Source organism: Heteronotia binoei, chromosome 5 (genome assembly GCF_032191835.1).
Source record: "Heteronotia binoei isolate CCM8104 ecotype False Entrance Well chromosome 5, APGP_CSIRO_Hbin_v1, whole genome shotgun sequence".
Classification (NCBI taxonomy): Eukaryota; Metazoa; Chordata; class Lepidosauria; order Squamata; family Gekkonidae; genus Heteronotia; species Heteronotia binoei.
The window spans coordinates 22,825,052-22,885,999 of record NC_083227.1 but is presented as its reverse complement, the minus strand read 5'-3'; the positions used below and the strand labels follow the sequence as shown (position 1 = coordinate 22,885,999).

At 48.7% G+C, this 60,948-nt stretch overlaps 1 protein-coding gene across 1 annotated transcript; it reads left to right on the top strand.

Moving 5' to 3' along the window:
• Positions 1-4,840: 4,840 nt before the first annotated feature.
• On the top strand, positions 4,841-35,235 carry LOC132571841 (zinc finger protein 316-like). Its single transcript, XM_060238634.1, has 6 exons — positions 4,841-5,659; positions 8,435-8,561; positions 10,007-10,945; positions 28,274-28,821; positions 32,309-32,438; positions 33,733-35,235. The coding sequence occupies exons 1-6, from the start codon at positions 4,841-4,843 to the stop codon at positions 34,791-34,793; spliced, it is 3,624 nt and encodes a 1,207-aa protein (XP_060094617.1). The 3' UTR covers positions 34,794-35,235.
• The last annotated feature ends 25,713 nt before the right edge of the window (positions 35,236-60,948 follow it).

Here is a 60,948-nt window from a genome sequence, read left to right as displayed (position 1 = left end):
CCAATAAATGGAAGAGAGGCTTGGCTCAGTAGTTCTGCTGTGCGATTGAGAGAGCCTGGCAAAGCAAGCTATTCCTCTCCAAGGGAGGAGCCTCAGCCAATGGAGAAAACAGAGGCTTTGCTCTGTAGCTCCTGTGTCATTGAGCAATTCTTGCAGAGCAAGCTGTGATGCAGAAGGAAGCAAGAGAGAGGGAGAAGGAAACAGATGACAGCCAGTTGCTCGGGGGCCTGATAGGAGCCCTCCAGGGGCCTCTTTTGGCCCCCGGGCCACATGTTTGACACCCCTGAATGAACAGTTCCCAGCATCTCCAGTTGAAAGGATGAAGCAGAGCCAAGGGCCTACCTCAGTAAAAGGCAGGTTCATCAGGGGACCGTGGCTAAGCGGTAGAGCATCTGTCAACTGCAGATGGTTCCAGGTTAAATCCCCAACATCTAAAAGGGATCAGGCAATTGGTGATATGAAAGCCCTCTACCCTGAGACCCTGGAGAGCCACTGCCAATCAGAGTAAACAGTACTGGCCTTGATGGACCAATGGCCTGATTTGGTATAAGACAACTTCCTATGTTCATATGCTAGGGTTGCCAACTCTGGGTTGGGAAATACCTGGAGATTTTGGGGGTGGAGCTTGGAGAGGGTGAGTTTGGGGAAAGGAGGGGTAGAATGCCATAGAGTCTACCCTCCAAAGCAGCAGTTTTCTTTAGGGAACCTGATCTTGATCATCTGGAGAGCAATTGTAAATAGCAAGAGATCTCTAGATGGTTCTCCCTGAAGCACTAGTTTTCTGCATGCAGGGGAATTATTATTATTATTATTTTACTGTGGTGCATTGAATTCAGTAAGCCATCATTTGCATTCTGAACTGAGCAGATCCCAAAATCAGTTTCACCACTTCGGTGGAGGTTTTACTATTTGGTCACTTCTGATTTTGTAAACCCGTTCCAGTAATCCTTAATGGCCTAACAAGGGGAAAAACGGTAAAGGAAAGGTCCCCTGTGCAAACACCAGTCGTTTTCGACTCTGGGGTAATGTTGCTTTCACAACGTTTTCACGGCAGACTTTTTGCGGGGTGGTTTGCCGTTGTCTTCCCCAATCATCTACACTTTCCCCCCAGCAAGCTGGGGACTCATTTTACCGACCTCGGAAGGATGGAACAAGGAGAACCATGCAATTAATTTTGTAAACCGCCATGGATGTTTATTTGACAGAAACAGAAGTGATTGAAATGAATTAAGGGGAGCTGTATTACTGAAGGACCGTTTCCCCCCTGGGTGGAGTGAATCATAGGATCATAGAGTTGGAAGGGACCTCCAGGGTCATCTAGTCCAACCCCTTGGACAATGCAGGAAACTCATAAATATCTCTGCCCACAACCCCAGCGACACCCGCTCCATGTCCAGAAGATGCCCCCCCCCCAAAAAAAAACCCTCTAGGATCCCTGGCCAAACTGATCTGGAGAAAAACTGCTGCCTGACTCCATAGTGGTGAACAGCGTTCCCTGAACATGAAAGAAAGGGCCACAAGATCTAAGCACTGATATAAGCCTTCCTGCCCTCCTTCTCATGATCTACCTAAGTTCACAGAATCAGCATTGCTGTCAGGTGGCCATCTGTTGTTCAGTTGCACAGTCGAGTCCGACTCTTTGAGACCCCATGGACAAAGTCACCCCAGGCCCTCCTGTGTTCCACCATCCTCCGAAGTCTGCTCAATTTAGTGTTTGTTACATCAGGCCATCTAGCCTCTGCTAAAAAAAAACTCCAAAGAAGGAGAGCCCACCATCTCCCAAGGAAGCCTGTTCCACTGAGGAACCATTCTATCAGGGCGTTCTTCCAAATGTTTAGTTAAATCTCTTTTGGTTTAATTTCAACCCATGGGGTCTTGTCTGACCTTCTGGGACCATAGCAAACAACTCTGCACCATCTTCTCTATGACAGCCCTTCAAGTACTTGCAGATGGTGATCATATCACCTCTTAGTCGTCTCCTCTCCAGGCTCCTTCAGGCTTTCCTCATAGGACTTGGTCTCCAGACCTCTCACCGTCTTTGCTGTCCTCCTCTGGACATGTTTCCAGTTTGTCAATATCCTTCTTAAGTTGAGGTGGCCACAACTGAATACCAGGTGAGGTCTAACCAGAACAGAGTAAAATGATACCATCACTTTGCATGATCTGAACAATATACTTCTGTTGATACAGCTCAAAATCACATTTGCCCTTTTAGCTACTGCATCCCACTGCTGACTTACGTTCAATGTATGCTGCACTAAGACCCCTAGATCCTATTTGCACATACTACTGCCAAGACAAGTCTCCCCCATCCTATAATTATGCATTTGGTTTTTCCTACTTAAAGTCAGAACTTTACATTTATCCCTGTTAAATTCATTTTATTGGTTTCAGCCCAGTTTTCCAGCCTGTCTCTGTCTTCTACTGTATTTGCTGCCCCTCCCAATTTAATATCATCTGCCAATTTAATAAGCATTCCCTCTATTCCTTCATCCAAATCATTTATAAAGATATTAAACAAAACATGTCCCAGGGCAGATCCTTGAGGCGCTCCACTTGTCACTCCTCTCCAAGAGGATGAGGAGAAGAAGAAGATGATGATGATGATATTGGATTTATATCCCGCCCTATACTCTGAATCTCAGAGTCTCACATTGGCTCACAACCTCCTTTATTTCCTCCCCCCCCCCCACAGACACCCTGTGAGGTGCGTGGGGCTGAGAGAGTTCTTACATCAGCTGCCCTTTTAAGGGCAACTCCTACGAGAGCTATGGCTGACTCAAGACCATTCCAGCAGCTGCAAGTGGAGGAGTAGGGAATCAAACCCAGTTCTCCCAGATAAGAGTCCGCACACATGAGAAACCATTCACAAGCACTCTTTGGGTGCAATCTGTCAGCCAGTTACAGATCCACCAGTAACAGGATCCAAATCGTATTTTACCAACTTGTCAACAAGGATAGTATATGGAACCTTCTCAAAAGCTTTCACGGGCCACTGCTCACTTCTTCAGCCATTTTGTGGCTGTGCCCACCAAACTGGGTCAGAATTCCAGCTAACAAAATAGTAGTTCTAAAACTTGATCCTCCAATGCTCTTAACTCTAGATCTGTTTCTCTGAATGCAGAAAGCTGGCTCGCAACTGAATAAAAATTGTTGTCAAAGCCCAACCCAGTTTAAAACAAAATCGTTAAGCTGATTGGGTGAGCTTGGCCTGTCCCTCGTCTTCACTCCTGAACAGAAGGACAAGGTCCTAAAATGTCTGGGGAGGGGATTATCCACTTAGAGCATAAAGCTGTCCGACATGAGCCTGCGATTCCTTTGTCACGGAAGAGCAAATGCCCAGGTAGACATGGAGCCGGGGACTCTAAATTCTCCCTTTGATTCAGAGACCAGGAAACAAAGCAAACATCGGCCATTTTTTTGTTTAATTTACAGACCTACATGTGAGACTGGTTAAGGTCATGTTTTTCAAGTCACACAGCTTTAGGTCGTAAAACGTGTAGCAACAGACTTTTGATCCAAAGACCATAAACTAGTTGCCGACAACTGTGATCGTAAAATGTTTAATAACAGCCCTGTTCTACGTGGAGAAATCTTCCAATATTCTGTGACTCCGGCTCCTGGTTCCCCTAATTCGGGATTTCTAGATTCCTGTGGTGGTTCTTGTCTGATTATAATGGCCTACTTCCTGCTGCAGTTGTACTAGGCACAGCTCTGGTTGTCTTACCTCAGAATGGTCATGGCTAGAGTTGCCAGGTTCAGTTCAAGAAATATCTGGGGACATTGGGGGTGGAGCCAGGAGCAAGGTTGTGTTGAGCATAATTGAACTCCGAAGGGAGTTCTGGCCATCACATTTAGAGGGACTGCACTGAAATGCCTTCCCTCCCTTGGGAATAGTGAAGGATAGGGGCATCTACTTCTGGGACTCACAGAATTGGACCCCCCTGGTCCAATCTTTTTGAAACCTGGAGGGTGTTTTGAGGAGAGGCGCCAGATGCTATGCTGCAAATTTGGTGCCCTGCCTCAAAAAACAGTGTGCCCCCCCCCCAAGCCCTTATCCTTTATCCAGCCGGTGCGGCGATACGATTCTGGTGTCGCCGCACCGGTTGGATAAAGGACTGCTGCCTAACAGAAAACAGGAAGCGCTCCTATGAATACCTGCATCTGGATATTGTGAATACAGCAGGAGCTGGTACCTTTTTTGATTTCAAGCATCCAGGATTGGATTTCACTTTAGGTGGATTTATGAACTTTGGACTATGATTTTGACTGAAATGTTACGAGTTATGAATTTATGAATTACACTCATAGTAAGCAAATGAAGAACAGTTTGAACGGCTATAGCATGATTACTTGAAATGCATTTCACACAGCGTTTTGCTAGTTTCTAATCATCTGTACATTGTGGTTTCTTATTGTGTTTGACGCACTTGGGGATTGGCAACCCTAGACATGGCAGAGCTGGAGAAATATAACGAAGAGGCCAGCCCAAAAGATGACTGCAGAAACCCATGATTTAGTTCTATACGTTTTCTCAGATGTCTTTTCAATTTCTTCTTCTTCCCAGGGAAAAAAATGCCTTTACTGACTGAATAGATCATCCATATCTGTGTGACACAAGTTCCTCCAGAGCCCCCGTGAGGGAGAAAAACATTCACTGAGGGAACTCCCTTGAACACCCTGTTCCATTGTGATGTGACTACAATTTACACTTAAAAAATCACACAGTGATGTAACCACAATTTACAATTTAAAAAATCAACAGCTGGTGGCCTGCCCGTTCCTTCTTCAGTGAGAGCCAACATCACGACCAGCTGAGACCATCTGTTACGGAAAGAAAATGGCCGCCAAGCGGGGGGATTCATCAGCCCTGGGCCTCCAGTTCCCGACCGTGGTAGACCAAGGGGTGAACACCACCATGAAAATGGAGGACGAGGACCCAGAAGATCTGAAGCCAGAGCTGAGATTGGAGGAGAGGAGAGAAGACCCTCACGCCGCCCACTCGGGGACAGCCGGGCAGTGCCCACGATGGAGAACACCGCTGCATATTAAACAGGAACCGGAGGACGGGCTTTCGACTCAGCAGTGGGAGGCTCAGTGGCATGATTTCCTTGGGGGGGTACAGCCACCTCAGGTAGGATGGGGAACCAGGGAACTCCCAGGGGGCACACCATGGGGGGACATGAAAGCCCCCATGGTTCATTTTGAGGGGTCCACGTCCGCTGCCCAGCATCCCGCGGAAGGACCATTTATCCACTCACTGCCGGCTTTTGACGGAACCACCCAGCAAACCAACAGCAGGCCAGATTCTAGAAGTGGCAGAGAGTTGAGGAAAGTGAAGGAGGAGGTGGGGTGCGAGGACGCTATCAGTGCAGAGGTGCAGCGCCGACACTTCAGGCAGTTTGTCTACCAGGAGGTCGAGGGGCCCCGAGAAGTTTGCAGCCGTCTGTGGGAGCTGTGCCACCAGTGGCTGAAGCCAGAGAGGCACAGCAAGGAACGGATCTTGGAGCTGCTGATCCTGGAGCAGTTCTTGACCATCCTGCCTCCAGAAATGGAGAACTGGGTCAGGGAAGGTAGCCCGGAGACCTGCAGTCAAGCGGTAGCCCTGGCGGAAGACTATCTTCTGAGGCAACGAGAGGACGGCAGGCAGGAACAGAAGGTGAGGGTGTTTTATTATGGGCCAGGGATGGCCAAACTTGCTTAACATAAGAGTTACATAGAATAAGCATCAGATGTGGGAGGGAGGGAGGGAGGGAGGAAGGAAGGAAGGAAGGAAGGAAGGAAGGAAGGAAGGAAGGAAGGAAGGAAGGAAGGAAGGAAGGAAGGAAGGAAGGAAGGAAGGAAGGAAGGAAAATAGATGGGGGGAGGGAGAGGCAGAAAGAAAGCAGTTTTAACTTCAAATGCTGGCTTGGCTTGGAGAAGCAATTTGAAGAGACAAATGCCTTCTTCAAACCGGCATATTAGGCCACAAACTCCTGATGCAGCCAATCTTGTAAGCTCTTGGAGAATTGGCTACATTGGGAGGGTGTGGCCTAATATGCAAAGGAGCTCCTGCTAGAAGTCTACTCTGGTTGGTCCCAAACCGTAAGAGTTTTGACAGTCAAGACCAGGGCCTTAAATGGATCCTGGAAACAAACTGGGAGCCACTGTAGACTGACCAAGAGTGGAGTGATATGCCCCCTGCCCCATCACACTCCAGTCAGCATTCTGGCTGCAGCCTTCTGAAGTTTCCAAATGCTTTTCAGGGACAGCCCCATGCAGACTGCATCTGAGTCATCCAGGACTTTTTTGTAACAGGAACTCCTTTGCATATTAGGCCATACACTCCTGATGCAGTCAATCCTCCAAGAGTTTACAGGGCTCTTATTCCAGGGCCTATTGTAAGCTCCAGGAGGATTGGCTACATCAGGGAGGTGTGGCCTAATATGCAAAGGAGTTCCTGCTACCAAAAAAGCCCTGAAGTAATCTAATACAGGTGTAACCAGGGTATACACCACGGTGGCCAGATCTTTTCTGCCCAGGGAAGGCCACAGCTGGCTAACCAGTCAATGCTGGTAAAAAGCACTCCTGGCCACAGCTGCCACCTGCTTAGCAGCAGACCCATGTTTCATATGAACACACATGAAGCTGCCTTATACTGAATCAGACTACTGGTCCACCAAGGTCAGTATTGTCTACTCAGACTGGCAGCAGCTCTCCAGGATCTCAGGCTGAGGTCTTTCACCTCACCTACTGCCTGGTCCTTTTAACTGGAGATGCCAGAGATTGAACCTGGGACCTTCTGCATGCCAAGCAGATGCTCTACCACTGAGCCATGGCCCAAGAGCACCCCCTTACCTAGCCTACAGTCCTGTTAATTCAAGGGGAGTGCAACCCCATCCAGAATGGATGACACTTCACATCCTTTAGTAAAGCTGCCTCATTCCAAGTTAGACTGGTAGCCCACCTAGCTTGGGAGGGACTGCAGCTCAGTGATAGAGCATCTGCTTGGCATGCAGAAGGTCCCAGGTTGAATCCCTGGCATCTCCAGTTAAAAGAATCAGGCAGGAGGTGATGTGAAACCCTGGACATTTGAGTGCCAGTGTGAGGAGATAATTTTGATGGTCTGATAAGGTAGCTTTGTATGTTCATTTGTTGGTCAGCCAGGAGATGGACAACAAAAGTCCGACCCAGTTAATTCTTCCTCACCTTCCCATTGTTGTTTTCAAATAAAAATGTTATAAGATCAGGTCGTTGGCCCCTTTGTTTCTGACTATCCTTGGCTCTCCTCCACGTTCTCAGACAGAAGGGGGGTGGAAAATCCCAACACTTTTAGCCAGACAATAAAAGAAAGCAGACCAAACCTGCAATTATCTGTGAGTCATGTTTTCATTGCTGGAGTGGAAGAGTGGTGCCTGTGATGGACATCTTGCATGCTTGCAGAAGGATTAGATTTTACTACATCGCGTGCTTTGAGGTACTTCATATTTTGTGTTCAAGTTATCTTTATTTTGAGTAAATACTTACTATTTTGCCCCGACCTGGATAACCCAGGTTAGCCTGATCTTGTCAGTTCTCGGAAGCTAAGCAGGATCAGCCCTGGCTAGCTTTTGGATGGGAGACCTCCAAGGAATACCAGGGCCAGGATGCAGAGACAGGCAGTAGTAGACCACCTCTGAATATCTCTTGCCTTGAGAACCCTATGGGTTCACCTGTGATTTGATGGCACACTCCACCACTGCTTTTTATTTTAAAAGGGAAATTGGAAACTAGTTGTTGTAGATTTTCCGGGCTGTGTGGCATTTCCAGGTCTTGGCATTGTGAGACCTGACGTTTCGCCAGCAACTGTGACTGGCATCCTCAGAGGTATAACCCAGAAAACTCGATTTCTCTCTGGGTCAAAGTGAGAAGAGGATGTTAAGCAGCTAATTTATATCTACTCAGGAAAGTGGAGTAGGGCTGAGTCATTATCTTGTGGGATATGTTAGTGGAGCCGCTTTCCTGAGAGGGTTCTTTTGTATACGGATTGGCTATTGAAATTCTGATCCTATCTGTAGTGCTGTTGTAAGATGTAGAGCATTTTGTGTTTTTCAGGACTAGAAGCTATGCCCCATTCATTTTTAAACTCTCTTCCCTCCTGTTGAAATTGTGTTTATGTTTATGGATTTCAACGGCTTCCTTCCTTCCTTCCTTCCTTCCTTCCTTCCTTCCTTCCTTCCTTCCTTCCTTCCTTCCTTCCTTCCTTCCTTCCTTCCTTCCTTCCTTCCTTCCTTCCTTCCTTCCTTCCTTCCTTCCTCCCTCCCTCCCTCCCTCCCTCCCTCCCTCCCTCCCTCCCTTCCTTCCTTCCTTCCTTCCTCCCCTCCCTCCCTCCCTTCCTCCCTTCCCTCCCTCCCTCCCTTCCCTCCCTTCCCTCGCACCTGATCTTAGCTAAATGAGTCCCTGCTGGTTTTTTCAGGGGCCAGGGATGTTCCATGTAGTGACCGTGAATTTCCCCGACACTGACCAGGCATCACTGGAAAATGCACAGAGGCAGCTCGGCAGGCAAATCAAGCAAGAGGGTGGAGGAGATAGCCACTCGATGGGTAAGTGCTGCTTTAGACCAATGAGGCTTCTGTAGACCACTGAGGCTTCCCTTCAGGGAGTTTGTTTGTTTATAAGAAGAAGAGGAGATTGGATTTATGCCCCACCCTTCACTTGAAGTCTCAGAGCGGCTTACAATCTCCTTTCTCTTCCTCTCCCCGCCGCAGACACCCTGTGAGGTAGGCGGGGCTGAGAGAGCTCTGAGAGAACTGGGACTGAAAACAGCTCGGAGAGAGCTGTGACTGACCCAAAGTCACACCAACAGCTGCATGTGGAGGGGTGGGGAATCAAGCCCCGCTCTTAACCACTACAACACAGCTGACTCTTCTGTTCATTCATGTACTTATAAGCCTTTTTTGGTAGCAGGAACTCCTTTGCCTATTAGGCCACACACCCCTGAGGTAGCCAATCCTCCAAGAGCGTGCAGGGCTCTTCGTACAGGGCCTCCTGTAAGCTCCAGAAGGACTGGCTACCTCAGTGGTGTGTGGCCTAATAGGCAAAGGAGTTCCTGCTACAAAAAAAAAGTCCTGATCAGCTTCTTTATCTATGATCCTCCCAAGTTCACTATCGTCTAGGCCTTAAATTCAGCAGGAGCTCACAGGAGCACATTTCCTGAACTTTTCTGAGGGTTCCCCTTCCTCCTCCCGAGTCCCCACCTACCTACCTAGTCTACTGAATAGTAGGTGCAGCTGCATAACAATCCCTGGATGAGCTCCACCACCTATTTTTCTAGGAAACAACTCCTGCTGTTGTCTATTCTGACAGGCGGTGACTCTTCAGTGTTTCTGGCAGAAAAAATGGCCGAGGACCTGTCTACCTTAGGGACTGCCTCTCTCCATATATCCCCCAGAGAGCACTAAGATCTAGCTCCCAAAATCTTTTAAAAATCCCTGGACCAAGGGAGGCCAAATTGAAAACAACTCGGGAGCAGGCCTTCTCAGTAACGGCTCCTCATTGGTGGAACCAACTACCAGCGGAGGTTCGAGCCCTGCGGGACTATAATCAATTCTGCAGGGCCTGCAAAACTAGCCTTTTTCAAATGGCCTGCAAGATTGAATCCTGAAATGACACCTAGCCATCTGATATACATCTAATATGTTCGCATTGTAGCACCTTAACTGTAATGGTTTTTATTAATTATTTATTTAATGCATTTTACCGTATAATGTATTAAATGTAATCATGGTACTTCCATGTCTGTGAGCCGCCCTGAGCCTGCTTCGGCGGGGAGGGCGGGATACAAATAAAAATTATTATTATTATTATTAAAAAGACTGGGGATGATGGTGGGGATTGAACTGGCGACCATCCGCATGCAAAACCAGTGCTTTGCCACTGAACCACAGCCCCTTCTCACCTTTTTGAAAGCCAGTGTTCCACTTGTGAATTAGTTGCCCTTCCTGGAAACAGAGAATGACTCATGTTTTGATTCTCTCCTTTATTCCAGGTAACGATGGGCCTGAAGGCGAGGAGGCCGCTGTGTGGAAAAGCTCCGGGCAAACGGATCCACAAGGGTCATTGCCGGGGACTGCCGGAGATACGAGCAGGGAAGGTAACTCTGAGGCTCTGAAAGGGTCCCAGGGAAGTGCCCCCCAGGCAAGCGAAGGGAGCGCCTCTGGGGAGAAGCAGTCACTGTGCTCAAACTGCGGAGGCATTTTCAATCCAAACACAGGGCTTCTCGGGCCGGATGGAGCGAACCCTTACAAATGCTCGGTGTGCGACAAGAGCTTCTGCCAGGTGGCGAAACTCATCGCACACGAAAGGCTCCACACGGGTGACTGGCCGTACAAGTGCTCTTTCTGCGGGAAGAGCTTCAACCGGAGCTCGGACGTCTCCCGGCACGAGCGGATCCACACGGGGGAGAAGCCCTTCCAGTGCACCACCTGTCAGAAGTGCTTCAGCCAGCGATCCAAGCTGATCGTCCACGAGAGGTTCCACACGGGCGACAAGCCGCACACGTGCTCGTACTGCGGGCGGAGCTTCCACCAGCGGTCAGACCTCGTGAAACACGAGCGCATCCACACGGGCGAGAAGCCGTACAAGTGCTCGGACTGCGGGGGGAGCTTCCACCGGAGCTCTGACCTCGTCAAGCACAAGTGGATCCACACAGGGGAGAGGCCGTACAAGTGCTCGACGTGCGAGAAAAGCTTCCGGCAGCGCTCGGCGCTCCTCTACCACGAGAGGACCCACACGGGGGAGAAGCCGTACACGTGCTCGGCCTGTGGGAAAGGCTTCAGCTGCAAAGCGCACCTGGTGCTTCACAAACGGACCCACACGGGGGAGAAGCCGTACAAATGCAATTTCTGTGGGAAAAGCTTCACCACCAGTTCGTACTTTGTCAAGCACCAAAGGATGCATCTGGGGCAAGAACCGTTACCGATGCACTGAATGGAGGAATACCCACAGTGGTAGAGCAGAAACACGCTATCAGTAGGAGACTTGTTGTCGGACTGTACCACTTCAGTCTGTGGGAGAAAAACTGAATCTTTGAATGTTGCCTTGACTCTCAAAAATCTCTTTGCACATGCAAAAACCAGCATTGCAGGGAAGTGGGTTCAAGTTCCACCTTTCCCCTGACGTGCTACGTTCCTATAAATGGGGATATTTTTTTCCATGAATGGGGGAATGTTCAAGCATTCCTTGACCCCCGAGGCTGACGTGGTACATCCCAGCAGCAACAGTAACATCAGGAAAAAGTCCTGCTGATGGTCTGAACTGGCTCTTACATTTTTGCAATGACCAGAGAATAAAACACTTTCACACATACAGGAGGGAGGGAGAGAAGAAAAAGCATACTGCTCGGGCAGGGAGGGGGAGGGGAACTCAGAGAAGCCCGGAAATTTCTCGTGTGATGAAAAACGGATAGTCTTATTAATTCTCTAATCTTTAGCACTTCTGAGCATTCAAAAACCTTTTCCAGAAACTGTACAACAACCCTATACGGTAGGCCACAATTAGCTCAATATTACATATTTGGGGGGCTGTGAGGCGACATGGGCGGCCTAAGGCTACCTAGTGTGTTCATCACAGGGGAAATTTGAATCCCGGACCATTGGGGTCGCAGCCTAATATTACACCTGTTTGTACCTCACTGAGCCAGTTAAATGGGTGGTTTGCATCCACTGCAAAAACTGCCAAGCCAACTATGCACCAACAAGACGGGGGCCTCCACCTACTTGAGATTCCGTAGGTATACATAAAAAAAGGACAGCTTTGTACACTTTGTAAAGTGTAAATATGAAAGAGAAGATAGGAAACCAAACACTCCAGTGAGGACTGAGCATGTTGACTGAGGCCCAAAATGTTGATAGCAGCTGTGAGTGCAGGGCTTTTTTTGTAGCAGGAACTCCTTTGCAGACTAGGCCACACACCCCTGATGTAGCCAATCCTCCAAGAGCTTACAGGGCTGTTCTTACGGGGCCTCCTGTAAGCTCTTGGAGGATTGGCTATATCAGGAGGATATAGGCAAAGGAGTTCCTGCTACAAAAAAAGCCTTGTGTGAGTGAGTTACGGGAGAGGGCAAAATGGAGTGGGGATAAATAAATTTGAAATCGGACCTTTTTATCCATCACAGTCCGTATCCTCTGCTCAGACTGGCAGCAGCTCTCCAAAGTCTCAGACGGAGGTCTTTCACGTCACCTATTACCTGATCCTTTTAACTGATTGAACTGGGGTTAAGCCTGGGACCTTCTGCATGCCAAGCAGATGCTCGGCCACTGAGCCATAGCAAAGAGTTCCATATTGTCGCCCCCCCCCCCCCCGCCATCTCATGATTTCTTATGGGCTTGTGCTCATCTAGGAAAGGTATTTTATTTATTGAGTGCTTTAAAAACCTGGAAAACATACAGAGTGCGCAAGAAAACTAGGCTCACCCACATAGAAGATAAACTGAAATTATCGTATGGCATTGTGTGTGGAATAGCCAAGAGATCCTAGAGGGTCTGGCTGTCAAAGCTGTAGCTGTTTTTTTGACACCAGTAAGACGAGCTATGCTTTTTTTTTTTTTTAGGCTGCAAGTGTTAACAGCTTGCCTAAGGTCACCCAACTAGCTTCAAGCGAGGAAGTGAGGAATCGAACCCGCTTCTCCAGATCTGCCACTCTTGACCACTACACCAAACTGGCTCTCTTACTATACACTTACTATACTCTTAAAAATATTAGCCTAATTAAAAATAATAGCTAAAGCCATGGGGGGGGGGCGGGTGGGATTCAAACCATAGCTTCATTGGAAAGGAATTTTATTGGCTACAGATGCTGAAGTGTTTTATTTACACCTTGTGCAGTTAAGTTTCTGATTTTGTGTGTACTTAAATGGAAGCAAAAATCTGTCAGATTTTTTATCTCGCCCTCCCTGTGTGGAGCACCGCATGATGTAGAGATTCCTTTTCAGCTTAGAGAACTGGCTCCTTCAAGAAAAGTTCATGGTCTCACATTTAAAAAAAAATAAATAACCGAAAGGAATCTGACCAATTCATGGAGGTTAGCTCTGCTAACGGATGTTCATCGTGATAGGTTAGTGGAACCTCCATATTCAGAGGCAGTGTACCTTAGAATACCAGGTTGTGGGAACAGGCAACAGAGAAACCTTACTTGTGTGATTTTAAGAAACATCTGGTTATTGCAACATAAGGACAGCTATGCTGGGTCAGACCAGTGATCCATCTAGTTCTACACAGTGGCCAGCCAGTTGCCCTGGAGGACTAAACAAGCAGGGCATAGAGGAAATATTGTGTCTGGCCCAGTAAAGGCAGTTCTTAAAAGAACTCAGTGGGTACAAAACCATACTGGCTCGATAGTGATCGGGGCTGCAATGTTTAGTTGACAGTTCAGGAACTCCCAAAAGATTTATTAAACTGGCCACCTGATTACACCAGGGGCCATTTTCCAAGAAGCATTCTTTTTCTCTCTCCCCTTCCCCTCTCCTTTTTAAATCAGTGCCTGTCCTTTCCTTCCTGCTATCCAGCTTGCGGGGATAGAATGGGCAGAAGGAGGTCTCAGAATATTCTCATATCGTGTTGCCACCGCTGGGCCTCATCCGCTTTTGTACAGACTTGCACAAATGGAATGGACAGATTAAACCAACCCACACTCCTCTTGTTGAATTGACCTAAGGTTTCTTGAAGAGGGTGATCCTCCTGTTGATAACAGAAAAACATGTTTTATGCTCAGGACTTTTGGCTGATTCTTGCTGTCATTTCTGCCAGGCCCGATTTGAAGGTCCTACCCTGGACCGTGTGAGGGAAAGGAGACCGGTGCGGAATGTGTGTGGGTGTTTTTTTCCCACTAAGAACAGTGACAAAAAGCAATGGAAAAATAGCGAGAGCTGGTTTATGAACGTACAGATGGGTATATGGGTGGTCTAGCTTCGTACGTGAGATATGGGGCGGGGTGTGGGTGGCGTGCCCTGATTTCACAAGCGGCTTGATGTTAGTGCATTGTGGAGGCTATGAAATAGCTCCAGAATGCTAAAACAGCTGAGCTTTTGTACTTTTAACAAAATGAAATATAACTTAGAACGGCTAATGAGTTAGTCGATCGATGAATGGGATCGTGGTGAATTGAGGCTCTTGCCTCAAGCAAATTTACTGCTTCCAGATGGACTCTGTGAGGAAAATGGCTGGTGGAAAGCTGCTTATGTCCAAAATCCCTTGTGGATCGTGGTATCGGGTTGGTATGTTTCCTCTTGTAGGAAGTCAGCTGTTGTGGAGACTGACTAGTCAGTACTTACATGGGCGTAACCCAGGTTAGATCTTGAAGGGAGGAAATTGGCGGGCTGCCATTTGACTCATTTCTGTTTATGATCAAGTCAGCCCGTTTCTATATGTGAGCACAAACTCTGGCTAAGGGCTCTTGAACTCAAACAACAACGGAGGTTTGGTCAAAGCCTTCCACTTTTGTCCTCTCCCTTTGCCTCCATCTTGGCTGAAGAGAAGAGGCTTCAAGGAGACCTTTGCTGAGTCTTGTGGGGGGAAAACTGTTGAGGGAGTTGAAAGACTGTTGCGGGAGGAGGGAAATGGTAAGACAGAAAACCTCTGAAGATCACAGTCGAGTCCTCCAGTTGCTCCTCCGAAGACAGAAACTACTTCTAGCATCACAATGAAAATGAATTTCTGTCTTTCTGAATGCATTTGTGGCCTGGTTCTTTTGTCAGAGAATGAGGTGGTAGGGCCCTCAGGTGGTAGAAAGGACCGCACCACTTTGGTAGACGACCGCTTTGAACATTCCCTTCATGTTAAAAAAGTAAATCTCTCCCTGCAATTAGAAAACTGGCACCACAAGGAGAAAGGTTCTTCTTCTTGCCCTGCTGGTTTTCTGCTTACAGGTGAATTGGAAACGTTCCAAGCTATGATCTGTCAGCAGTAGACTGAAGCAGTTCTATCCTTTCTGTACCTTCAGGGGTCTGCCACCCCGTTTTCTGGCATGCGTGAGCCTGAGTTGGTGGAAGATTTCAGGACACTACATGTCTATGCTTTGAGGGGAGGGGGGGGAGGGAAACGCATGGGTAAATTTTAATCAGTGTCCTTGTATTGGAGATTCTATGTTTATGCTGTGTTTTATGATGTATATAACCTTGCACATTTCTATGCCTTGATGGACTGAATAGTTTGTGGTCAACAATGCCATTCAGGTTTCAAAAGTGCAGCTATGCAACCCTGGACTTTTTTTTTCTGGCTTGTGACATTGACTGCTACCCAGCCCCGTGTCTGTCCGTCTGTCCTCCCCCACCCCAGACTCAATGCCTGATTTTTGCCAAAGAGCACTCTGCCTTACTCCGTATGTCTGCAAAAGTTACTAGTCCTAAAAAAAAAAAAACCCTTCCTTTTATGTAACCAGTCTTGTTTGTGACATATCAAGGGTACAGAAGGAAACAGAAAGGAGCAGCTCTCTTCCAGTTTTATACAAGCATCCCTGCTGACTCACCGCGAAAGGTTTAAACTCACCATAGGTGACCACGCAAGTAGCTCAACTTGGACGTCGTCTGCCTTACTTCACACGTACTTGAACAATGCTTATGTATAGCGGCACGTGAACGCTCTTCAGCTTGTCAGGGATGTTGCAGAATACTCCACCCAGACTAGTTTCTTGGCATCCCAAAGATGTTTGTGTGCAGTGCGTGGTATTTTTTTCTGTGTTTGTCTTCTGGCCTTTAGTGTTTTTGTTTTGCTTGGGCAATGGGAGCACGCAACTTGCCTCATCTTCTTTTATGAAAACCCTTGTGGAGGAACAAAATCCCAGTGGCTTCTGGGGGAGGAGATTTGGAAACACTGGACTCATTCTCTCCTCAGTGCAAACGTTGGTATTGAGTCAGCTTCTTGACCAAAGAGCGGCCATGTTCTTTGTATCAACAGGTGGAAGCTTACAACTGCAAAGTCCCATTTACAGTAGAGGTCGTACCAGAAATTGTGAAGTGGCTGTGGCCTCCCAAGTCTCCTTCCATCTTCCGTTCTCTGCTCTATTTTTTTTTTTTGCCTGAAAAATTAGTTTTGATGTGACTCAAATTTGCATGTTTAATTAAGCCATTGAATTTGGAGAAGGGGTGCTTAAGATTGGTTAAGACCCACATGGGTTTTGATGACACAGGCATGTACTTCCTGGAGCTTGTTGACCTTCTAATGCAGTGTTTTGGGGGGAGAGCCTGGTATCCATTAACCTGGCTCTTCAGAAGGGTTGTCTGTGGAAAAATGCATGCCCGATAGACAGTCTGTCTTACGCTTTCCGACTTGAATGGAAAACACTCAAGATCTGATACCCTGCCAACTCTGGCTGGCCACAGCTTTGGGGCAGTGCTAACTAGCAATTTTAATGTATATGATTGTCTTGTACACCAGTTTTGTGTGCCTGTTTATCCCCTTTTCTTGAAATAAATGTTCCTTTGATTAAGCACTCCAAAGGTCAGCTTTCGTTGTTTTAACGGCAAGGTTTGTGGAACCAGTATGGATCAGCCATCTTGAGCTATATTACAGGGGTGGCCAACGGTAGCTGTCCAGATGTTTTTTTGCCTACAACTCCCATCAGCCCCAGCCATTGGCCATGCTGGCTGGGGCTGATGGGAGTTGTAGGCAAAAAACCTCTGGAGAGCTACCATTGGCCACCCTTGAGCTATAACATTAAAGGGGTTTGCTGGGGAAAAGCTTACTTTGGCCTACCTGATGGATGAAAGAGGCAGAAGCCTGAGGGGAAGACTAAACTGCAAAGAACCCAATCCAATAAGGAGTATATAGTGGGAAAAAGGCTCCAGGGAGAAAAGACCCTGTATGTTTTTCAGCAAAAGAAGCAAGATGTCTGGCTAGAGAAAGATATGAGCAGGGGGGAGGATTAAGGTAGCTGAAGGCATGTTGTAGAGGCAACAGACACAATCAGTCATCATAGCATAGAGCAGGGGTGTCAAACATGCAGTCCAGGGGCTGAATCAGGCCCCCGGAGGACTCCTATCAGGCCCCCGAGCAACTGGCTGTCATCTGCTTCCTTCTCCCTCTCTCTTGCTTCCTTCTGCATAAGTTTGCTTTGCAAGGCTTGCTCAGTTGCAAACGAGCTACAGAGCAAAACCTCTATTTTCTACATTGACTGAGGCTCCTCCCTTGGGGAGAAAGTGGGGCAGAACTTGTTTTTCTAGGCTCTCTCAATCACACAGCAGATCTATTGTGCCAAGCCTCTTTTCTATTGGCTGAGTCTCCCCCTCCCCCCAATCCCCTGGGGAAGGAAAGAAGGAAAGAAAGAGCCAGCGCTTCCTTTGCCCAGTTCCCTGGATCCCATGGGAGAAATACAAAGAAAGCACCTTTAAGACCTATGAGTGCTAACATTTTAAGCATATTAAGCATGTTTTAAGTTTTTTTAAAAATATATTTGTTTTTGTCTGTATCCTTTATAAAGTTTATATCTCTGATACCTAATCTTAAATAGGCACATACATGGCCCTGCCTGACATGACTCGGCCCAACCCGACATGGCCCGGTCCAACAAGCTCTCATTTATGTCAGATCCGGCCCTCATAATAAATGAGTTTGACACACCTGGAGAGGTCTCCACCCTTTTTGAGCCTGCAGGCACCTTTGGAGTTCAGATACAATAATGGTGAGCACAATCCCAAAATGACTGCCGGCACGAGGTGGAGTTATCCACTAAAATGGCTGCCAGAAGAGGCAGAGTAACTCTTCAGCATTTCAGGCAGAAACTCTCTTAAGACGAACATGCTTTTTTGAAATCTTTGCATGTACACCATATCTTCAGTTAGAGGACTATCAAAAGAGAGGGGAATCAGATTATTAAGGGAATTCATGTCTGACAGTGCAATCCCACTTCTTTATGAAAATAACAAGAAACTTCAAATTTCCTCTTTCTCTTTTTCATAATAAGATATAGTATATAGAATCACAAGTGTGTAGGACAACAATCGACATCGATTCAGGTGGGCAGCTGTGTTGGTCTGAAGAAACAGAACGAAGTCTGAGTCCAAAGGTACTTCCAAAACCAACAAAATTTATCTCTGGCATACAGTTCTTGAGACATAGATCAAGATGAATAGCTGAATTAGTCTGTCTGTAGCAGCAGAAAAGAGCAAACGTCCAGTAGCACCTAAAAGGCTAATTATAAAGATTATATAATTACAAGGTATTATTGTTGTATTATGACTGTGAGCCACCCAGAGTCCGCATGGAATGGGCGGCATATAAATTTAAAGTAAATAAAAATAAACAAACTAACAAAATTTGTTGCGGGGAATAAGCTTTTGTGAGCAACTGCTCATTTCTAGCTGTATTTGAAGACGTGAGCAGTGACTCACAAAAGTTCAAACCCTGCCACAAATGTTGGTAGTTAAGGTGCTCAGAAGAGGGTCTCAGTCTTTGGTGACTTCAGTCTAGTCCAGGGGTGACCAAATTTGCTTAATATAAGAACTACATGGAATAAACAGATGTTTGAGAGCTACAAGACAGGAAGTTGTTATTCAGTCGCACAGTCGAGTCCGACTCTTTGCGACCCCATGTCCAAGTCACGCCAGGCCCTCCTGTCTTCCAACATCCTCAGAAGTCTGCTCAAATTCATGTTAGTTACATCAGTAACACCAGCCATCTCATCTTTTGCCGTCCCCTTCTTCTTTTGCTTCTTTTGTTGAATCTAAGAGGTGCCCAGGTAACCTCTGAGTCCATGCAGGTGAGTGGGGTGCTGAAGAATTCAGACTGTTTCCTCCATAAAAGAGGAGGGAAAGGTGTGATACTCCTAGAGTAATTGGAGGACTTGAAGCAGCAGGTAAATTACCTCAGAAGGACTCCAGGTTTTCTATAATACTACACATGAATATTTCAGGGACATATTGTGTGGCTTTCAAAGCCCTCACTGACCCATCAGCTGGCTTGGAGAAGAACTTTGCATCTTTAAATCACTTCTCCAAACCAAGCCAGCCGACTGCTTGGAGAATGCATTTAAAGTTGCTTTCTTTCTACCTCTCCCCCCTCCCCCATCTATTTGCCTGCCTGCCTTCCTGTCTTGAATCTTGAGAGTCCCTTGGACTTCAAGAAGATCAAATCAGTCAGTCCTAAGGGAAATCAACCCAGACTGTTCCCTGGAAGGTCAGATGCTGAAGCTGAAGCTCAAATACTTTGGCCACCAAATGAGAAGGGAGCACTCCCTGGAGAAGATCCTGATGCTGAGAAAGACAGAAGGCAAAAGAAGAAGGGGATGGCAAAAGATGAGATGGCTGGTCAGCGTTACTGATGTAACAAACGAGAATCTGACCAGACTTCGGAGGATGGTGGAAGACAGGAGGACCTGGTGTGACTTTGTCTATGGGGTCGCAAAGAGTCGGACTCGATTGTGCAACTGAACAACAACACACATTTTTTGTCTTTGCTCAGGAAAAATGGCCCCAGAGCCAACTAATTTATCCAGTAGCTCCCAACTTTAATGTCACTAGCTCGCAAAGTAGAATTTTTGCTCAAAAGACTCCACAGCTTAGAGAGGGTATTGGTCAGGGCTCTGCAGTGGAACATCTGCTTTGCAAGCAACAAGTCCCAGGTTCAATCCTCAGCAGCATCCCTAGCTTTAAAAAGGTTTAGAACGGAGTCCAGTGGCACCTTTAAGCCCAACAAAGTTTTATTCCTGGAATAAGCTTTTGTGTGTGCACGCATGTGAGAGGGATAAAAATATAACTGAGATGAAAGATGTAGTGTACTGAGTTTGGAGGCATTTAGAATGCAGCATGCTTTACTGGCGAGTACATCACAAAGACAACACGGCAGGGCCAGGTCCCCGATTATAAACATTTCCTGGAACAACCCCTTTCCTGGTTAGGTCCAATCCTGGTCAGTTAAACTTCCCACCACAGATCTTCATAAGCGGATTGCATTTGGTCCTTACGCCAGGTGACCCGCAGTTTCCTGCTGGTCACCTCAGCTCACGCGTGCAGTCACGCTGTGTTGGAATTTCAGGGACCAAAATGCAAGACACAACACTCCTCCCCCCCTAGTTCAGGACACATATTGTCTTTCAAATAAGCTGGTGGCCGCCGCTCCCTGTGGGACCACTTTGGTTCACCCTGGGACTCAGGGGCTGCTGGAATTGCCAGTGGAGCACGGCCCGAAGAGCACTGCCCTGTGACTGCCTCAGTGTTGGCAGTGTTGGTCTCCCCCGTCTCGGCAAGACTCCACCGTTGGCAAGACTGGGGCCAGCCGGGCAGTGGCTGGTGGCGTTCCTTCGCTCTCTCCGTCCCCCACTTCCTCAGATTCCACCGGTTTGTCCAGCAGGGTGCCGTTGTTGCAACTGATCAATGTGTCGACGCAGGAGCTGGCCCCCCTTTGTCGCGACCTCGTACGAGCGGGACCTGGTGACTCGCAGCACTTGGACTTGTATCCACTCCGAGCCGCTCGCAAAGTTCTACAGTGTCTGGGATCCCGTGGGTGCAAAAGACTCTCCTGAGGGCCCTAACTGCGGCCAATGTGGAGGTTGTGGCTAAGGGGATCACCTCCAGCCACTTTGTCTAAGTGTCCACCAGGATGAAGAATGTTTGACCCTGGTATGGCCCTGCGAAGTCTAGGTGTAACCTGGATCAGGGCATTCGATTGGATTCCCAGCGGTGAATGGGAGCGCTGGGCAGATCTGGCCGGGATTCCTGGCAGGGCTGGCACCTTCTAACCCACTCCTCTGTCTCCTCATCCATCCCCCACCAGACATAACTGCTTGCCAGGGGTTTCATACGGACGATCTCTGGGTGTGTTTCGTGCAAGGCCTTGAGCACTTGCTTCCAGAGAGGGAGGGGGAACACCACCCTGCTACCCCAGAGAAGACAACCATTATGTTAGGACTGTTCCTTCCAGCGGGACACAAAGGGTCGGAACACTGTGTCTATCTTGCCGTTGGGCCAAAACGCACGCAAAGATGCGGTCCTTGCCTAAGAACCAGGCTACTTCAGCTGCGTGGAGAGGCCTGTCGGGAAGAGTCTCAATCAGCATAATGCGGTGAGCAGGGGCCGGATCGGGATCCATCGTCACCAACGGGAGACAGCTGAGTAGGGTTGCCAAGTCCAATTCAAGAAATATCTGGGAACTTTGGGGGTGGAGCCAGGAGACTTTGGGGGTGGAGCCAAGATCAAGGCTGTGACAAGCACAATTGAACTCCAAAGGGAGTTCTGGCCATCACATTTAAAGGGACGGCACACCTTTTCAATTCCTTCCTTCCATAGGAAATAATGAAGGATAGAGGCACCTTCTTTTGGGGCTCATAGAACTGGACCCCCTGGTGGGTATTTTGAGGAGAGGCACTAGATGCTATACTAAAAAATTGATGCCTCTACCCCAAAAAACAGCCCCCTCAGAGCCCCAGATACCTGCGGATCAACTCTCCATGATTTTCTATGGGAATAAATCTCCATAGGGAATAACAGAGTTCCCAGCAGACATTTCCCTCCCCTCCCCCCACTTTCTGACGACCTTGAAGCAGGGGGAGGGCCTCCAAACCGGGGGATCCCCTGCCCCCACCTGGGGATTGGCAACCCTACAGCTAAGAGCGTCCGTGTGACCCATTGCTTTGCCGGGACAGTAGTCGAGCGTGTATGTGTACGCATTCAGGAACCGGTTCCACTGCAGAATCCGCTGAGACAGGATCTGTGGGGTCTGGTAGTCCGGTGCAAGGAGGCCCGGCAAGGGCTTGTGGTCCATGGCAATTGTGAAGCGCCTCCCGTACAGGTAATTGTTGAACGTATATACTCCCGACATGATTGCCAGCGCCTCCTTGTTTATTTGGGCGTAGTTGCACTCCGCAGGGTTCAAGGTCCAGGAGTAATAAGCCACGGGAACCTCCCTCCCGTCCGGGAGTTGGTGCCCCAGGACCATGCCTGCTCCATAGGGGGAAGCGTCACAGGCCAGGATCACCAAAAGTGACTCGTCGAAGTGGTGGGGCACCTCGTTCGAAACCGGAACGTCCTTGACTGCCTGGAAGGCGGTGGCCTATTTCGGACCCCAGACCCACGGCTTTTTAATCAAGAAGTCTTCCCAAAAACTTTAGAGCCGGCCAAGGATGCAAGGACATGGCTGACCACTGGAACGGCGTACAGGTGGTCCTGGAGTGCTTTATTGATAGTCTGCACATATGCGCACGTCCCCATTTGGCTTCACCGGAGTGCAACATGCTTTATTGGCGAGCACATCACAAAGACAACATGGAGGGGCCAGGTCCCCAATTATTTACATTTCCCGGAACAATCCCTTTCCTGGTCAGGTCCAATCCTGGCCAGTTAAACTTCCCCCGACAGATCTTCATAGGCAGATCGCATTTGGTCTTTACGTCAGGCGACCCGCTCATGCGCAGTCGCACTGTGTTGGAATTTCAGGGACCAAAATGCAAGACACAACAAAAGAATTTCTCAAGACCTAACGAGAGAGGCTGAACAAGCAAGAACGACAGAAACATGATAGGGAGTCTTGTGCTGATTGGGAAGAAACGCATGTGTGACTAGTCAAGGAAGAACAAACTGGAAACAACCAGTCTGAGATAAGCAGGACAGGGACGCCTAAAAGATTGATGATGCAAGGTCATCATGAGTGTATTTAATGAAGTTGCAAAGTACATATTGGGTATTTTCAGCCTGAGACCTCCACTGAAGTAGAATAAATGAGTTTCTCACTGATCAGTTTTGGGGAGGGACGGTGGCTCAGTGGTAGAGCATCTGCTTGGGAAGCAGAAGGTCCCAGGTTCAATCCCTGGAATCTCCAAAAAAGGGTCCAGGCAAATGGGTGTGAAAAACCTCAGCTTGAGACCCTGGAGAGCCGCTGCCAGTCTGAGTAGACAATACTGACTTTGATGGACCCAGGGGGGGGTCTGATTCAGTATAAGGCAGCTTCATATGTCTGAGTCTTTGCCGCTGGCAGGAGTTAAACAGGGCTCCGACAACACACCTTTCTTTAGATACATTGAATTGAAAGTGACCAGGCCATAGTATAGTGGTGGTGGAGTGAGGGGGGGGGGGGTTGTTGCCAGGAAGGGTTACTGAAGAGTCAAGATGCATAAGTAACTGAGCAATAAGTATAGCTTGCCGAGGGCGGGAGCCTCAGCATGGTCCAATGCCCTAGAGTCCATCCTTCAAAGCAGCCGTTTTCTCCAGGTTAGCTGATCTCTGCCAACCGGAGATCAGCTGTAAAAGCGGGCAATCTCCAGCCCCCCCCTGGAAAGCTCCAGGGAAATTTTTCACAGCTCCAGGAAATTTTTCACAACGAATTCGTCTTCCAGGTTCCGCGAGCCTGTTTGGGATTCACGTTAACTCAAGGACGTAAAAACAAAACAAACAAAACCTCCAAACCAATCTGTTTTGCTCAAGCCCTGCAAGAGTTAATACCAACAGAGCTGGGATTCCCAGAGAGGATCAAAAAGACATTTTACAGGGTGTGATGTTAAAAAAATATATTTCTTTTTTCCCCCAAGTCCTTTGCTCTCCTTTTTCTAACCCCCTCCCACCGGCACCCACCTGGGAACAGCTGCCTTTAGGATTGCTTGGGCTGATGCTCCCGGAAAGCTTCGCTTCTGCAGCTTTTAAGTGGAGGTGAGTCAAAGGGACTTCTGGAAGGCGGCGGGGGGGGGGGGGGATCTAGGATTAGATTGCAGCGAGAAATAGGGTCGCCTGCACTCCCGCCATAAATACTGCCTTGTCGTCGGGTTGGTGCACAGTCCTGGGGAGAGGCGTCAATTGGAGGGGGATAGACGAGAAATGCAGAGGATGCATAGAAAAAATAGAAGCGCTCTTAGAATCATAGAGTTGGAAGGGACCTCCAGGGTCATCTAGTCCGACCCCCTGCACAACCCAGGAAACTCACAGATACCTCCCCCTAAATTCACAGAATCTTCCTTGCTGTCAGATGGCCATCTAGCCTCTGTTTAAAAACCTCCAAGGAAGGAGAGCCCACCACCTCCCGAGGAAGCCTGTTCCATTGAGGAATCGCTCTGTCAGGAAGTTCTTCCTAATGTTGAGCCGGAAACTCTTCTGATTTAATTTCAACCCATTGGTTCTGGTCCTACCTTCTGGGGCCACAGAAAACAATTCCACACCATCCTCTAGATGACAGCTCAAGTACTTGAAGATGTGGTGGGGAGAAGATATAGGAGATTGTAAGCCGCTCTGAGTCTCTGATTCAGAGAGAAGGGCGGGCTATAAGTCTGCAATTCTTCTTCTTCTTCTTCTTCTTCTTCTTCTTCTTCTTCTTCTTCTTCTTCTTCTTCTTCTTCTTCTTCTTCTCCTCCTCCTCCTCCTCCTCCTCCTCCTCCTCCTCCTCCTCCTCCTCCTCCTCCTCCTCCTCCTCCTCCTAGGATTGCCACTGTCCATGTGGTGGATTGGAGACGTCTCGGAATTATAACTGGTCTCCAGGTACAAGACACCAGTTCCTCTGGTGAAAATGGTTGCTTTGGAAGGTGAACTCTGGCTGCAGTCACACAAACACAATAATGCACTTTCAATCCACTTTTGATTAACATTCCAACTGGACTTTGCCAGGTCACACAGTAAAATCTAGTTGGAAAGTGGATTGAAAGTGCATTATTTAGTGTGCATGATCAGCCTGTGACAGGGGTGGCCAAAACTGTGACTCAGGAGCCACATGTGGCTCTTTCACTCATATTGTGTGGCTCTCAACGCCCCCGCTGCCCTGTCAGCTGGCTCGGAGAAGGCATTTCTCACAGCCAAGCCAGGTAGTGGCTTGGAGAAAGCATTTAAAGTTGCTTTCTTTCTGCCCCTCCCTCCTTCATCCATCCATCCATCCATCCATCATCTCTTCATCTCTCCATCCATCCCTTCATCCATCTCTCCATCCCTCCATCCATCCATCCATCCCTCCATCTATCCATCCATTCACCCATCCTTCCATCCATCCATCCGTCCATCCATCCAACCATCCAACCATCCATTCATCCAACCGTCCATCCATCCATCCATCCATCCATTCATCTGTCCTTCCATCCATCCAACCATCCATCATCTTCCTTCCTTCCTTCAAACATCTTACATTCATATATTGTGGCTCTCAAACATCTGATGTTTATTCTATGTGGCTCTTACATTAAGTGAGTTTGGCTACCCCTGGCCTGTGGCATTATACCTGGCTGAGCTCCCTCCCCTCTCCAAACCCCACCCTCCCCAGGCTCCACCCCCAAAATCTCCAGGAATTTCACAATCCAGAAGTGGCAACCTTAGCTGTTAGGCTGGTCTAAACCTGGAGCAGATAAGAGACGTAGAGGCCTGAGGGATTACTACTTCAGACTGCAGAAGGGATGTTTTTGAATGCTTCCTGACATTTTTAAAAATATATAACCCTGCAAGTAGAAAGCTAAGCACAGAAGGGGACTGCCTAGATTTGTATTCCTGATTCACAACTGCGTGAGCTTTTCCCCCAGCCTACAGGAAGTTTTTTTTTCTTAACTAGTATTGAAAATGGTGTGAACTGTTGAATGTATATAGCACCACTTCACAATATCTGGTTGGGAAACCACCATTTCAGCAATGCCATCTTACGCTTCAACTCCCTGCATGTAGCAAGCTAGCTCCCTAAGCAAAGGGGGAAGGAGGAAGTAGCTCCTGTACTAGTTTTTTCTTCTTTGCATGTGTGTGTGAATGGAATGTTCAAAGCTGGATTTCGCCCCCTACCAGTCTTATCACCTCAGGGCTCTGCCACTTCTTTCTACAGCGTATGGGAGCAGGGCCAAAGTTACTGGTTGTCAATCAATGGCTACTAGCCATGGTGACTGAGGGGAACCTCCACATTCAGAGGCACTAATCCTCTGAATCCCAGAGCCAGGAGGCAATCTCAGGGGAAGGCCTCAACCTCTATGCCCTGTCGTCGGCCCTCCAGCGGAACTGGTTGGCCAATATGTGAGACAGGATGCTGGACTAGGTGGACCATTGGTCTGATCCAGCAGGGCTCTTCCGATGTTCTTATCTTTCTGAAATCTGTGAATTAGAGACCAAACACTAAAGACGTTTACTTTTCCCTCCTGAGTTTTAGGGACTACTCAATATATTTTATTATTCTCACTGTTTGTTCAAACTCCCAGTTCTGTACCCTTTGTTTCCCCCACCTTTTCAATAAAAGTTGTTTAAGCTCAAGTCAGGTTTTGAGTGGGGCATCTGAAATACTCTGACTGCTAGCCTCACCTTTTTTTTTTTTTTTTGTATTTAAAACAATTTATTGTAATGTAATATATTGTAATAGCGTGTCATCATTTGTCATTAAATGTTAGTACACATATATAACATTTTCTCCACCACCCCCCTTTTATGATCCCTCAGCAGTGCATACCCCCTTAGCAAACGTCCCTGTATTACTATTTAATCTAATTTGTTATAAGGTAATAAGCTCTATCAAAGAATCTTTCTCCCAAAAACCCAAAGGTTATAATTCTAATCCATCTTCATGGTATTTCTTCTTAATCATTGGGGGGGGGGGGGGGGGGAGAAAAAGTTATAATCCAATAATCATATTTTTAAACTGCAATCCATATATTGTTTCTTTAAAAATTAACCATTGTCAAAGATCACCAAATGTCCTTTAACGTTCCATTGTTTTTCAATGTATTTTTGAAACTTTCCCCATTCATTTTTAAATTTCTCTAAATCTTGTTCTTTTAAGATTCTTGTAAGTTTGTCCATTTCACTCCAATGCATGACTTCCAGAGTCCATTCCCATACTTCTGGTATATTGCCTTGTTTCCACATTTGCGCATATAATGTCCGTGCAGCTAAAAGCATATACCAAATTATTGTTCTATCTTGCTTTTGAAATTTTTCCATTTGTAATCCCAACAGGAAAGTATCTGGTGCCTTCTTAATATTATATCCCAAAACTTTCGAGATCTCCTGCTGAATCATTTGCCAGAATTGTTTCGCCTTTTCACAAGTCTACCACATATGGTAGAAAGATCCTTCATGACATTTACATTTCTAACATCTATCCGACAACTAATTGTTCATTTTTGCTAATTTCTTAGGTGTCATGTACTACCTATATAGCATTTTAAAGCAATTTTCTTTAATGTTATAACATGTAGAAATTTTCATAGAGTTCTTCCATAGGTATTCCCATGACTCCATCTGTACTTCCTTGTTTATATTTATCACCCATTTTATCATTTGTGATTTAACTAGCCTCGCCCTTTTAAAAGGGTTACGTATGGCAAAAAAAAACCTTCAACAACCCCAAACCCTCAGCTTAAGTGCCATAAAACATTAATGAAGAAGAAAAAGAAGACTTCAGAATCAGAATAGTTTACAATCTCCTATATCTTCTCCCCCCACAACAGACACTCTGTGAGGTGAATAGAGCTGAGAGAGCTCTTACAGCAGCTGCCCTTTCAAGGACAACTCCTATGAAAGCTATGGCTAACCCAAGGCCATTCCAGCAGGTGCAAGTGGAGGAGTGGGGAATCAAACCCGGTTCTCCCAGATAAGAGTCCGCACACTTAACCACTACACCAAACTGGTTCTGCTTTTCCATTTTCATACCTCAAACCAGAAATGGAAGAATGTGAGAAGAATTCAACTGCGTCTTTCCAGGCCAGCATGGTGAGAGCCAGTGTGGTGTGGTGGTTAATGAACCAGGGATACCAGTGGCAGAAAAATGGGGGAATTGAAAAGGATTGGGGACAACAGCATAAGAAAATCAAATGAAGTGGTGAAAGGGAAAGTTCAAATATCCCTGCCCAGAAGCTGAAAGTTTAATTTTCCTCTCATCTCTTTCCACAGAGCCAAACAACACTGTTAGCCAAAGTCTCTTCATGGATGAACTGTTTCTCAAGAGAACCTGATGGTAAGAAGAGGGTTCCAAGATGCCCCAGTAACCCTTTGGTGGCAAGGTAGCTACAGACAAAAAAGGCAGAAAATTTGGCCACCATTTGCAGAAGGAGCAGCCTGAGTGGAAATTATCACCTGCAAAGATGAAGAAGAGTATGTTTTTATACCTCGCTTTTCTCTACCTGAAGAAGCCTCAAAGCAGTTTACAGTTGCCTTTCCTTCCTCTTTCCACAACAGGCACTTCGTGAGGCAGGTGGAGCAGAGAGAATTCTGAGAGAACCGTGACTGGGCCAAAGTCACCCAGCAGGCATCATGTGGAGGAGGAGTGGGGAATCAAACCTGAATTGCCAGATTAGAGTCCACCGCTCTTAATCACCACACCACACTGGCTCTTACCACGCTGTCCTGGAAAGACACATCTGAATTCCTCTCACGCGCCTCCATTTCCAGTTTGAGGTATGAAAATGGAAAAAGCAGAGTTGGCAGGTCCCGAGCTGGAGATGGGGACCATCAGGTCCTGTTTCAGAGGAATGGGACCGCAACAGGTAAAAAATGAGCCAGAAGATGGACTGTCTTCACAGCAGTGGGAAGCCCAATGGCAGGAGTTCCTCAAGACGGTTCAGTCCCCTCCATCCGGATGGCAGAAGCCACATCTTTCAGAGCCTCTGCCAAAGGATGATGGAAAGGCTTCTCCAGAAACTGCTGAAGGTGCCATCAGCTCAGAGGGACAGTGCCAAAACTTCAGGCAGTTCTGCTATCCGGAAGCTGCAGGTCCACGGGAGGTTTACAGCTGCCTCCGGGAGCTTTGCCATCGGTGGCTGAAGCCAGAGAGACATGCCAAGGAGCAGATCCTGGACTTGGTGATCTTGGAGCAGTTCCTGGCCATCCTGCCCCCCGAGATGCAGAGCTGGGTGAAGGAACGGGGATCCGAGAGCTGCTCCCAGGCAGTGGCCCTGGCCGAGGATTTCCTCTTGAGACTGCAGGAAGGAGAGACCCTGGAAAAGGTGGGGAGAACATTTTGCCCTTTAGTAAGTTGGGAGTTCAAGCTTGACCCTGAACTGGTTATATCTCAGAAGCTAAAGCAGGGTTGGCCCTGGTTAGTACATGGATGGGAGACCACCAAGGAAGTCCAGGGTTGCTACACAGTAGGGCTGCTAAGTTCCCGGGCCAGGCAGGGGTTCTCCCACCCTGGAGGTTCCCAACCCGCCTGTCCACACTGGGCCGGCGGGGAGATCTTCCCCCAATGTCGCCAGCCACTCTAGGAGCATCCAGGAAAACTCTATGGTTTTCCTGGATGCTCTAGCAATTTGGGATGAAAACTCTATGGCTGGAGGTCACGGGGGACTTGACAACCCTACTACACAGAGACAGCCAATGGCATACCACCTTTGTTCGTCTCTTGTCTTGAAAACTCTACAGGGTCACCATAAGTAAGTTAGGGTTGCCAATTCCATATTGGGAAATAACTGGAGATTTGGGGGGTGGAGCTTGAGAGGACAGGTTTGGGGAGGGGAGGGACATCAGTGTGGCATAATGCCATACAGGCTGCCTTCCAAAGCAGCCATTTTCTCCAGGGGAACTGATTTCTGTTGCCTGGAGATCAGTTGTAATCAGTGTTCCTTCTAAGGTGAGTTAGTATGAGTTAGCTCACAGGTTTTTAGCCTCCAGCTCGCACATTTTTGTCTTCGCTCAGGAAGGATGACCCCAGAGCACTCTGATTTATGCAGTCACTCACAGTTTTAATGCTAATAGCTCACAACTTTAATGCCAGTAGCTCACAAAGTAGAATTTTTGCTCACAAGACTCTGCAGCTTAGAGGGAACATTGGTTGTGATCCCAGGAGATCTCCAGCCACCACCTGGAGGTTAAAATACAAATAAAACAGGCTCCAGTGTATAACTGGAGAATGTCAAACAAACTTGCACCGAAGAATAAATAGAATATATGGACACAGTCTCAAGGACTGGAAGCACACATGCATTGATCCGAATGTAATTTTCTGTGGCTCCGCAGAACATTATGTCAATAGAGAGTCTAGGCTGACAAAGAGTTGAAACTGTGTCTGGAGAGCAGTCCCATTCCATTTATCTCTCTTTTGTGGTAAACTTCCCATGGATCTCCTGGTGCATCTTCTCTTGTTACCTTCTAGACCAGGGGTGGCCAAGCTGTGGCTCTTTCACACTTATTGTGTGGCTCTTGAAGCCCCCACTGCCCTGTCAGCTGGCTTGGAGAAAGCATTTGTCTCTTTTATCATTTCTTCAGTGGTTTGGAGAATGGATTTAAAATTAAAGTTGATTTCTTCCCTTGCCTCCTTCCTTCCTTCCTGTCTTGTGGCTCTCAAACATCTGATGTTTATTCTATGTGGCTAGGGTTGCCAAGTCCAATTCCAGAAATATCTAGGACTTTGGGGGTGGAGCCAGGAGACTTTGGGGGTGGAGCTAGGAGCAAGGGTGTGACAAGCACAACTGAACTCCAAAGGGAGTTCTGTCCATCACAATTAAAGGGACCTCACAACTTTTTAAATGCCTTCCTTCCCTCCACCCTCCCCTTCTCTGATTTCACCTCAGAGGCGGAGCGGAGCGGGCGATGCCGCTGCGCGGCTGCTGCCTCTTCTCCGCTTCACCGTAGCTGCTCCTCCGAGATGGGCTCAGGCTGAGCCCATCTCGGAGGAGCAGCTACGGTGAAGCGGAGAAAAGGCGGCAGCACAGCGGCGTCGCCCGCTCCGCAGGCCAGGAGCGTGGCGAGCCGCAAGTCCGGGTCCTAGAAGGACCCAAATTCGTGGCTCGCCATGCTCCTGGCCTGCCTCCACCCTCCCCTTCTCTGATTTTACCTCAGAGGCGGAGCGGGCGATGCCGCTGCGCTGCTGCCGCCTCTTCTCCACTTCATCTTAGCTGCTCCTCCGAGATGGGCTCAGCCTGAGGAGCAGCTACGGTGAAGCGGAGAAGAGGCGGCAGCCGCGCAGCGGCGTCGCCCGCTCCGAGATGGGGTGGCTCACCACGCTCCTTGGCGCCGTTTCCCCTCCCTCCCCCCGCTTCTGTTTTTTGGGGGAGTGGGGGAAGAGGCTGGAAATCCTGGGGTCCCCCGTCAGGGCGGGAGGGTTGGGAAGCCTATATGTGGTTCTTGAGTTAAGCAAGTTTGGCCACCCCTGTGCTAGACTTTTAATAATTTCGCGATTCATGAGGAAGAGAAAGCTACATGGACCCAACTGAAGATGCATTGAAAAAAATAGTAACAGAAATCCAGGGAGACAGCTCATATATTGTTGTTAGTGTATACACACGGTGTATTTGATATTATATGTTGTATGTATACCGTATCCATATATTAATATATTTATTCTTCGGGGCAAGTTTGTTTGACATTCTCCATGACCTGGAGGTTGGCAACGCTACCATAAGTGGGCTGCAATTTGACAGCACTTTCCACTACCACCAGTCCAGATTCGGCCACATGAAGCTGCCTTATACTGAGTCTGAACTTTGGTTCACCTGGCTCCGTATTGCTTCCTCTGAATTTTATTTTACTTCATTTATACCCTGCCTTTCCCCCCAGTGGCCACCCAAACTGGCTTCCATTGTTCTCCTCTCCTCCATTTTATCCTCACAACAACCCTGTGAGGCAGGCTACATTGAAAACGCATGACTGGGCCAAGGCCACCCATTGAGCTTCCATGGCAGAGTGGGAATTTGAACCTGGGTTTCCCAAATCCTAGTCCTATACTCTGACCATCGCACCGCATTGGCTGGTACTATTTCACCAGGGTCTTGAGAAGAAAACAGGTCTTTCCCAACACCAATGTGGAAATTTCAGGAATTATAATGTTTCAGTTGTAACTGGGGTTGTAATTAGGATCGCCAGCTGAGCCCCTCCCAGTGGTAAACAGGAACAATAAATGAGGCAAAGTGTGTTCTTATCACAGGAATCAACAGCTTTCCAAAGGGATTAGATAGATTCATGGAGGATAACTCTATCAGTGGCTACTAGTCATGGTGACTGAGGGGAATTTCCACATACAGAGGCACTAAGCCTCTGAATCCCAGAGCCAGGAAGTCACAACAGGGGAAGGCCTCGGCCTCTCTGTCCTGTTGTTGGCCCTTCAGAGGAACTGGTTGGCCGCTGTGTGAGACAGGATGCTGGATTAGATGGACCGCTGGTCTGATCCAGCAGGGCTCTTCTTATATTCTTATAAAAAGGGATTAGATAGATTTGTGGATGATAAATTTATCAGTTGCTACTAGCGATGGTGACTGAGAGGAACCTCCACATTCAGAGGCAGTCTGACTCCCAGAGCCAGGAAGTCACAACAGGGGAAGGCCTTGGCCTCTCTGCCCTGTTTTCGGCCTTCCAGAAGGACTGGTTGGTCACTGTGTGAGACAGGATGCTGGACTAGATGGACTGCGAGTCTCATTCTGGTGGGTTTTTCCTATGTTCTTATCACCTGCTGAGGAGTTCAACCTTCCTTGAAGACAGTGTTTGATTTCTCATTTTCAGGAGCCAGCAAGGCTGTTCCAAGAGGTGGTTATCAGTCTTCCAGGAGAAGAGGGGCCTTTGCTGGAAATCTCAGAGAGAGATCCATCTGGAGAGGTCAAACAAGAGAGTGAAGGTGATGCCAGCTTGTTAGGTAAAGACTGGCTGTGCCAATAACTTATTTATGGTTCAAGATGGTTGGGGGTACGTGTGACCTTGTCTCCTTTCTCACTATGGGAGCTTGAGATTCAGGGGCATGTTTTGTCTCACATCTGGGAGGCAGAAGCAAGGGATGGCCTCAGCCTTTATGCTCTGTTTGTTGGCCTCCAAAGGAGCTGGTTGGTCACTGTGTGAAACAGGATAATAGACTAGATCGGGGTGGCCAAACTTGCTTAATGTAAGAGCTACATAGAATACACCTCAGATGCTTGAGAGCTGCTCAGATATTCGAGAGCTGGAAGGAAGGAAGATGATAGATGGATAGATGGATAGATGGATGGATAGATAGATAGATAGATAGATAGATAGATAGATAGATAGATAGATAGATAGATAGATAGATAGATAGATAGATAGATAGATATTGGATTTATATCCCACCCTATACTATGAATCTCAAAGTCTTAGAGCTGTCACAATCTCCTTTACCTTCCCCCCCCACACACACACACAGTAGACACCTGTGAGGTAGGTGGGGCTGAGAGAGCCCTCCCAAAAGCTGCCCTTTCAAGGACAACTCCTACAAAAGCTATGGCTGACCCAAGCCTATTCCAGCAGCTGCAAATGGAGGAGTGGGGAATAAAACCTGGCTCTCCCAGATAAGAGTCCGCACACTTAACCACTATACCAAACTGGCAGGCAGGAAGAAAGGGAGGAAGGAAAATAGATGTGCAGGAAGAGATGGAAAGAAAGCAGCTTCAACTTTAAATGCATTCTCCAAGCTGCTGGCTGGCTGGCTGGCTTGGCAAACTGATTTAAAGAGACAAAGGTCTTCTGCAAGGTGGCTGATGGGGTGGTGGGGGCTTTGAGAGCTATGTGTGAAAGAGCCACATGTGGCTCCTGAGCTGCAGTTTGGCCACCCCTGGACTAGATGGACCACAGATCTGATCCAGCATGCCTCTTCCTTAGTTCACGGATGAAAGGTGTTTCTGTCCTTGGAGCATCTTCTCCTTCCTGCTGTGGAACATACAACCTCCTAAAATGCTGCTTCTGGGGGAACAGCCTTCTCCAACAGCACAAGGGGGGGAGAGCTGAAAACCTGCCTCATGATGGGAAGGAATCATCCCCCCCCACCACCCCATGAAAATCTCACTGTATCCAACCCGTTGTAATTTCTTTCTCTCCTGTCCATCTCCATGACACTACACTGGGCTGACTGAGTCCATCTTCAGTTCTGATCATTTCGTTCCATACTAGTAACATAGACTTTTCTCTCTTGATTCCAGCAGTCAATGAGTACCAGGGTGAGAACAAAAGACAGCCATTTGTAGCTTTATTGGAAGGTCCCAAACAACATGGGGTGGAAAGAAATGATGGCAGGAATCAAGAAGGGCAAAAATGGAAGGAAGGAACCAAGGAATGGAACAACAAATCCATTACTTATCAAGATGGTGATTTCTGTGAAATTACAGTGCTGCCAAGGATGTACAACAGAAAACAAAGGAATAAATGTACCGTGTGTGGGAAAGTTTTCAGAGATGAAACTTACCTTCATAAGCATCAAAGAACCCACACTGGGGAGAAGCCATACGAGTGCTCAGACTGCGGGAAGAACTTCCGTTGGAGCTCAGATCTTCACCGCCATCACAGAACCCACACAGGAGAAAAACCATATAAATGTTCAGACTGTGGGAAAAGTTTTCGTCGGAGTTCAAACCTTCATAGGCATCAAAGAACCCACACAGAAGAGAAATCCTATGAATGTGCTGACTGTGGGAAAAGTTTTCGCTGCAGCTCCAGCCTCCTTAGTCATAAGCGAACACACACTGGAGAGAAACCATATGAATGCTCAGACTGTGGTAAAAGCTTCCGTCTGAGTTCAAACCTTGTTAGCCACAAGAGAACCCACACTGGAGAGAAGCCCTATGAATGCCCAGACTGTGAGAAATGCTTTCGCCGAAGCTCACATCTGAACACTCACAAGAGAATCCACACTGGACAGAAACCGTACAAATGCTCAGATTGTTCCAAAACCTTTTCTGATAGGTCCAACCTTCTTAGCCACCTGAGAATCCACACAGGACAGAAACCGTATAGCTGTTCGGACTGTACCAAAACGTTCTCCAATAAATCCAACCTCCTTAGCCATCAGAGAATCCACTCGGGGGAGAAGCCCTACGAATGCTTAGACTGTGGGAAAAGCTTCAGTGTGTGCCAATATCTCACCCGGCATCAGAGGAGACACACGACAGAGAAACTGTATGAATGCTTAGACTGCGGGAAACGATTCAGTCAGAGCCAATACTTAATTCGGCATCGAAAACACTCACACAGAAGGCAAAGCATGTGAACACTCACACTGTGTGGAAGATTCCATTGACACATTTGCATGACTAACTGTAAAAGCAGTCTTACTAAATGACAATCATATCAGTGTTCAGCCTTGTGAAGAGAGACAAAACTTAAGAATACAGAATCCTAATATTCCATTTGTCTCTGCTGTAGAAGATACAGTGGGCATCATGCAGACAGGGCCTTTCTGACAATGGCCCCATGAATGCAGAACTGCTTCCTTTGGGAGGTGCAGCTTGCTCCCTCCTTACTGGCACTTGGGTGGCAGGGTAGAGCTTTTCTGGAGTGTTTGAAAGGTGATGCTCGTATCTCTCCCATTGCTAGAAAATGTGGAATTTCTGCTTGGTATGGTCCCGAAACATTTCAGCGTGATCTTACCATTTTCTCTGCCACCTGGCAGAGCTCAATCAGATGCTTTTAAAATATATATATAAATAGAACGAGGTCTGGTCATAGTTGGTGTGCTATGCATCACGCGCAGATTTCCTCCAAGGTTTGATGGCTGAGGGCACAGTTTTGCACCTGATTAGTGTTTCTAGGTTGTCCAAGTGTGACCTGGGGAGCCCAGGCTAGCCCGCTCTTGTCCAGTCTTGGAAGCTAAGCAGGGGTGGCCCTGGCTAGTATTGTGATGAGAGACCAGCAAGGAAGTCCATGGTGGTTTTGTGGAGGCAGCCAACGGCAAACCACCACTGATCATCTCTTGCTTTGAAAGCCCTATGGGGCCGTTATGAGCAGTGTTCCCTCTAAGCTGAGTTAGCGTGAGCTAGCTCACAGATTTTTAACCTCCCACTCACACATTTTTTTGTCTTAGCTCAGGAAAAATGGCCCCAGAGCACACTAATTTATGCAGTAGCTCACAACTTTCATGCCAGCAGCTCACAACTTTCATGCCAGCAGCTCACAACTTTCATGCCGGTAGCTCACAAAGTAGAATTTTTGCTCACAAGACTCTGCAGCTTAGAGGGAACGTTGGTTATGAGTCAGCTGTGACTCGAAGGCACTTTCCACTTCCACCAGTATTTCTAGGAGGGAGGGACAGCCATGTGAAAAGGAGGGAAGCTGTGGGGTTCTACAAAAAAGGCAAGGCTACGTTACATGACATGTTTGTAACATGACTCCTTGCCTGATTGGACACCAAGAAAGACTACACTGCTGGATCCACACTTTTGGTTTCTGTCTCATAGCAAGTCAAGTGACCTCTTTCCTCCTCTCCTCAGAATGCTAAAGCAAGGGTGGCCAAACTTGCTTAATGTAAGAGCCATATAGGATACACCTCAGATGTTTGAGAGCTGCAAGACATGAATGTCAGATGTTCGAGGGAAGGAAGGAAAATAGATGGGTGAGAGGGAGGTGGAAAGAAAGCAACTTTAATTTTAAATTCATTTTCCAAGCCACCAACTGCCTTGGCTTGGAGAAGTGATTTAGAGACACATGCCTTCACCAAGCCAGCCAACAGGATGGTGGGGGCTTTGAGAGCCACACAAGATGTGTGAAAGAGTCACATGTGGCTCCTGAGCTGCAGTTTGGCCACCCCTATGCTAAAGCTTGCAGGATGGTCCCCGAATGAAACTTTCCTTAATAAGCCTATGAAACTTTTTGCTACAGAACCAGTGCCAGATTAAACCCTGTGGAGGCCCCTAGGCAGTCAAAATCTCGGGGGCCCCTTGCCAATTATCTCAGAGACAGAGCGCCTGCCCAACTGCAGCCTGCGGGCAACTTCTCAAAAGCCCCTTTGACAAAGCTGTGGGGGAGAGGCAGAGAGAGGCAAACTTGGCAAGGACGCCAGGCAAATCAGGGAAAGAGGGGCTCAGTAAAGTTGCAGGCTCGGGACTAGGGATGCCTGCGCCCCTAGGCTGAATCCCCGACCTCCACCCCCACTATGTTTTTGTTTTCGTGGACGCCCCAATGATGTCATAATGATGTCACTGCCTTTCTCTCCCCGGTTGCCCACCCACCGCCATTTACTTCCCCTCGCCTGCCGCCATCCCTGCCCACCCCCTGCACCGGCTCGGCAAAGTCCGTGGGGCACGCGTGGCAGTGACGTCATTATTGTCATTGGCATGCACCACCCCCGGACTTTGCCGAGCCGGCAGCCGGCGCAGAGGGTGGGCAGGGATGGCAGTGGCGGCAGGCAGGGGATGGTAGCGGGTGAGGGGAAGTAAACAGCTGTGGCTGGCGGGCAGGCAGCTGGCCACAGGTAGGGGAGGGTGGCAGCCACGGGGAGGTGAACTGCGGTGGGCGGGGAGGCAAATGGCGGTGGGCGGGGAGGCGAACGGCAGCCACGGGGAGAGGGAGCCGCCTACTTGGCGTACTCCCACGCTTTGGCCCTGGCTGCATGTGCAGGCTCTGAGTACTGCAAGCAGGGCCAGCTCTAGACTATCCGGTGCCCTCAACAAGACTAACTTCTGGTGCCCCCCCCCCCTCACTGATAACCAATTTTCAAAAACAGATGAATTATGGGAAAAATGAAAAGCACAAAACTTGAAACTGCTCCCTGATAGGCTTCCCAATCCCCAGGTCCCAGAGGGGGATCCCCCGGTTTTACAGGCTTCCCCCCTCCCCCAGCCAGCTGGCCGGCGGGGGAAGCCCTACCCCCACAGCCATCATGCACCACCATGAACTATTCCTATAGGGAATGATGGGGAATTGAGCCGCTGGTATCGGGAGCTCTGGGGGGACTGTTTTTTGAGATAGAGGCACAAAATTTTCAATATAGCATCTAGTGCCTCTCCCCAAAATACCTCCCAAGTTTTAAAAAGATTGGACCAGAGGGTACAATTCTATGAGCCCCAAAAGAAGGTGCCCCTATCCTTCATTATTTCCTATGGAAGGAAGGCATTTAAAAGGTGTGTGGTCCCTTTAAATATGATGGCCAGACCTCCCTTTGGAGTTCAATTATGCTTGTCGCACCCTTGCTCTTGGCTCCGCCCCAATGTCTCCTGGCTCCACCCCCAAAGTCCCCAGATATTTCTTGAATTGGACTTGGCAACCCTACTCCCTGACCTGGAGAGCCCAGGCAAGCCTGATCTTGTCAGATTTCGGAAGTTGAGCAGGGCCAACTCTGGCAAGTACTTGGATGGGAGACCTCCTTGAAATAACAAAGTTGGGAGGGCAGGCTCTATTCAGCCACCCCTCTGAGTATCCTCCAGGCCCCAAGAGAGGTCAGTCACCGGAGGTTGACATGACTTCCAGGTGTGCACACACAACCCCCCACCCCCAAAGAAACCAGCTACTTTAAAAAAAAATTGTGAGAACAAGTAATACAACAATCCTTCGTTTTCTCAAACAGAAAACATAGGGGAGCCTTCTGCCTGCAGTCTGGTGTAGAGTTACAGTCAACTAGGCCATTTAACTTCATTAAAAGTCCAGCATAAATTACCTGGGCAATTTGAATTGCTTGTTTTGACATAGTTTTGAGTGAAGCCCCGTTTCCACCTCTCAAAGAAGACAGTAAAAAGGGAAGTGTCTAAGGAGGATGATTGTTTTAGACAAGCTCATGTGTGTGCGTCTGCGAAGGGAGCCTGCTGCCTTTTCACTCCACCTCTCTCCCTGTCCCATTGCTCTGTGAGAGCCAGTGTTGGCTGGCCTGGCGCTGCCAGATGCAGAAGAGGGGGCTGAGGAGCTGCTGAAGGACAGGCGAGCCTGATGAAGCCAGCTTCCCTGGCTGGCTTTCTCACTTTTTTTTTGCTGCAGGCAATTCGGATTTCTGCTTTGGGGTGGGGGGGAAGTGTCCTGTGCCCGCTGCCCACCACTCAACCAGAGCCCAGACGGAGTTTTGCAATGGCTTCCCTTTCCTCCCCGTCTGACTTGGCCAAAAGTGCCTTGCAAGCCCGGTTTTCTCGCTCCAGAGATGGGTTTCCCTGGGGCTGGGCCAGAAGATGGGGAGGAGGCAGGGCAGGCGGACAAAGAAGGAAACAACAGGAAGGGGTCAGGTGAAGAGGGAAGCAGAAGCAACAACGAGGACAGGGAGGGAGAGGGTGGACGGACAAAGGGGGAGGTGATGGGGAGGAGGCGAGGCAGGCAAGCTGAGGGGAAGGGGCCGACCGAGGAAGAGGCAAACTAGCCGTGGGCTGCGGGGGGAAACTGGGGTGGGGGAAAAGCTGGCCCAGGACCCCTAAAGGCGTGGGGGCCCATAGGCAAGTGCTTCGTTTGCCTAATTGTTAATCCGGCTCTGTACAGAACATGGTAACACCCACACACTTAGATGGCTTTTAAAAAAGCAAATTTATGGACTTTAGGTCCACAAACTCCTTTGGCAATGGATGTTGATAGGCTGCCAAAAATGCAGTTAAATAAATTGTGAAGTCACAGTAAACAAAGGATGCATGTGCTCGGAACTTGCTTAAGGACAGAGTGCCCTGAATCTGAAGAAGTGAGCAGTGAGTTATGAAAGCTGCCACAAATTTTGTTAAGGTGCTCCTGAACTCTTGTTCTTCTCTACTGCTACAGACAGATTAGCATGGCTACCCATCTTGACCAGAGTCCCCTAGTTCATCTCATTTCCTCACGGTCATATCTTCTGTGGCAGCCATTTTGTGGCTGGCTCCATCTCCATTGGCAGCCATTTTGTAGTTACAGTCACCAATGTGGATTAGAAGGTGCCCACAGCCTGGAAAAGGTTGTGACAGAAAGAGAGAATGATTGGCCCAGGACCACCAAGTGAGCTTCTTGCAAGTCTGAACCCAGACTGTTCTGCTTCTACTCTGGTCACTACACCATGATGCTGAATTGTATTGCAGCAGTTAGGACAAATGGAAGCAGCACAGCTGCTCGGGAAATCCATTAGAAAGGGTATCAGTCCTGTCCCAAAGGATGCTTGGTCTCTTTTCCAACATGGCCCTCTGTTACTAAGCAACACGAGAGTGGATGGCTAGATTCAAGACCAGTAACACCTTGGAGACCAACACGATTTGGGGGGTATAAGCTTTCCAGAGTTGAAGTTTCCTTTATCAGACACAAGGGGGCGCTGCCACCCTTTTCTGTTCTGCCTCCATGGCCTTTGGGACAGAGGGGGAAAAGTTAGGGAGGGCTACCAGACATAGCAGAGGGAAGACAGAAGAGACCTTTATGAGCAACTTTGTGATGGGAAGCAGCTGAGAGGTATAAAGGGAAGCCAGGAGACGACTTTAAAGGGATTTGTCAATTGGAGGGGAATGAACCTGAGAAGAAGATGTACTTCTAGGTTTCTCCCCGACATTGGCAATGCTATCTTTTGACTTTTTATCTTATGCACTGATTAAAATTCAGCTCTGCCTTTATGACTACAAGGATCACCATGTTTTTCCTAGCCTCTTAGCCCTTTCAAGGATTTGTGTCCAGCAAGTGTTAAGAAAACGTTTTGCCTATTGTGGGGTTTTCTGTTTTCAGTGTGAGGGCTCGCTTTTCTATTTCTTCCCAGAATACCATGGGTGCAATCTGCCACCATTGCCATTTTAAACACACACACCTGATCAACATTGTACCGAGGATGCTGATAGTCTTGAGATCAAGATTTGAGAGCTTTGTTCCCTCCTCCCTCTCCTTTTATTTTCCATCCAAGCAGATATTTTTGAGTCGCCATGCTTAGTCTTCATAACAGGCACACTGCCGTCTTTTAGGATTTTGCTGGTGACCTTCCATGGCGATAGACCAAGACGGGTAGCTGTGTTTGTCTGTCTGTAGCAGTAGAAGACGACCATAGATTCACAAGAGCCCTGTGGCACAGTGGTAAAGCTGCAGTACTGCAGTCCTAAGCTCTGCTCATGATCTGAGTTCAATCCCAGCAGAAGCTGGTTCAGGTAGCCGGCTCCAGGTTGACTCAGCCTTCCAAGGTCGGTAAAATGAGGACCCAGCTTGCTGGGGGGAAAGTGTAGATGACTGGGGAAGGCAATGGCAAACCACCCCCGTAAAAAGTCTGCCGTGAAAACTTTGTGAAAGCAACGTCATCCCAGAGTCGAAAACGACTGGTGCTTGCACGGGGGACTACCTTTACCTTTAGCAGTAGAAGACGATGACCATAGATTCACACACCCCTTTTCTCTCTGAATCAGAGTCTCAGAGTGGCTTACAGTCTCCTTTATCTTCTTCCCCCACAACAGAACCTTGAGAAGTGGGTGGGACTGAGAGAGCCTTCCCAGAAGCTGCCCTTTCAAGGACAACTCTATGGCTGACCCAAGGCCATTCCAGCAGCTGCAAGTGGAAAAGAGCAAGAGTCCAGGAGCATTAGGGTTTGTAGAATCTTTCGGGATCAAGTGCCATGTTCTACTGGAGAAAGTTTTCCTTCACAGCAGCCAAGAAGGTCTGAGCGCCTGCTCCGGCTGCAACGCCACTGAGGATGTTCTCCGCAGCTGAGAACGAAACGTCTGGAAGGAAAACTTTCTCCAGTAGAACACGGCACTTGATCCCGGAAGATTCTACAAACCCTAATGATGTTACCAGCCGTGAAAACCTGAAATCTTTGAGTCCAAGAGCACCTTAAAGACTAGCAATTTGTGGCAAGGTATGAGCTTTCCTGAAGAGCCCCATGGCGCAGAGTGGTAAGCTGCACTCCTGCCGTCCAAGCTCTGCTCACGACCTGAGTTGGGTTCAGGTAGCTGGGTTCAAATAGCTGTCTCCATGTTGACTCAGCCTTCCATCCTTCTGAAGTTGGTAAAATGAGGACCCAGCTTGCTGGGGGGAAAGTATAGATGGCTGGGGAATAAAAAGTGTCCCATGAAAACGTCAAGGTGCGACGTCACCCGAGTTGGAAACGACTGGTGCTTGCACAGGGGGCTTCTTTTACCTTTAGGAGCTTTCCTGAGTCATTCTCACTTCTACAGATACAGCAAGGACTTTGAAGAAGTAAACATTGACTCACAAAAGCTCACACCCTGCCACAAACTTTGTAAAGGGCGCTTACTGGACTCTTGCTCTTTTCTGTGGGCGATCCATTTGTTCAAAGCAGAATTCCTTATGTGAGAAAGGTCAATGCTGGGGGAAGCCCAAATGGAATTGTAGAAGAAGAAAAGAAGAATTGTAGATTTATACCCTGCCCTTCTCCCTGAATCAGAGAGTCAGAGCGGCTTACAATCTCCTATATCTTCCTCCCCCACAACAGACACCCTGTGAGGTGGGTGAAGCTGAGAGGGCTCTCACAGCAGTTGCCCTTTCAAGGATAACTCCTATGAGAGCTATGGCTAACCCAAGGCCATGCCAGCAGCTGCAAGTGGAGGAGTGGGGAATCAAACCCGGTTCTCCCAGAGAAGAGTCAGCACAGTAACCACTACACCAAACCAGCTCTCCCCAGGGTCACCCAAAATTCCTGTCTGGCTTAACAAACCGGCTCCAAAACCTCCCTCATGGACTGCAACCCCCAAGGCATTTATTTTGGTGACTGCGCAGACTGAGACTGTGAATGCAACAGCTCTGGGGGGGGGGGAGCAGGGAGGGAAGGAGGGAGGTGTCTGCATTGGTCTCTCACACGCCCGGCCCCCGCATTTCAAATGCCAGTCTAGCCCTATTCCCGAGTCCAAGAGAAATGCACTTCCTGAGATGCTGTGGAAGGCACTGGCGAAAGGCAGGGGAAGAAGAGGTAGATTCTCTCAGTCAGCAGCAGTTCGGCAAGTGGGCGAGCAAGGGGCGGGGAAGGAGGAAAATCTCTTCCCTGGCCCGGATTGCAGCTCAGGGTGGATGAGACGAGGCAAGGCTATCAGGCAGGGGTCCCTGACATGGTGCTCAAGGGCGTCAAGGTGCCTCCAGTGGGGTTTTCAGCCCTGCTTGCTGCTTCCCCAAAGCAAAGGGCTGGTTGCTGGCTTTCATCCACTTCCACTGCAGCTAGGTGTGCTTCGGAAGAGGCTAGGAGGGATCGTCTTTGACGCAGGGAGTGATCCCTTCAGAAAGAAGAAGGTGACTGCAGATTTATACCCCGCCCTTCTGTCTGAATCAGAGTCTCAGAGCGGCTCACAATCTCCTTTATCTTCTTCCCCCACGACAGACACCCTGTGAGGTGGGCGGGGCAGAGAGGGCTCTCACAGCAGCTGCCCTTTCAAGGACAGAGTCTCAGAGTGGCCTACAATCTCCTTTACCTTCCTCCCCTGCAACAGACACCCTGTGAGGTGGGTGGGGCTGGAGAGGGCTCTCACAGCAGCTGCCCTTTCAAGGACAACCTCTGCCAGAGCTGTGGCTGACCCAAGGCCATTCCAGCAGCTGCAAGTGGAGGGGTGGGGAAACAAACCCAGTTCTCCCAGCTAAAGAGTCCGCGCACTTCACCACGACACCAAAATGGCCAGCCCAACCTCCCAAATATTTAACTAACTGCAGTTCCAGAGCAGCCATTCTGTGCTAGGCATCACCGCTATCTGTTCTCAGCTATGCACATGTCAACTGGACCAGAGAGACTTTGGGGGGGGGGGGTGCATTTCAGATCCCAATGCCGTGAAACTGTGCCAAAAAGCAACATACCCATAAGAACGTAAGAGAAGCCGTGTTGGATGGGACCAATGGCTCAACGCTCCGTGTCACGCAGGGTTCCATGTCACAAAACCCAGATGCCATCATTTTGCCAGACGTGGCAGTTCTCTTTCTGCACCCCAAAAGGGATGCCGTTCAGCGGCGGTGGGCTGAGGGCTGAAAGCCAGGAAGATCGTGAAGACTAGCCCTCTTCTTGAAGAAAGATCACTCGGGATGGGGAGCTGTGTTCATGGGCAGCAGTAGAAAAAGACAAGAGTCCCGGATCACCTTCAAGACTCACAAAATTTGCGGCAGGGGAGGAACTTTCGCGAGTCACTGGAGTTCTGAAGAAGCGTGTTGTGACTCACGAAAGCTCCTCTCTTACCACAAATGGTTGGTGTCGTTGTGAAGTGTGTGGACTCTTATCTGGAAGCACCGGGTTCGATTCCTCACTCCACTTGCAGCTGCTGGAATGGCCTTGGGTTAGCCATAGCTCTCGTAGGAGTTGTCCTTGAAAGGGCAGCTGCTGTGAGAACCCTCTCAGCTCCACCCACCTCACAGGGTGTCTGTTGTGGGGGAAGAAGATATGAGATTGTAAGCCACTTTGAGTCTCTGATTCAGAGAGAAGGGCGGGGTATAAATCTGCAGTCTTCTTCTTCTTGTCTTGAAGGTGCTGCTGGACTCTTGCTCTTTTCTATAGCCCCCACCCCCCGCCTGGTAGAACAGCAATAGTCTGGAGTGGGGTATATTTCAGTGAGAACATTTGAGTGTAAACTCTCACGCTAGTGCCTGCACATCCTGCGGCCAACACTTTGCGCGAAGCATCTTTTAGGACCAGATGTTGCTCAGGTGTTATTTTCATTGGCTGGAATCACGTTCCTAAGCGTGTGCGCCGAACACAAAACCACTGACATTTCACGCGGACTCTTTAAAAGCAGTCCTTTTAGTCACTTACTCCTGTGCAAAAAAAACCCAAAACAAAACACGCAAAACTATGTACAATATACACAGCAGGTCTGACCAAGTATACGCCCGGTTGCTCTACCTCTGTCTCTCCCTCCTCACCGGTTACTGACATACCGATATCCTCAGAGGCAGCTGCGTTCTCTGTTCTCTGTTCGGCACTTGGGAGAAACGGCTGTGCATGCCAGTCTGAAAGCAATGCCTGCTGCAACAAGCAAGATCCTATGCTTACGCAGAACTTAATTCCAGCTACCAAAGTGTCAGGTGTCTTCTGGCCACAAAGCTTCTTCCTTTTGCTTTTTGTTTCTTTTAAAAGAGGCGTTTCTGTGGTTTTGATCACCTCTCGAAGGTCAGGTTTTGAGAAAAGAAGAACTGAGAAAAAAGAATTATGGTAGAGCTTCCCCCAGAATAAACAGGAACGGACTCTTTCAAGGTCTGTCCAGGAAAGCACAAAAACAATATACTGAGAAGCGGAAAAACACAAGCCCCTTTAAAATTAGGCGGCAAGTAAGAAACAGTAAAAGAAAGAGCAGCTCCAGGAAGCCTGGGTTAGCATTTAGTTGATACACGCTAGCTGGTGCTACTACTGAGTTTTGAGTTTTTAAAACTTGCCAAAAAGAGAGGGGGGGGGGAAATGCTGGAATAGAACAGCTTGGAAAGAATATTACATTGGAAAAAAAAAAACAGAGCAAAGGAACCATTTCCAGTTCCAGGCTAAACCGCTTGCATGGAAATTTTGATCAAGTCTATCGAATGTGGAAATAACACGACAATCTCTAGATTCGAGTCCCGGAGCACCTTTGAGCCGAACAAGATATCCAGGATATGAGCTTTCGAGAATCAGGTACAATTAGGAATGGAGATTACAAAGAAGGAGCAAGGATGCAGGGGTGCAATGCCAAACGGAATCAGCTTACTTAAGAGCAGTGCTTTTTTTGGTCACAGGAGCTCCTCTGCATATTAGGCCACGCCCCCTGATGTAGCCAATCCTTCAAGAGCTTACAGGGCTCTTCGTACAGGGCCTACTGTAAGCTCCAGGAGGATTGGCTACATCAGGGGTGTGTGGCCTAATATGCAAAGGAGTTCCTGTGACCCAAATAAAATAAAAGAAAAGCCCTGTTTAAGAGAAAGGGAGAGCTACTTAGGGGCATAAAATCAGCATCTGTAAAGAGGTCAGAATGTTCTTATTCAGCCTTGGAGGGAGGCTTCCACCGTCCCGATTAGGGACCTCAGATTCCTATCTCGATACTGATGCTGATTTTATGCCCCCAAGCATTTCTCCTCTGCTCTGACCTACCTGATTCCATTTTGCCTCCTGCCTCTGCATTCTGAGTCCCTTCTCTGCCACCCCCCCCCTCCCACCTTCGGACTGGGATAAAAGGACCCAGAGAGCTCCAGACCGACTCATATCTGATGAAGGGAACTTCAGCTCTCAAAAGCCCCACACCCCTGAACATCTTGTTGGGCTCTTAAGGTGCTCTCCTGGACTTGAATTGAGCTGTTCTACCACAGAAAACAAGGCTAACCTCTGAGACTTTACTATTTCCGTGGTCTTTGGGTTTAAATATCAGGCAGGCTGCAGAGAGCTCCCAGAGAGCCGCCCCGAAGGTTAAGCAATAGAGTTCAGAACAGAGACAGTACTCCCCACAGTCTGGGTCGTTTTATGCCTCCTGGGGCTCCACCTGTGCTCTGGGCAGGTAAATCTTTCCACGTCGAGTGGGGGTCCCCTTGTGTCTCCATAAGGCTCAATCTGCCATCGAAGCGCCGTCTTCCCCGTGGGTCCTCCAGTGGGCCACCAGGGTCGAGTAGTAAGCGAAGCTCTTCCCGCAGGTCACGCAGATGTAGAGGTTCTCCCTCCTCCGGACCTTCACCCCCGTGTGGATCTTCTCGTGATTGTCAAAGTGGCTGCGCTGGCTGAAGGTCTGCCCGCAGTAGAGGCACTCGTACAGCCGCTCCCCCGTGTGCATCTTCTGATGGGCGCGGATGGATTTGGCGTCGCAGTTTTTGCCGCAAACGCAGCACTGGTAGATCTTCCAGTCCGTCACGGCTTGCTTGCACGGGGTGAGGACGGATTTCCAGCGGAAGGTTTTCCCGTAGCCGGTCCAGACCTCTTCTCTTTCCCCCGCGACTTCTTCCTCTCTACCCAACGCCAGGCCCTGCGCTTCTGGCTCTCCCGGCTCTCCCGGTTCCCCTTCCGGCTTCACAGTCGGCATCTCGCCATGCACGGAGGAGAGAGAATCTGAAAAGGAATCAGTCCCTGTGTGAAGGATAGTCACATGCTAAATCCCCCCCCCCCCCCCGGAAATCATTATGAAGAAGAGAGAGGTTTCTGCCCACAAAGACACAACTTAAGCGGGAAGATTTCTTCTCCTAGAGGACTTGGGTGTATTCAGTCTCCCCCCCACCCTTACTTCTTTGCAGAAGAAGAAGATGATGATATTGGATTTATACCCCTCCCTTCACTCTCAATCTCAGAGTCTCAGAGTAGCTTACAATCTCCTTTACCTTCCTTTACAGTGTTCTTTACCTTAGCTTACAATCTCCTTTACCTTCCTCCCCCACAACATAAGAACATAAGAGAAGCCATGTTGGATCAGGCCAATGGCCCATCCAGTCAAACACTCTGTGTCACACAGTGGCCAAAAAACCCCAACCCCAAGTGCCATCAGGAGGTTCACAATTGGGGGTAGAAGCCCTTCCACTTTGCCCCGCCCCCCAAGCACCAAGAATACAGAGCATCACTGCCCCAGACAATTCCAACAATACGCTGTGGCTAATAGCCACTGATGGACCTCTGCTCCATATTTTTATCCAATCCCCTCTTGAAGCTGGCTATGCTTGTAGCTGCCACCACCTCCTGCAGCAGTGAGTTCCACATGTTAATCACCTTTTGGGTGAAGAAGTACTTCCTTTTATCCGTTCTAACCCGACTGCTCAGCAATTTCAGTGAATGCCCATGAGTTCTTATATTGTGAGAAAGGGGAAAAAGTACTTCTTTCTCAGTCTTTCTTTCACAGACACCTTGTGAGGTGAGGCTGAGAGAGCTCTCCCAGAAGTTGCCCTTTCAAGGACAACTCTGCGAGAGCTATGGCTGACCCAAGGCCATTCCAGCAGCTGCAAGTGAGGGAGTGGGGAATCAAACCCGGTTCTCCCAGATAAGAGTCCGCGCACTTAACCACCACACCTAACTGGGCCTCAAGGACTAGATGGCACCAACTGTCTTTTGCCCTTCAAATCCCTCTTCTTCTGGGGATGCTCTTTGGCTTCATAGTCAAGCGCCAATTAAGTTTATCAAGCCCCAATTGAACCACACTCTGCAAATGAGGTGGGATACCTACAGAGATGTACATCCTCCTGATGTAGCCAATCCTCCAAGAGCTTACAGGGCTCTTAGTATAGGGCCGACTGTAAGCTCCAGGAGGGTTGGCTACATGAGGGGTATGTGGCCTAATATGCAAAAGAGTTCCTGCTACAAAAAAAGCCCTGGCCCTCCCACTGTTGCCTCCCCGCAAGCACCAAGAATACAGGATGGAAAGGGCAGAGCATTTTACAGGAAAAGTGTGCTGCCATGCACTCTCTCATCCCATTGCCTGTTTTGGGGCTGGTGTCAAGGGTTGGCAGCGTTTGACGTGTGCCGAAGCCCAGGGCCTAGCGGGTAATCCGTTGCGGGGCCCAGCCTGGGCAGTTGCTGGTCCCAGGGAATCCTTCCTTAATCAGGGGTATGGCTTGCCCTCCCGGTCTGCCCTGATCTCTGGACAGCAAGAGCAGAAGTTGCTGAGCCAGGGAGATGAGACCATTTCAGATTGCTGCGTAATGCTGATTAACTGTTAGGTGCACCCCCAAACTTGTCCCAAGATGGCAGGCCAATCTGGGGGGGGGGAGCATGGAGCACTGAGAGAGCCAGCAAGAGGACACGATTGTGTCGTGCTGCTGCTGGGCTAAGCTCTGTCATGCTGAATGCTCATAACAGAGGCCATGTTGGACCAGGTCCACGGCCCATCCATTCCAACACTCTGTCACACAGTTGCCAAACCCCAGGTGTGATCAGAAGATCAACCAGTAGGGTTAGAACTCCAGAAGCCCTTCCCAGGGTTTTGTAGCAGGGACTCCTTTGCATATTAGGCCACACATCCCTGCTGTAGCAAAGCCTCCTGGAGCTTACAGGGCTCTTAGTACTGGGCCTACCGTAAGCTCCAGGAGGATTGGCTACATCAGGGGATATGCAAAGGAGTTCCTGCTACAAAAACAGCCCTGCTGCCTCCCTGCAAACACCGAGAATACAGAATATCACTGCCCCAGCTATACCTTGTGGCTAAGAGCCACTCAAGGACCTCAACTCCAGATGTTTATTCAGTCCCCTCTTGGACCTGCCTATGCTTGAAGCTGCCACCAGTTCCTGCAGCAGTGAATTCCAGCTGATGAGCTGTCTAGGCAGCACAGGGCCAAAGCCCTTCAAATCCCCGTTTGTGGCTTTCTAATGCCAGAACTAGGGCTGGGAGGAGGAGGAGCTGGGAGTGACTGCAAAAGCAGTCCTGCCCTCCCGCCAGGCATCCCATGAGAGGTCAGTGCTTGTCATTGGGTTTGTATGGCTTCCTGCCCAGGACTCAGGCCACGGGGGTGCCTAGAAACAGGGCAGGAGAAAGAAAAAAGTCCTAGAGAAGGGAGGGAGGGAGGGAGAGAGAGAGAGAGAGAGAGAGGGAGGGAGGGAGGGAGGGAGGGAGGGAGGGAGGGAGGGAGGGAGGAAGGAAGGAAGGAAGGAAGGAAGGAAGGAAGGAAGGAAGGAAGGAAGGAAGGAAGGAAGGAAGGAAGGAAGGAAGGAAGGAAGGAGGGAGGAAGGAGGGAAGGAGGGAGGGAGGAAGGAAGGAAGGAAGGAAGGAAGGAAGGAAGGAAGGAAGGAAGGAAGGAAGGAAGGAAGGAAGGAAGGAAGGAAGGAAGGAAGGAAGGAAGGGAGGGAGGGAGGGAGGGAGGGAGGGAGGGAGGAGCCCTAGAGATGCAGAGGAACTGGGTGAAAAGTAACCATCTATGTTGTGAGGTGACCATAGACTTATTCCTCACCCCAACAAGAAGACAGATATCACTGTATCCAAGGCTTTGTTTGTAGCAGGAGCTCCTTTGCATATTAGGTCCTACCCCCTGATGTAGTCAATCCTCCTGGAGCTTACAGTAGGCCTTGTGAGCTGCAGGAGGATTGGCTACATCAGGGGATAGGGCCTAATATGCAAAAGAGTTCCTGCTACAAAAAAAGCCCTTACATCTAAAGAGGGTGATGCAGAGGTTCAAGGTTTGCTCTGAAAACTGTTATCATCAAAATTAAATTTTAACCGTTGTTTTCTGTATTCGACCTACCTGGATTACGAGTGGTTCCGGGCTCTTCTTTTGGAAGTCTGACTAACGCAGACCCACTGGGAAAGGCGCCACTCTGCTGAGCGCTTCCTGCGGCCATCTCAGGCACTTCCGGGAATGACTCTTCCTCACTCAGAACCTCTGCTTTGATCTCCTTCACGGCTCCATCACCTTTTGGTGGGAGAAAACCCAAGAGGACTTGTGTTAGTGCCCAGAGAGGGTCCCAGTGCTTGCACTTTTACCTTTACCTAGTGCCCAGAGGGAGCCTACTTGTAAAAGAAAACAGGGACCAGGGCGGGCTCCACCTTTCTCCCGCTGGCCCAGTTCAAGAGGTGTTTGTGTGCACAGGGGCGTATTCCTGGGACCTCTCTTGCACGCCCCTAACAAGAAAGCAGAAGCTGCAGCATTCCCTCGCACCAAAGAAGGTGGTGCAGAGATGTTGGAAAGCAGGGTTAGCTGTTGTTGTTTAGGGTTAGCTGCTGTTGTTTAGCTGAAATACAGGATATGATGTATTGCAGGTTAGATCCAATTAGACACTGGCTCTTCTAAGCCCGGGAAACATGTAAACACTGTATTGGTCAGCCGGCACTTGAGTGTGAGAAGCTTTGAACTTGTATGCAAGCTCAATTGTACTATTTCTTGTCCCAAATGCTCTCCAGGAACAAGAAACCAGGAGACAAAGAGTTATAAAACGAGCCATGTAACAGTTTGGATGCAGATGCAGCAGGCAATGTTTATCTTCTCTTACTCCCAAGCAATGTTCCCTTCTAAGCTGCAGAGTCTTGTGGGCAAGAATTCTACTTTGTGAGCTACTGGCATTAGAGTTGCGAGTGGCTGCATCGATTAGTTTGCTCGGGGGCCATTTTTCCTGAGCCGAGACGAAAATGTGCGAGGCTAAGAAATCGTGAGCTAGCTCACATTAGCTTAGAGGGAACACTGCTCCCAAGCACCTTTCTCCTGATGTTTTCTGCTAGCAAACTTTATTTCTTTTGATGAGCAATGGGCTTTGACTCCTTTACGCAAACCCCTCGCCTCTAATTCAAAACGAATATATCCAACAAGAGACTCAGTGCTTGGGCTCTGAAAGTGGTTGCAACTGATTCTCTGTGAGCTCGTTAGTTGCCTTGACCTGGGCCTGGCTAGCCCCATCTTGTCAGAGCTTGGAAACGAAACAGAGGAGGCCCTCCATCAGACTTGGCTGAGAGACCAGCGAGGAAGACCAGGGTTGGTTTGCAGAGGCAGGCAATGGCAAGCCACCTCTGAAGGTCTCTTAGAGAGCCAGTTTGGTGTCATGGTGAAGTGCGCAGACTCTTATCTGGGAGAACCGGATTAGATTCCCCACTCCTCCACTTGCACTTGCTGGCATGGCCTTGGATCAGCCATAGCTCTCATAGGAGTTGTCCTTGAAAGGGCAGCTGCTGTGAGAGACTTCTCAGCCCCACCCACCTCACAGGGTGTCTGTTGTGGGGGAGAAGATCAAGGAGATTGTAAGCCGCTCTGAGTCTCTGAGATTCAAAGTGGAGGGTGGGATATAAAACTGCAATTCTTCTTCTCTTGGATCTGATAACCTTCAGGGTCACAGTTAAGTCGGCTGTTTTGGCAACAAGTAATTTCTATGGGCCTATAGAGGCAGCGGGTGTCCTATTATTCCATCATTTGGCCTCCCTTGTGGTGACATCATATGAACATATGAAGCTGCCTTGTACTGAATCAGACACTTGGTCCATCAAAGTCAGTATTGTCTTCTCAGACTGGCAGCGGCTCTCCAGAGTCTCAAGCTGAGGTTTTTCACACCTATTTGCCTGGACCGTTTTTTGGAGATGCCAGAGATTGAACCTGGGACCTTCTGCTTCCCAAGCAGATGCTCTACCACTGAGCCACCGTCCCTCCCCAATCATGCTTTATTACAGTGCTACCCTATTGCTATTACCATCGTTGAAGGTGGGCCTACAACTGGTTATTGATATGCTGTGCCCTGTCCGCCGGTGGTGCGTTTTATTTATTGATGGTTTTTACTGTTCATTTTAAATTGGTGTTTTAACTTTGATACGTAGGTATTTATGGTTATTTTTATATGTTGTGATCCACCTTGAGCCCATTTACGGGAAAAGGCAGAATATAAGCCTACTAAATAAATAAATAAAAATCAAAGACAGCACTGGTTATGTCATTCCAGGAAACCCAGCCTGTACTTCTGAACCTTTGGAACGTCTCAATCCCACAGATCCGAAAAGATCTCATTGCTCTATTATTATCAGCTGCAACAACAATGATGGCATTTTATTGGAAGAAACAGAACTCTCAACTCAATGCACAGCAGCCAAGAAGGTCAGAGCGCCCGCTCCGGCTGCAACGCCACTGAGGATGTTCTCCGCAGCCGAGAACGAAACGTCTGGAAGAAAAACTCTCCAGTAGAACACAGCACTTGAGCCCGAAAGATTCTACAAACTCTAATAAAAACAGAACTCTCCTACGCTTAAAAACTGGTTTACCAAAATTTGGACACATTTATTGATGGATAAAATAGCAGACAACATGAAGATGAAGAATTGCAGATTTATACCCCGCCCTTCTCTCTGAATCAGAGACTCAGAGCGGCTGAATCATCTGAGGTCTTGCACATGGCTAAATGTCCCTAATACTCCTTGGATGTATGTAGCACGGCTTACAATCTCCTATATCTTCTCCCCCAAACAGCAGACACCCTGTGAGGTGGATAGAGCTGAGAGAGCTCTTGCAGCAGCTGCCCTTTCAAAGACAACTCCTATGAGAGCTATGGCTCTCAGTTAAGACAACAGAAGCTTTGAAGCAACATTCAGACTATCATGACCCTTGGTTCCCCCTACTAGAAAACACTGATGTACTCCTACAAAACTATAAACCCTCAAACTTTCCATTTTCTCACTTCTTAAGAGCTGCTTTGAGGCTAGGTGGACTTATAGGTGTTAATATCTAGTCAGCAAGATTTTGTTGTAGGTTCTTTTTTTAAACTGTTTGTTTTGATGTTATTGTTATGAAAAAAATTTAAACAATCAATAAAAATGTATTTGTAAAAAAAAAAAAAAGTTGGTTGCGAGTCAACAGCGCTCTCTGCCCGTGGAGTAGTGGCCAGACTAGCAGCTGGGAGACCCAGGTTCGGATGCTCGCTCTGCCATAGAAGCTCGCTGGGTGACCTTGGCCCAGTCACACTCCCCCAGCCCATCCGACTCACAGGGTGGCCGTGACAATAATGATGCAGGAGCGGTGAATGACAGAAGTTGCTTTGGGTCTTTCAACCAGAGCCACCATTTTCCACATTCGACCTTACCTGGATTACAGGTAGTTCCAGGTTCTTCTTTTGGAGGTCTGACTAACGCAGACCCACTGGGAAAGGCACTGCTCTGCTGTGTGCTTCCTGCAGCCCTCTCAGGCGCTTCTGGGAGTGACTCTTCCTCGCTCAGAACCTCCTCTTTGATCTCCTTGACGGTCCCATCACCTTTGGGGGGGGGGAGAAAATCCATAAGGAAAAAGACTTTGTGCTCGTGCCCAAATTTTACTTTTAAAAAGAAAGCAGGGACCAGAGCAGGCTCCACCTTTCTCCTGCTGGCCCAGTTCGAGAGGAGGTCATGTGCAAAGGGGCATATTCAAAAGTGTGACCTCTCGCACCCCTCACAAGCATTCCCTCACTGCCACAGGAGGTGGTGGCAGCCACAAGCATAGCCACCTTCAAGAGGGGTTTAGATAAAAATATGGAGCACAGGTCCATCAGTGGCTATTAGCCACAGTGTGTGTGTGTGTGTTGCCACTGTGTGACACAGAGTGTTGGACTGGATGGGCCGTTGGCCTGATCTAACATGGCTTCTCTTATGTTCTAAGATGATGCGGACTCACACTTCGCTGTGAAGAGGATCGTAACTGATTCTCCGTGAGGCATGTTCTGTGTCTCCATTGTGATTAACACTGAATGCATTTTAGAAATGTTCTGTGTGTCCATTGTAATTTTTCAGGACTATCGCAAAGTCGGTCAGCGGTCTAGAAAATGTGTTTTTCAACTGAGTTGAGGCCATCGTATCCTTCAGTTGTAAATATCTAAACCATGATATATACGGTAACTACCCAATTTTTCTTCCAGTTGTGTTTTGGAGAGCAAATCATTGAACCTAATAACACCTTCCTGTCTCCATTTATAAAATGCCAGATATTCTTTCCACGGAAGGGAACCATTTCTGGTTAGGCATGTCAACACAGGCAATATGTCTGGTGCTAGAATTTTTTTGCATCTATCCAATATATTGAGTTTCTTTTAGGAATGTGTTATTTACAGCGTTCTTTGATCTACCACACGGAGAGTTCCAGTACACATCTGAGACAGCAGAGGGTGAGGTGTAAGTTCCATCAGTTTGTATCCATTTTATTTGAGAGCCAGTTTGGTGTAGTGGTGAAGCGTGTGGACTTTTGTCTGGGAGATCCGGGTTTGATTCCCCGCTCCTCCACTTGCACCTGCTGGAGTGGCCTTGGGTCAGCCATAGCTCTCGCAGGAGTTGTCCTTGAAAGAGGGGCAGCTGCTGGGAGAGCCCTCTCCAGCCCCACCCATCTCACAAGGTGTCTGTTGTGGGGGAGGAAGGTAAGAACATAAGAACATAAGAGAAGCCATGTTGGATCAGGCCAATGGCCCATCCAGTCCAACACTCTGTGTCACAGTGGCCAAAAATTTATATACACACACACACACACACACGCACACACACACACACACACTGTGGCTAATAGCCACTGATGGACCTCTGCTCCATATTTTTATCTAAACCCTTCTTGAAGGTGGCCATGCTTGTGGCCGCCACCACCTCCTGTGGCAGTGAATTCCACATGTTAATCACCCTTTGGGTGAAGAAGTACTTCCTTTTATCCGTTTTAACCTGTCTGCTCAGCAATTTCATCAAATGCCCACGAGTTCTTATATTGTGAGAAAGGGAGAAAAGTACCTCTTTCTCTACTTTCTCCATCCCATGCATTATCTTGCAAACCTCTATCATGTCACCCCGCAGTCGACGTTTCTCCAAGCTAAAGAGTCCCAAGCATTTCCACCTTTCTTCATAGGGAAAGTGTTCCAGCCCTTTAATCATTCTAGTTGCCCTTTTCTGGACTTTCTCCAATGCTATAATATCCTTTTTGAGGTGCGGCGACCAGAACTGCACATAGTACTCCAAATGAGACCGCACCATCGATTTATACAGGGGCATTATGATACTGGCTGATTTGTTTTCAATTCCCTTCCTAATAATTCCCAGCATGGCCTTGGCCTTTTTTATTGGAAACGCACACTGTCTTGACATTTTCAGTGAGTTACCTACCACGACCCCAAGATCTTTCTCTTGGTCAGTCTCTGCCAGTTCACACCCCATCAACTTGTATTTGTAGCTGGGATTCTTGGCCCCAATGTGCATTACTTTGCACTTGGCCACACTGAACTGCATCTGCCATGTTGACACCCACTCATCCAGCCTCAACAGGTCCCTTTGGAGTTCCTCACAATCCTCTCTGGTTCTCACTACCTTGAACAATTTAGTGTCATCCGCAAACTTGGCCACTTCACTGCTCCCTCCCAAGTCTAAATCATTTATGAACAAGTTAAAGAGCATGGGACCCAGTACCGAGCCCTACGGCACCGCACTGCTTACCGTCCTCCACTGCGAAGACTGCCCATTTATACTCACTCTCTGCTTCCTATTACTCAGCCAGGTTTTGATCCACAAGAGGACCTGTCCTTTTACTCCATGACTCTCGAGCTTTCTAAAGAGCCTTTGATGAGGAACTTTAAAGGAGAGTGTGAGCCGCTCTGAGATTCAGACTGGTGGGCAGGATATAAATCCAGTATCTTCATCATCTTCTTCCACCTGCAGTGTAGTGGTTAGCTAGGAGCTGGGAGACCCAGGTTCAACTCCCCACTCTGCCACGGAAACTTGCTGAGTGACCTTGGGCTAGTCATACGCTCTGAGCCCAGCCTACCTCACAGGGTGGCCATGACAATGAAAATGTAGAAGAGGCGAGTGACAGAAGTTGCTTTGGGGCCCCGTGAGGACAAAGGCAGGATAGAAATGTTGTAATTAAACTAATAAACATTGCTTAAATTAGAGCTGTTGTTTTCCATATTCGACCTACCAGGATTACAGGTGGCTCTGGGTTCTTCTTTTGGAAGTCTGACTGATGTAGACCCGTTGGGGAAGGCACCGCTCTGCTGAGCGCTTCCTGCGTCCCTCTTGGGCGCTTCTGGGAGTGGCTCTTCCTTGTTCAGAACCTCCTCTTTGATCTCCTTCACGGTCCCATCACCTTTTGGGGGAAGAAAACCCAAGAGGAAAAAGACTTGTGCTGGTGCCCAGAGGGATCTTACTTGCAAAGGAGAGCAGGGATCAGAGTGGGCTCCACCTTTCTCCTGCTGAGCCAGTTCGAGAGGGGTTTGTGTGCACAGGGGCATATTCATATGAACATATGAAGCTGCCTTCTACTGAATCAGACCCCCCTGGGTCCATCAAAGTCAGTATTGTCCACTCAGACTGGCAGCGGCTCTCCAAGGGTCTCAAGCTGAGGTTTTTCACGCCTATTTGTCTGGACCCCTTTTAGTTGGAGATGCCGGGGATTGAACCTGGGACCTTCCGCTTACCGAGCAGATGCTCTACCACTGAGCCACCGTCCCGCACCGTTCAAAAATGTGACCTCTCTTGCAGCCCCTAACAAGGAGGCGGAAGCTGCAGCATTCCCTCGCACCAAAGAAGGTGGCACAGAGACTCACGCTTGGCTGTGAAAATGATCACAGTTGATTCTCTGTGAGCGCACGATTTGCCTTGACCCGGATGGCCCAGGCTAGCCCTATCTTGTCAGATCTTGGAAACCAACGCTCTTAAAGCAGCGTGGTGTAAATGCACAACCAAACAGAATTCAAACGCCGCCGTGTAACCAACACAGAACGTTAATATATTTTACAAAGTGAATATCAATCAAGCAGATAAAATCTCATTGCCCCGCCAAGACCTGCCTACCACCTTGGATACAGTGAGTGAAATTGAGGCTCCGTGCCTGTCTTCGGATTTGGTGCTGGATCACTTCGACCCACTCAACCTGGAGGAAGTCGATGGGATCCTCTCCGCTGCTCGCCCAACAACATGCGATTTGGATCCCTGCCCCTCTTGGCTGATTAAATCTTGCCAGAGGGAGCTTAGATGTCCTTTACGGGACATCATAAATAGATCCCTCACAGAGGGGCGTTTCCCAACGCCTTTGAAGGAGGCGTTGGTTCGCCCTCTCTTAAAAAAATGTACAGCAGACCCGGCCGAATTGGCAAACTACCGTCCGGTGTCTAATTTACCATTTTTAGGTAAAATTATTGAGAGGGCAGTGGCGTTGCAGCTACAGAGGTTCCTAGATGACGCTTCCGTTCTTGACCCGTGCCAGTCTGGGTTCCGACCGGGCCATGGGACAGAGACGGTGCTGGTCGCCTTGGTAGATGACCTTCGGCGACAACTGGATCGGGGCGGCACAGCGGTACTGATGTTACTAGACCTGTCGGCGGCATTTGACACAGTCGACCATCAGTTGCTAAAGCGCCGCCTCGCCGACATAGGGGTTGGGGGATTGGCCTTGCAATGGCTTTCCTCCTTCCTCTCTGGTCGGGGACAAAGGGTGGCTATTGGGGGTGAGCGATCCCACAGGCACACACTCGATTGTGGGGTGCCTCAGGGAGCAGTTCTCTCCCCAATGCTGTTTAACATTTATATGCGCCCCCTTGCCCAGATTGTCCGGAGGTTTGGGCTGGGTTGCCATCAATACGCAGATGACACCCAGCTCTATCTGCTAATGGACGGCCGGCCCGGCTCCGCCCCAGGGAACCTGGATCGGGCTTTGCAGGCTGTAGCGACATGGCTCAGATTGAGCGGGCTGAAGTTGAACCCAGCGAAGACAGAGGTCCTTTGGGTGGGTTGCGGCCCTCTAGGAGGGGAAATAGCTCTCCCAACCTTCGATGGCGCACCATTGAAACCAGTGCACCAGGTAAAGAGTTTGGGCGTTTTACTGGAGCCTTCATTATCAATGGAGGCCCAGATAGCAGCCACTGCCAAGTCAGCATTCTTCCACCTGAAGCGGGCGAGGCAGTTGGCCCCCTTGCTGGAACGTCGCGACCTCGCAACAGTGATCCATGCAACGGTCACCTCAAGATTGGACTACTGTAATGCCTTCTACTTGGGGCTACCTCTGTGCCGGACCCGGAAGCTGCAGCTGGTGCAGAACGCGTCGGCCAGGCTACTATTGGGGCTCTCGAAATGGGAGCACATAAGGCCGGGGCTGCGCGAACTGCACTGGCTGCCAATTACCTACCGAGTCCAGTACAAAGTGTTGGTTATTACCTTTAAAGCCCTATATGGCCGAGGACCAGCCTACCTAAGGGACCGTCTCTCCCCACATGAACCCCAGAGGGCACTGAGGTCAGTGGGTAAAAACAAAATGACCATCCCTGGGCCGAGAGAGGTCAAACTTAAAAATACCAGAACACGGGCCTTTTCAGCCGCGGCTCCTGCACTGTGGAACCAGCTTCCGGAGGAAGTGCGGGCCCTGCGGAACCTTGACCAGTTCCACAGGGCCTGCAAGACCGCCCTTTTCAGACAAGCTTATACTGATACCAACTGCTGAGTTGCTTGGAATAAAGAGCCGCCATTCATAATACGATCATGGAACCACTTAAACTGGCAGAACCAGCGCCAAACAATTTTATTGCTGCCAGATACATTTAATACAATTTGAACTATGTATTTTAATTTAATTGACTGGTTTTTATGTTTAAAAATTTTAATTGTTAAATTTAAAGTTTTATCTATCTATGTTAATTGTTTGAAAGGTTGTTAGCCGCCCTGAGCCGCCTAGGCGGGGAGGGCGGGATAGAAATAAAATTTATTATTATTATTATTGTTTTAATACAAAGTATTAGGTTTACAAGACTGTATCTTCATAAGCATACAGCTGACACTCTAATGTCCTTAGGACTCTGGGAAGTCCTGTGTAGTCATGCAGCTGACAGCCAGCTAGTTCTCAGCGGTCTCCAAAACTGTTCATCAGAGAACTATATGCTAACAGCAAAAACATCGTTTAAACTATAACCGCCGTCTTCCGTATTCTACCTACCTGGATTACAGGTTGTCCCTGGCTCTTCTTTTGGCTCTCCAGACTCCCTTGGAGAGGAAAGGCTTCCCTGGGCCCTTCCTTCTGCAGCTGCGGGCGATTCCACAAGAGTGTCTTCCTGGCTTGGATCCTCCTTTTTGATCTCTCTCTCCGTCCCACCACCTTTCAGGACATGTAGGGGGAAAAAACATCATGGATGGAGGGAGGGAGGGAAGGATTGATACGGATATCTGTGCCAGTCCCAGAAGGATTTCACTTGAAAACAAGAAAGTTGAGCCAGAATGGGCTCAAATACCTTCCTGCTGTGCCAACTCAGAACATATTTACACAGGGGCGCATTACAAAAAAAAAAAAAAAGGACCCTCCCACTTGTAGCCTGCAATGGCACTGTCCGCCCTGTCACGTCCCAAGCATAAGCACACACAATAGTGCCTTACATGGTGTGGCACTGCTGTCATCCTCCTGCTTGATCTCTCCGGAGAGTGGCTCCTCGCAGGAGTCCGACGGAGGTGCCTCTGCTTTGGGGATGCTGGCCGCCTCTTTCTGGAGCGCTGCCTGCGGCTGCGACAAACAGCAAGGATGCCTGTTTAGGGCAGAGTGAACTGGAATTTGATGGAACAGAGCCCGCCTGGGGAGTCTCCAGCCCATGGAACGCTGGCAGGAGAGAGGAGGGGGTGTTCAGCCCTTCCGAGAGCCAGTTTGGTGCAGCGGTTAAGTGTGCGGACTCTTATCTGGGAGAACTGGGTTTGATTCCCCACTCCTCCACTTGCACCTGCTGGGATGGCCTTGGTCAGCCATAGCTCTCGCAGGAGTTGTCCTTGAAAGGGTAGTTTCTGTAAGAGCTCTCTCAGCCCCCACCCACCTCACAGGGTGTCTGTTGTGGGGGGGAGAAGATACAGGAGATTGTAAGCCGCTCTGAGTCTCTGATTCAGAGAGAAGGGCGGGGTATAAATCTGCAGTCTTCTTCTTCCTGTGCCCCCAATTCTGGCCGTTCTCACCTCACAAAGGAGATGGCAGAGCCGAGAATGGTATGAAAGAAGGCAACGGAAGCAATCGGAGCGCCTCATCTGCAAGAATGGAGTTTGGGGCTCTCCAGTTCATAAAAAAATGAGAGCCGGGTGTGTGTGTGTGTGTGTGTCAAGTACTGCTCAATCTTCACCGATCGATACTCCTTCACAGGGCTTTTTTAGTAGAAAAAGTCCAGCAGGAATTCATTAGCATATTAGGCCACACCCCCTGACACCAAGCCAGCCGGAGCTGCGTTCCTGTGCGTTCCTGCTAAAAAAAAAAAAAAGCCCTGCTCTTTCATAATTGAATAAAGATAGTTTAACGAATCAGCTAGACAGTTACAGTGCAAGATGACTTGCTGAAACTAAAGTACGGGGCCTCGACCCTCATAGAGATGCGTTTTGGGTCCGTCCCGTTATACATTCAAAACACTAAGCGCCAAAACCTACCAACTGCATCCCCCCACTGACATTCCAAGCCCCTCTGAGCATGAAGAAATGAAACTGTGAAAGGAGTCAGATAACACTGGGTGGTCTCTGAGCCAGTGTGTTCCCTGTTCCCAGGGAAGAAATAGATACTTACGGTAATACAGCGCAGCACGGGTGGAATTCTAGCAGGAGCTCCTTTGCATATTAGGCCACCCACCTCTGCTGCAGCCAATCCTCCAAGAGTTTACAAGGCTCTTGGGGGATTGGTTACATCAGGGGTGTGTGGCCTAATATGCAAAGGAGCTCCTGCTAGAATTCCACCCCTGCATTGCAGATGCATAACAGGTCATAGTGAGCAAGAATGAACTGACAGCAAGCAAAGCACGACCCAGAAGGTTACATACGCTCAGAAAATATATTCAAATAGCATCGTGGCAAGAGAAACTTGACAGCCAGGTCCTGACTTGGATGGCCCGGCCTGGCCCGATTAGACCTCAGAAGATAAACAGGATCACCCTGGTTAGGATCTGAATGGGAGACCAGGAAGGGTTGCTCTGCAGAGAAAGGCAGGGACAAACCACCTCGGTTTGCCTCTTGCCTTGAGAAAACTCTCTGGGGTTCCCATACGTTGCCTGTGACTTGTCACCACCAAGCAGTTTAGAGAAATTCAGGGTGGATATTACCTCCTGCCTGTTCACTGGTGGAACCCTCATGCTTGGAGGCAGTTCACCTTTGGCAGGGTACCAATTACCGTTGGGGGGGGGGGGGAGCATGACAACAATACTCAACAGTTGGCCCCGCCCTCACACTGGTTAGATGCTCAGCCTCTTTGGCTCCTGCCTGCCTTCTGTGTCATCTTATACA

What these genes read in the sequence shown, in the direction of transcription:
- LOC132571841 (XM_060238634.1), top strand. Translation starts at nt 4,841, where the DNA reads ATGGCCGCCAAGCGGGGGGATTCATCAGCCCTGGGCCTCCAGTTCCCG. An exon ending in ACGGCAGGCAGGAACAGAAG is followed by an intron (nt 5,660 to 8,434) that starts GTGAGGGTGTTT and finishes TGGTTTTTTCAG; the next exon opens with GGGCCAGGGATGTTCCATGT. An exon ending in AAGGAGAGACCCTGGAAAAG is followed by an intron (nt 28,822 to 32,308) that starts GTGGGGAGAACA and finishes TCTCATTTTCAG; the next exon opens with GAGCCAGCAAGGCTGTTCCA.